This window comes from Lolium perenne, chromosome 3 (genome assembly GCF_019359855.2).
Source record: "Lolium perenne isolate Kyuss_39 chromosome 3, Kyuss_2.0, whole genome shotgun sequence".
NCBI lineage: Eukaryota > Viridiplantae > Streptophyta > Magnoliopsida > Poales > Poaceae > Lolium > Lolium perenne.
The window spans coordinates 263,198,946-263,261,511 of NC_067246.2; the positions used below are offsets into that span (position 1 = coordinate 263,198,946).

At 44.2% G+C, this 62,566-nt stretch overlaps 4 protein-coding genes across 7 annotated transcripts; 3 read left to right on the forward strand and 1 right to left on the reverse strand.

Annotated features, from left to right (window-relative positions):
* Positions 1 to 14,505: 14,505 nt before the first annotated feature.
* LOC127344134 (uncharacterized) lies at positions 14,506 to 23,773 on the forward strand. 4 transcript variants are annotated; one of them, XM_051370349.2, is made up of 16 exons: positions 14,506 to 14,661; positions 15,044 to 15,160; positions 15,262 to 15,316; positions 15,426 to 15,484; positions 16,157 to 16,345; positions 16,423 to 16,480; positions 17,250 to 17,358; positions 17,667 to 17,735; positions 18,219 to 18,347; positions 19,275 to 19,475; positions 19,553 to 19,611; positions 19,688 to 19,781; positions 20,486 to 20,576; positions 20,891 to 21,010; positions 21,582 to 21,932; positions 22,029 to 23,773. In XM_051370349.2, the coding sequence occupies exons 2-16, from the start codon at positions 15,089 to 15,091 to the stop codon at positions 23,538 to 23,540; spliced, it is 3,168 nt and encodes a 1,055-aa protein (XP_051226309.1). In that variant the 5' UTR covers positions 14,506 to 14,661; positions 15,044 to 15,088; the 3' UTR covers positions 23,541 to 23,773. The 4 variants fall into 4 exon arrangements, with proteins under 4 accessions (XP_051226309.1, XP_051226311.1, XP_051226310.1 ...); XM_051370351.2 differs by having other exon boundaries at positions 22,074 to 23,773; XM_051370350.2 differs by having other exon boundaries at positions 21,582 to 21,911.
* A 604-nt stretch (positions 23,774 to 24,377) lies between these two features.
* LOC127344135 (heat shock 70 kDa protein BIP5) lies at positions 24,378 to 26,631 on the reverse strand. Its single transcript, XM_051370353.1, has one exon. The coding sequence runs from the start codon at positions 26,608 to 26,610 to the stop codon at positions 24,592 to 24,594; it is 2,019 nt and encodes a 672-aa protein (XP_051226313.1). The 5' UTR covers positions 26,611 to 26,631; the 3' UTR covers positions 24,378 to 24,591.
* Positions 26,632 to 53,360: 26,729 nt separating this feature from the next.
* On the forward strand, positions 53,361 to 54,194 carry LOC127344133 (histone H3.3-like). Its single transcript, XM_051370348.2, has 2 exons — positions 53,361 to 53,488; positions 53,623 to 54,194. The coding sequence occupies exons 1-2, from the start codon at positions 53,414 to 53,416 to the stop codon at positions 53,959 to 53,961; spliced, it is 414 nt and encodes a 137-aa protein (XP_051226308.1). The 5' UTR covers positions 53,361 to 53,413; the 3' UTR covers positions 53,962 to 54,194.
* A 2,674-nt stretch (positions 54,195 to 56,868) lies between these two features.
* LOC127339954 (uncharacterized) lies at positions 56,869 to 58,071 on the forward strand. Its single transcript, XM_051365744.1, has one exon. The coding sequence runs from the start codon at positions 56,869 to 56,871 to the stop codon at positions 58,069 to 58,071; it is 1,203 nt and encodes a 400-aa protein (XP_051221704.1).
* The last annotated feature ends 4,495 nt before the right edge of the window (positions 58,072 to 62,566 follow it).

Here is a 62,566-nt window from a genome sequence, read left to right on the forward strand (position 1 = left end):
AATTTAAATTTTCAATGAGAGGAAATTATTCCTCCTATTATTAAATAAAGAAACCCTAGAATAATTTGTTGATAAATGTTAAGTAATGATGCTAAGATCCATTGTGTGAGCCATTAAGGCTAATTAAGACTACTTGAGTGTTGTTTGGTGATTGTATCCTTGTATTCGTTTATAGACGCTAGTACCGGAGACTATCAAGAGGAAGAGGTCTTCTACCAAGAGGAAGAGCAAGAGAACTTTGATCACATCACCAACCAAGGCAAGCTATATTATTGCAAGCTATTACCAATGCAAGCTAGACTAATGCAAACTATTTTGGTTGCAAGTTTACATTCTTGCAAAGTGCAAAGCTCTACAAGAGCAAGGCACCATTACATTTTACTTTATGAACCTATCCCGAGTTTTTACTTTACAAGCTTTACTTGATTTTATTTATCAAAGTTACTTTTTGAATTATGATTCACTTGGTTGAATTATAGAGTAGTACAAGAGAATCACACTTAGCCTAGCAAGCTCCAAGATACTTAGCACCCCTCATAACTAGTGGCTAGTGCTCAATATTAAAAGTGACTACTCTAGTTGGGAACTTGTGAATTGAAATGACTTTGAAAACCTTGGAATGATGAGTCATTATATTGAGAGATTTTGAAGGTGAATATGACTGGTGAATGACTTGGTGAATTTTGCAAAAACTGATGGTTGGGTTCGGATGCGATACCATTCCAATTTTACAAGTACCCCCACAATACCTGAATCTGGGTAAGGCTTAGCTGGAAACTTATGTATTTTAGTATGGGTTCCCTCTAAACAAGCGTCATAGGGGTTATGCCGAGGCTGCCTCCGTACTGGTAAAGTGATGTGAAATGACGTGAACTGAGGTGAATGTCCGGCCCAAGCCCTGTGCAGTTCCCAGGCTGACCGCGTGTCTTCACTGGGAGGCCAAGCTCATGGGGAGAGGTGCCTATACTAGAATATGTAAATGAAAGGTTAGGATTGGTAGTTCGCGCATCGCGTACGATAAATCAGGGCCAGTTACCCCTGACGAACTATTGCAATTGTTGTGGCACAAGTGTACAACCTCTGCAGAGTTTAAACCTATTCGAATAGCCGCGTCCGCGGTTATGGACAGTTGGAAAGGCCATACTGTTCCGTCATCAGAACTTTTCTAAAAATATGAATGGTGACTTGTGATTTGAATCGAAAGGTGATTTTGACTTTGAATCACAACTGAGTTGTGGGAATGACACTAATGTTCCCACTTGAGTTAGTTAAATGAAGAAGCTTTGATTATTAAAGTGCTTATGAAATAAAACTGGCTTTATGCAAATAAAACTAGAGCTTAGAACCCCCTTACTATAGTTGATAGTATTTACCTTAGTATTAGTTTGCGAGTACTTTAAAGTACTCATGGCTGTGTCCCTGGCTATTCAAATGGCCAGACTATGAAGACGAGTACCAGAACCCGGAAGAAGGACAGCAGGACGTCTACGACAACTAGGATCACTCCTGACGTCAACAGTTGCCTGTGGAATAGATGGACTACTACCACGCTACTTTCGCTTCCGCTATGTGTTATGTAATGAATAAATAGAACTTCTATTATTGTAATGAGACTGGATCAGGTGATCCTTTATTTGTAAGACGATTATGGTATGTAATGAATGATGTGTTGTGATATCAATCTATTATGTCTCGCAAAAACAATATTCCTGGGATTGCGATGAATGGCATAATAGGCATCTGGACTTAAAAATCCGGAAAGTACCAGATCGAACCAGAGTCGGAAAGGGGCGACGAGGCGGCCAAACCATAGGTCGGCGCGGGCCCAGGTCAGGCCGCGCCGGCCTATGGTGGCACGCCCTCGTGCGTCTTTTCCACTCCGTTTCGATCTCGTAATTTTTCATATTTTCCAAAAACAGCAAAAATATTGTTCGGAAAGTAAATTGCGTACTTTTCATTACCAGTACTGTTACCTATTCAAAGTCGAGTTCTGGCGGCCTGTCAATTTGCCCTTTGATGAAAGCCTCCGGTGTTTCCACTCGAATAATATCAACATCAACATTATAGGAATCACCTGAGATATAATGCTTGAGTCTTTGTCCATTCACCACTTGTGTGGCATTGCCTTGGAGAGAGCTAATTTTGATTGCTCCTGAACGATACACCTCCTCGACAACATATGGTCCTTCCCATTTCGAGAGTCATTTCCCTGCAAAGAATCTGAGACGAGACCGATACAATAGGACTTTATCCCCAATATTAAATTCTCTTTTGATAATCCTTCTATCATGCCATTTTTTAACTTTCTCTTTAAAGAGCTTAGCATTTTCATAGGCTTCACTTCTCCATTCATCTAGAGAACTCAATTGCAACAACCTCTTATTACCGGCAAGTTTAGGATCTTTATTTAATTCTCTAACTGCCCAATAAGCTTTGTGCTCTAGTTCTAAAGGTAAATGACAAGCTTTTCCGTAAACCATTTTATAAGGTGACATTCCCATGGGATTTTTATAAGCAGTTCTATAAGCCCATAGTGCATCCTTCAATTTACTAGCCCAATTCTTTCTAGTTTTATTAACAGTCTTTTGCAAGATAGATTTAATCTCTCTATTTGATAATTCTACTTGCCCACTAGTTTGAGGATGATAAGCGGAAGCAATTCTATGATTAATACCATACCTAGCAAGAGTTTTTCTAAAACCTCCATGAATAAAATGAGAACCTCCATCAGTCATAATATATCTAGGCACTCCAAATCTAGGAAAAATAATATCTAAAAGCATTCTTAAAGAGGTCTCACCATCAGCACTTTTTGTAGGTATGGCTTCCACCCATTTAGTAACATAATCAACAGCAACAAGTATATGAGTGTTACCTTCTGAGGACGGAAAAGGTCCCATGAAGTCAAATCTCCAACAATCAAATGGTTCAATAACAAGAGTATAATTCATAGGCATTTCATTACGTCTGGAGATATTACCAACCCTTTGGCATTCATCACAAGATAAAATAAACTTTCTCGCATCCTTGAAGAGAGTTGGCCAATAAAAATCTGATTGTAGAACCTTTTGCGCGGTTCTTTCTCCGGCGTGATGTCCTCCATAAGCACTACCATGACATTTACTCAATATCTCTTGTTGTTCATATTCGGGAACACATCTTCGCATAATACCATCCACTCCTTCTTTATATAAGTGTGGGTCATCCCAGAAATAATGCCTCAAGTCATAAAAGAATTTCCTCCTTTGCTGAGCTGAAAAGGTTGGAGGCAAGTACTTGGAAACAATAAAGTTAGCATAATCAGCATACCAAGGACTGTCTCGCGAGCTCACCTTTATTACAGCCAATTGTTCATTTGGAAAACTATCATTAACAGGAACAGGATCATAAGCAATATTTTCCAATCTAGACAAATTATCAGCAACCGGATTATCAGCACCTTTCCTATCTACAATATGTAAATCGAATTCTTGCAAAAGAAGTACCCATCTAATAAGCCTCGGCTTAGCATCTTTCTTTGTCATAAGATATCTAATTGCAGCATGATCAGTATGAATCGTAACTTTTGAATCAACAATATAAGATCTAAATTTATCACAAGCAAAGACTACAACTAATAATTCTTTTTCAGTTGTAGCATAATTTCTTTGAGCAGCATCAAGAGTTTTACTAGCATAATGAATAACATTCAGTTTTTTATCTACTCGCTGTCCAAGAAAAGCGCCTACAGCAAAATCACTAGCATCACACATAATTTCAAAAGGCAAATTCCAATTAGGAGGTTCAACTACAGGAGCAGTTGTTAAGGCTTTCTTTAGAGTTTCAAAAGCTTCCTTACAATCATCATCAAAAACAAAAGGTACATCTTTTTGAAGAAGATTAGTAAGAGGCTTTGAAATCTTGGAGAAATCTTTAATAAATCTCCTATAAAACCCAGCATGACCAAGAACACTACGAATACCTTTAACATCCCTCGGATAGGGCATCTTCTCAATTGCTTCAACTTTAGCTCTATCAACTTCAATACCTCTCTCAGAAATTTTATGTCCCAATACAATTCCTTCATTAACCATAAAGTGGCATTTCTCCCAATTAAGAACAAGGTTAGTTTCTTCACATCTTTGCAAAACTTTATCAAGGTTTCGCAAGCAACTATCAAAAGAATTCCCATAGACGGAAAAATCATCCATGAATACTTCCACAATACTCTCACAAAAGCCATGAAAAATAGCAGACATGCATCTTTGAAAAGTAGCAGGAGCATTACATAAACCAAAAGGCATACGCATATAAGCATAAGTTCCATAGGGACAAGTAAAAGTGGTTTTCTCTTGATCTTTAGTTTTAACAGCAATTTGTGAAAACCCAGAATAACCATCAAGAAAGCAAAAATGAGTATTTTTAGACAATCTTTCTAGCATTTGATCAATAAATGGTAAAGGGTAATGATCTTTCTTAGTAACTTTATTAACTTTTCGAAAATCAATGCACATTCTATACCCTACAACTACTCTTTGAGGGATGAGCTCATCATTATCATTAGGCACAACAGTCATTCCTCCTTTCTTGGGAACGCAATGCACAGGACTAACCCATCTACTATCAGAAATAGGATATATAATACCAGCTTCAAGAAGTTTTAATACCTCATTCCTTACCACCTCCTTCATCTTCGGAATTAGACGACGCTGATGTTCAACAACAGGCTTTGCATCATCTTCCATATTAATAGCATGTTGGCAAATAGAAGGAGAAATCCCCTTCAAATCATCAAGAGTGTAGCCAATAGCTCCTCGGTGTTTCTTCAATATTTCCAATAGCCTTTCTTCCTCAATCTCTGAAAGCTTAGAACTAATAATAACAGGATATATTTTCTTACCATCAATATGAGCATATTTAAGATTATCAGGCAAAGGCTTTAATTCAAAAACAGGATCTTCCTTTGGTGGCGGTGTTGTACCCAAATCTTCCACCGGTAAATCATGCTTGAGAATAGGTTGGCGGAGAAAAATTTCCTCAAGCTCATCTCTTTCTTTCCTAAAAACTTCACTCTCGCTATTCTCCAAATGTTGCTGCAAAGGATTATTAGGAACAAGAACAATAGATGCACACTGCTCCATTTTAAAATCATCACTAGGCAAATCAGCTTTATAAGGAGTTTTGGTAAATTTAGAGAAGTTAAACTCATAAGATTCACCAGCAAATTTAGTCAAAATTTTCTCTTTCTTGCAATCTATAATAGCTCCACAAGTATTTAGAAAAGGTCTACCAAAAATGATAGGACAATAATCACTAGCAGCAGAACCAAGTACCAAAAAGTCAGCAGGATATTTAATCTTACCACATAGAACTTCTACATCTCGAACAATACCAATTGGAGAAATAGTTTCTCTATTAGCCAGCTGAATAACCACATCAATATCTTCAAGTTCACAAGAATCAATTTCGTGCATAATCTTCGTGTAAAGCTCATAAGGAATAGCACTAACACTTGCACCAATATCACATAAACCATAATAGCAATGATCACCAATTCTAACAGATAGCATAGGAACACTAACTTGTTTGGGTTTATTAGGATGTGAAACAATATTAGAAGCATCTTCACAGAAAATAATATGACCATCCTCCACATTTTCAGTCACAAGATCTTTAACTATTGCAACAAAGAGTTCAACTTTTATTTGTTCTTCAGGGTTCTACAGTTTCTTTTCACTTTTATGAACCGCACTATTTATAACAGAGTACTCCTTCATTTTAGCAGGGAAAGGAGTTTTTTCAATATAAGCTTCAGGAATAACATGATCAGCAGCTTTCAACTACAACGCATTTATTAATAGATGAATCAATTTTATCTTTATACGGTTCATGATACTTATCAAAATTCTTCTTAGGCAATTCATAATGAGAGGCAAAAGCTTTATAAAGATTTGCAGCAACTTGAGAATCAAGACCATATGTAGCACTCATATTACGAAATTTATCAAGTATCCATAAAAGCTTCAATGCATTTATAATCATAAATTATACCCGATTCTCTATCCTTGTCGTTCTCCCAACCTTCGGTATTTTCTTGGATCCGATCAAGAAGGTCCCTTTTAAACTCTTCTTTGTTGCGTGTAAATGATCGAACAAGAAGTATCCGGCAAGGTCTTGTCTTGAAAAGAAAGTCTTGCATAGAAATTATCAATAATAACATTACCAGGAAGCTCATGAATGGGGCATTTGAGCATTAAAGACTTCAATCTCCCCCAAGCTTGGGCAATACTCTCTCCATCATGAGGCCAAAAATTATATATGTGATTCCGATCCTTGTGAATTTCACTTGGAGGATAGAACTTAGAATAAAACCGGGGCACAATATCATTCCATTCAAGAGAATCCCCATTATCCAGTAATTTATACCAATGCGCCGCCTTACCAGACAGCGATATAGAGAATAGTTTCTTCCTCACTTCATCCATAGCAATACCTGCACACTTGAATAAACCGCATAATTCAGGTAAGAACAATAAATGATCTCCAGGGTGGACAGTTCCATCCCCTTCATAGCGGTTATCCATAACACGTTCAATAATTTTCATAGGTATTTTATATGGTATCACTTCCTCACCTGGCGCCTCATCCACTACCGTTGCAGTAGTAGTAGATTTCCCAAATAGAAATTGAAGAGAAGATCTCTCCATAATGACTTATAGCAGCAGTGTAAATAAAATCAGCACAAACAGTAAAGGTTTTCCTTACCAATTCCACTTACCAATAGCGCTTCACTCCCCGGCAACGGCGCCAGAAAATAGTCTTGATGACCCACAAGTATAGGGGGTGTATCGTAGTATTTTCGATAAGTAAGAATGTCGATCCCAACGAGGAGCAGAAGGTGTTGACAAGCAGTTTCGATGAAGGATTCACTGTAAATGCTCACAGACAAGTATTCAGGGGGTTTTGATGTAACAGTTGAATAAAGTACGAGTAAGTAAAGTGCGAGAGTAACAATTGCAGCGAGTGGCCCAATCCTTTTTAGCACAAAGGACAAGCCGGTTTGATTACTTATGATGACCAAGCGTTCTCGAGGACACACGGGATTTTAGTCTAGTGCTTTCGCTACATACGGCTAAATAATCTTCATTGTTATGATAAGTGTTGTGTGGGTGAACCTATGCTAATGTACCGCCCTTCCTAGGACTAATACATACTTGTGATTATACCCCTTGCAAGCATCCGCAACTACAAGAAAGTAATTAAGAATAAATCTAACCACAGCCTTAAACTCTGAGATCCTGCTATCCCTCCTGCATCGATATACCAACGGGGGTTTAGGTTTCTGTCACTCCGGCAACCCCGCAATCGGCAAACGAGTACAAGATGCATTCCCCTAGGCCCATAAAGGTGAAGTGTCATGTAGTCGACGTTCACATGACACCACTAGAAGAATAACACCACAACTTAAATATCATACCATTGAATATTACTCAACCATAGTTCACTACTAACAGTTAGACTTCACCCATGTCCTCAAGAACTAAACGAACTACTCACAAGACATCATATGGAACATGATCAGAGGTGATATGATGATGAATAACAATCTGAACATAAACTTGGTTCAATGGTTTCACTCAATAGCATCAACAACAAGTAGAAATCGATACCGGGAGAGTTTCCCTATCAAACAATCAAGATCAAACCCAAATTGCAACGGCGGTGACGATGTCCAGCGGTGGAGACGGCGGTGATGATGGTGGAGATGATGATGATGACGATGGCGTCGATTTCCCCCTCCCGGAGGGAATTTCCCCGGTGGATTCCTGCCCGCCGGAGAGCTCTTTTCTCTCTGGTGTTCTCCGCCCCGCAGAGGCGGCTGTAACTCTTCGTGAGGTATCCTCTGTGGCTTAGGTTTTCGGGACGAAGGGTTTCGCGAAGAAAAGGAGGCGAAAGGGGCTGTGGGCCCCCCACACCACATGGTGGCGCGGCCAGGCCATGGGCCGCGCCGGCCTGTGGTCTGGCCCCACCTTGGGCCTTCTCAGCTCCCCCTTCTGGCTTCCTTCGTCATCTGGAAAAATAGGATTTTCGGTATAATTTCCTTCCACAGTTGATCTTCCGAAATATTGCGTTCTGACGGTGCTTTTTCCAGCAGAATCCTGGCTCTGGTGCTCGATCCTCCAATAATGATGAAACATGCAAAATAGATGAAATAACATAAGTATTGTGTCCAAATATGAAATATATCAATGAATAACAGCAAATTATGATACAAAATAGTGATGCAAATTGGACGTATCAAGCCACAATACGGAAAACCTTACTGAGACGCCGCCGCCGCCAATCCCATCTCGGGGGATTCTGGAGATCACCTCCGGCACCCTGCCGGAGAGGGGAATCATCTCCCGGAGGACTCTTCACCGCCATGGTCGCCTCCGGAGTGATGAGTGAGTAGTTTACCCTTGGACTATGGGTCCATAGCAGTAGCTAGATGGTCATCTTCTCCTTATGTGTTTCATTGTTGGATCTTGTGAGCTGCCTAACATGATCAAGATCATCTATCTGTAATTCTATATGTTGTGTTTGTCGGGATCCGATGGATAGAGAATACTATGTTATGTTGATTATCAATCTATTACCTATGTGTTGTTTATGATCTTGCATGCTCTCCGTTATTAGTAGAGGCTCTGGCCAAGTTTTTACTCTTAACTCCAAGAGGGAGTATTTATGCTCGATAGTGGGTTCATGCCTCCATTAAATCTGGGACAAGGATGAGAAAGTTCTAAGGTTGTGGATGTGCTGTTGCCACTAGGGATAAAATATTGATGCTATGTCCGAGGATGTAGTTATTGATTACATTACGCACCATACTTAATGCAATTGTCTGTTGTTTGCAACTTAATACTGGAAGGGGTTCGGATGATAACCTGAAGGTGGACTTTTTAGGCATAGATGCATGCTGGATAGCGGTCTATGTACTTTGTCGTAATGCCCAATTAAATCTCACAATACTCATCGTATCATGTATGTGCATTGTCATGCCCTCTCTATTTGTCAATTGCCCGACTGTAATTTGTTCACCTAACATGCTATTTATCTTATGGGAGAGACACCTCTAGTGAAATGTTGACCCCGGTCCATTCTTTTACATCGAATACAATCTACTGCAATACTTGCTTTACTGTTTTCTGCAAACAATCATCATCCACACTATACATCTAATCCTTTGTTACAGCAAGCCGGTGAGATTGACAACCTCACTGTTTCGTTGGGGCAAAGTACTTTGGTTGTGTTGTGCAGGTTCCACGTTGGCGCCGGAATCCCTGGTGTTGCGCCGCACTACATCCCGCCACCAACAACCTTCAACGTGCTTCTTGGCTCCTCCTGGTTCGATAAACCTTGGTTTCTTTCTGAGGGAAAACTTGCTACTATCTGCATCACACCTTCCTCTTGGGGTTCCCAACGGACGTGTGTTGTACACGCCATCACCCAATTGTAATTTGTTCACCCAACATGCTATTTATCTTATTGGAGAGACACCACTAGTGAACTGTGGACCCCGGTCCATTCTTTTACATCTGAAATACAACCAACTGCAATCATTGTTCTCTTTTGTTTTCTGCAAGCAAACATCATTCTCCACACCATACGTTTAATCCTTTGTTTTCAGCAAGCCGGTGAGATTGACAACCTCACTGTTAAGTTGGGGCAAAGTAGTTTGATTGTGTTGTGCAGGTTCCACGTTGGCGCCGGAATCCCTGGTGTTGCGCCGCACTACACTCCTTCACCAACAACCTTCATGTGGCCTTCATCTCCTACTGGTTCGATAACCTTGGTTTCTTTATGAGGGAAAACTCGCTGCTGTACGCATCATACCTTCCTCTTGGGGTTCCCAACGGACGTGTGCTTTACCGTCACAAGCAGTCCTTTGTACATGTGACATGAAGGTACCCCATTACGACACTTGGTTAAAACATGTATGTCGCAAGGTCTTGGTAACCCGGAGTTGAGTAACAAGGGTTGTGGTCCTTAGCATTCAAGGAAATGAGGCAACACTTAATCATAAGAGGTCAAACTCATGACAATAGATATCTTTATACATGAGATACATGGTACCCCATCATTATTATTATTTTTGACATGAATTGCATAGCTCAAAACCATGTTTTATGCTCTCTACTTTTTATTTTGTTGGAGGTTTAGCAAATACATTACCTTCTTACTTTCTTGTGTTCAAGAGTCAAAAGAGATATTCATGAAAAGAGAGGACAAAGAGTCTTCCACATTCTATAGGATTCTTCTAAGCATGCTTTATGATTCATATTACTTATCATTCATGTTTCTAACAATGCTATTTATTGATATGCATGCTTTGTAGAATGTAAGTGTTATCACTTGATGAATTCATATTACTTATTTTCGTTTTTATTGACTTAACTTATAAGACTTTGCATGATTACATAGAAGAGATGCAATAAACTCCAAAGTTCATGTTAGTTTTATCACCTTCATGCTCGAGGACGAGCATAGGTTAACCTTGAGGATGTTGATGCATGTAAAATGCATACATGAACTTTTCACTTTATTGCAACATATTATAACATATTTGCATCTTATATAATGTTATTCTCATGTTTTTATGATGTTTTAGGGGATTTTATAAACAATCCCCCTTCATCCGGTTCTAATTCTGTTTGGCAGGAAATACCACTTTTTAGTGTTTTTGACTTTCCAGGAACTACGTGACTCCAAAAAGGGCAAGGTCCGGGGCCACGTTTCTTAATTTCTGAGACAAACAAAATGAGCTAAAGTGGGCCACCAGGAGGTCCACAGGCTGGGAAAGAGAGCAGGTGGCTCGGCCTCCCCTTAGGACGCGCCACCAGGGCTCTTTCGGCCCTCAAGCGTCCGTTTCACCTCATATTTTCGCGAACCAACTTGTTTGGCCTAAAAACTACTATATATACGACCCCGGGGGTTTCGTCGAGACTACGGTGGCGGAGATCAAAAACACATAAACAGAGAGTTAGCAGGACGCCGCCGGCGGAGATCAGAGGGGGGAAACGCTGCCGGAATCACCTCCGGTGGACTCCACCCCCCTCCGGTGAAGGCATCAACACCATCTTCATCAACATCTAGAGCAACTTTTCATCATCCCCCTCTGTAATCTTGGGAAACATGATGTATGATGCAATATATTGTTTTCCCATGATCCGTTGTATCTCTATGTTGATGTTTGACTAGTGAATTGTTCATAGCAATTGTTATATATAGTTTGTTATTGGTTGCATACAATTATTTATTATCTTCTATGATGGTCTTATGTATTGATATATGAGTGCACACATATGTCAAGGGGATGCATAATGTTATCACCATTGCATGTTGACAAGATGAGGGATTGTGGGAGCGACGAAAACTCGATCCCGATTCTTAGATGCATGTTAACAGAGGAACCAATTACGGGGACCTTTAAACTTACATCGGTGGTTGAACATTCTCACATATCTTAATAATTCCTTTGTTTGCACATTACAGTGGTCTTAGGATCAATCACCGGGGGTGTACTTGCTAATGTATATGGCTACACTTATCTATGGCTCCTCCCTAGAAGAAGCACTAAAAAGACTATAATGAGCTTCATTAATTGTGACAACCACACAAATGAAATAGCAATTTGCCTGGAAACTTGCTCTCACGAGTTACTCACTTCACTTCACTTCATCTCATTGCATTTTACTTTATTGCACTTTACTTATTCTTGCACTAGTTATAGTTTATAGTAGAAACCTCTACATACACACACACCATATCTCCTAACTTTGCATAGAAGGTCATATAAGTGGGCTATAAGGATTTAGAGAATAGATAGTTTACCTTCAGATCCTTGTGGGTTCGACACTCAAATACTTATCGAATTGTACTGCGGTGATCCCCTGCACTTGGGGGTTATCAAGCTTCTATTTTGTCTTGGGAATCCTTCACAGACTTAACAAAAGTTGCCCAATCCGGATAGATGTCATCGGCTAGATAATATCCCATTTCTATATTCATTGTTCATGACCTTGTAATTGCAAGTGGGTGCTTCCCCATTTGCATGTTTGGCAAATAAAGGGGATCTTTGCAGCACGTTGATGTCATTGAGTGTTCCCGGCAAACCAAAAAAACAATACCAAATCCACAAATCTTGTGATGTGATGGCCTCAAGTACAATGATAGCATCTTTGCTCTTCCCATAGTACTATCCATGCTATGCCTTGGGGACAATTCTTCCATGTCCAATGCATACAATCAAGACTACCAAGCATCTCCATCAATTTTTTGTGTGTCATCCTCATTGGGAGCTCGAAGATAGGTTGGCCCAAACAACTTGATAATCATGCGAGCAAACCTACGCACGGACTCCGTGGTTGTATCTTCGCCAATTCGAAAATACTCATCGGTGTAATCCGCAGGGATGCCATACGCGATCACCCTCATGACAGCCGATATTTTTTGAAAGGGGCTGAAACCCATCATGATTTTGACGAACAAACTACGGCACATGCGATACCTCCTACAGAATAGATGCGGCGGATATGTAGGTACCTCGGCGAAGTAGTCCTTGATCAGTTGCTCGTGGCCGAGGAGGCGATTCCGTTGGACGTGGTTCCGTCCAATCACCGAGCCGCGCCTCCGATTCAGCCGCTGCACGGGGCCCTCCAACTCCTTGACGGAGTGAAGGAGGATGGTCGCCTCCACCTCGTCGTCCTGGAGCAGCTCTTCGAGGTCGGAATCATCCGAGCTCGACGAATCAGATAGATCGACGTTGATGAACTCGTCGTTGGCGCCACCTGGAGCTGGGCGAGGAACCGCGGGCGGGATGCGGGGCGACCCGCGGTAGCTCCGGGATGTCGGGCTCAGCTGAATCGGGCTGTGGCGGAGTGTGGTGGCGGCACGGGGGGTGGAGGGAGAGAGTGAGCCGTTGCGTGAGGTAAAATTTTAGCGCGCCCTAGATATGGATCCACCGTTCGGTTTGCTCGATCGCCCCTTACAAATACATGCCGATTTGGGTTTTTGGGCTCGGACAGAAAAAATCGGTTTTGCCTCGCTTATGGTAACTGATCGGCGCCGTATTTTTGCCCGAACCCGTAAACTGGCGGTTACTTTTCGGTTTTAGGCCTTTTACGGACTCTGCTAGAGATGCTCTTAGGACCTTCTCTATGTTGATCCTAACACAGAACCGTACATAGTTACCTTCAAAAAATAATTTTGGAGCTAGTTGCACTTCCTTCACCTTCCCCAATTTAAGAGCAAGAAAGTCTAGGACTTCCATCATTCGGTATAGCTCCGACATACCGTGTATCTAAGCCCAAACGTACATGCCATTATACACAAAATCCTCAGGGGCACTCTAACCATCATAATCCTCCATGAGAAGGCCAAAACCTCGGAAGGTCCATGGCCTTTGATGAACCACCTTTTTCCAATGTCCCAGACAATGCATTTGGAAGATGCATAGGTTTTCCCTAGATTCTTGGCAGCTCGTGTGAGAGATTTCACATATTCTTCATCTTCTCGAACAACGCCTTGGCGCTGAAAGTGCAGTTAGTCAGAACTTTCCCGATCGCCAACCAGCGAGCGGTCTCCTGGTAAACATTCGCTTCCTCGATGTTGATCACCATGTCATCGAGTTCGTCCTTGTTCAGTTCCAGGTGGTTGAACATGTCTCCGATGTCATCTTCCTTCCCCGCTCGGGCCGTACCAGATGACCCAGCTGAAATTTTATCCGCCATAACAAAACTCTAACTCGCGATTCCTTCATGGAATGAGAACACGAGATTGAAAACGATGGCACGGAGGGCCATCACCGAGCGGGTATATGTGTGATATCAAAGAGGTGGACACGAGCTCTGATCCGATCCGATTCCCAATGGGTCTCACGAGGCGACGAGATCGCCGCTGCCACAACAAGATAACCCTAAACGAGAGGATTACGTGTTTTTCTCGGGCGTGTAGCTACACCGGTGCTTATTTATACTAGCAAGATATCTGTGTACAAATAAGCCCCAATAATTAACAAAAAAATTAGTTTATTTTTGTAAACGTCCCTCTAAACACCTTTAATTGTACATGTCCTTATACACAGTAATCCCTCGTGCCTAAAATAGGTTATATAGTTTGTCAAAGTCAAAGTTTGACCTGATAAAAATATGAATATATATATAATGTTAAACTAATATTACTCCCATCCGTCTCACGAAGTTTGTTAGAGATTTGTCAAAATTTAGATGTATCTATTTTAAATTGGAGAAGCTTATATTTTTGCTATATTTTATTAATTTTTGTAAAGTTTGATTTGCATGAAAAAATTCGCAAAGTTTCACTCGTGTCCATATCAAACTATGCAGTATGAATTTTTTCGAAAACCAAAATCGTCGATCGAATTCGTTGCCCGCCCGCCCCGCCCGCCGGGCATACGAAACGAAAATGGCTAAATTTTTTTTCGAGGAATGAAAATGGCGAGTTGACGTGTCCAAACCTTTTCCTCCGCCTCTCTCTTCGAAAATGGCAAGTGGTGCGTTCTTACTCGGGATCTTCTCTTCCTTCTGAGTTCTGGAAGGGGAAACAAGCACAGGCCTCACTGGACTCGCTGCCGCCCGCCCGCCCGGCCGTCCGGCCGGGATTTCGCCGCCTCTCGCCAAGGTAAATGCCTCCGCCCTAACCCTAACTTCTCGCAGCCTCCGGTAGTCGTCCCGCGGCGCCGTGGGTTTCAGGGGCTTCCGCGCGCGGGGGTGGTGGGTTAGGGTGCCTTCGTGCCGATCGATCGCACCGGAGCCGGCCGCGGCGAGGGTTGCTGGCTGCTGGCAGTTTCGGTACGGTGGGATGGGGATGAATTTTGTGATGTGAAGCTGATTTATTTTATCCTATAGTTCGGGGATGGAATCGGAGTCACCAAGAACCTAAAAATTGCCGCTTTTGCCCGCCACGTCGGGCATTTCTCCTCCGATCTTGCTGCAATTGGTTGCGCGAGAGCTGCATTTGACAGTGTTGCCCTTTGATTGTGGGAATTTTGTTGTTTTTGTAGCATAGAAGCGGTGCCCTAGTTCCAGACATTTGGGGGAAAACGAGGATGATGGCAGGAATTCATCACATGGAGCAACTTGGATTTGGCGATACGCAGCACTTTGAGCTCCTGCCACTGGTATACATGTCCCCCAAGCTCTTATGCTGATGCGATTGATTGATTGATTACTGCATTTCTAGTTAGTGCAATTTTGTTGATAATTGTTTGACCTCTATCAGGGAACAGGTGTTGTTTCTCAGGAAGAATGCTCGTCATCTGACCCTGAAACTAACTGTACGTACCACTAACTGTGATATGCCTGGCAATATGGCCAACTATTTGCACGCAGGCTTATGTCTGTATACTTTATGTGATCCTGGTAGTCATTCTTCTGCAATTTCAGGTGATTTGGAGCAGGATTTGCAGCATATTCACAACAGTTACAATGCTTTGCAAGAAATGGTACCTGTCCTCGTGTTATATTTTAATTTCAATTTCTTGCAAGAAGATTTGTGCCTCGCCTTATTGAGATAAAGGAGTTAATCACAAAACCGAGATGACTTGACCACTGGAGCTTGAAATGATTTAAGCCTTGGAATTAATTGTTCAAAGCAAGCTTGGCAGAACTGCATTGGTAGAAGCACATAAGTTTTGATTGTGAGTCTAGACACCTTGATTGCCATAGCAGTAGAACAAATATACAGCTCTTGGCCTACTGACATCATTAAGTATAGTGTTGTCGCCTAGTATGTTCTTCCTGCAGAACACACGTAGCTGTTAAACTCCAACAGAACTCTCTGAATTGTTGGAATGGATTCAATGATGTGTGATGCTGTCTCTTTTATGGCCAGGCGCTGAGTTATGCTGTACATGGCAGTACTAGTGTGCAAATTTACTTGTGCGGCATTTTGAACCTTAAAACATTGTTTTTGTCCATTTATTAGATTATGTCATATGAGTGATCCAGCCCATCATATGATAACAGAATCTTGTTAAACTTGCTGTGATTCAGTTTAGATACTTTTTTGTTGTTGCTGCTGATTGATCATTATTGCCGTTATTTTCGACAGTCTACATATGTTGCTTAAAGTGTGAGAAAGTTATTATTTTTTATTGATTATTTTGTATTTATAGGTTGACATAGGAATGCCGGTTGTGCTAAATCCTGAGGTTCTAATGTGCGGCACAAATTTGCATGTGGAGCCTCAACTAACTTTTTCATCGGATGGGTTGAAGATTGAATATGTGGATTCAGATTCAGGTCAAGATCTATTTTGGGAAATTTCTGACATCATTTCGATCGATTCTAAATGGATTCAGATGGTAAGTAATTTTCTATTTTTTTATTAAGCCCTTCTTACTTTCTCTAAATATTAATATCAATTCACCCTTGTAATCAGGTTCAATCTGCCTTGATAACTCTCCATGTTAGATCCAGTGCAGAGACGGTAAATTCAGGTAATTGCGCAGGGCTTTGGGATGTCAGTGTGTATTTATGCTACCATATAGAGTATCTTGTCAACATATTGTATTCTAGATTGAATATACTTTCCCCTGTTTTAGGATGCCAGATGTCAGCTAGTGCTCATCTATGATGCATTTAAGGTAGGAAATAGAGCAGTGTTGGGCGTTCTTCTGGTGCTCATTTGGATTTTCAGTATAGTATGCATTTTCTAAAGTACTGAGCAGTATAGTCTGGATCAATATGGTCGAGTTTTGGATTCCATGTTTTGAAGTATACGGATTCCAGAAGACATGATGCAGTGCTCAATATTAATTTTGTCCTTCACACAATGATGGTTTGGCCACACAAAAAAATTAGTTATGTGAGCACAATTGGTAAGTGTATGGATGTGAAAGGGGCGGGGTAGGCCATCCCATGATTGCCCCCCCCCCCCATAGCGCAGCACCAAAAGTTTGGGGCAATGCGTCTGTCTGGGCCTTCAGCAGCCAAGCATGTAATGTGCCATTAGTTTCATGGATCCCATGGTGCAGTACCAAATGTTTGCTCTTTCTACATGAGGTTTATTTTGCCTTGTGAGATTCGGTTTTAACTTGAGTTCTTGTTTTTGCTGCATGTAGGCATGTAGCTAACAGACTAGCTTAGTCCATCTTAATAAAAGAAGACTATGTTTGACATTTTTGAAGAATGATAATATTTGTGAGAATGAGATATTCTTTCCCATTTGCTTGTGTTAAACTAATTTTCCTGTCCTCAATTCTATAGGTCCTGTTAAAGTAGAATTTTGTCTTGCTGATCCACAATGGGAGTGGAAACAACAAAAGATTTGGCAACTTGATTCAAGATATCAGGAAGCCTGGAAGAACATTGAATCGTAAGCTTTGCACTAATATTTTACTTCATGTCTACACATTTCTTAAGTATGAATTGATTTCAGCCAATCAAATTTCTGACCACAACTTACAATGATGGAAGTGATATTGGTTTCACTCCAATGCATCATTCCATTGTAGATGATAGATGGAATATTATGTTCAATTTTGAGGGGAAATTCGTATGCCATATTCCCATTCGATTTATGCATCCTAATGTGAAATCTGCTCTTAGTTATAAGTGCAATCTTCAGATATTTTGTTATCACTTCTATAACAATGGCCTAATGTTACTCCATGTATCTAACAGAGATGATTTTGCATCACAAAATTGGAGCACTGATCCCAGTTTATGTTTCCCTGAGCAATATTTTTGTGGGTGAGTATGTTACACTTGCGTAATTTATTCTCAGTGTGGCCCCTGTTTTTTTTTTGCCACTTTATGAACAGTGTTCTATCTAAAATCATTGACGCCACATTCAGCTTGTGTGGTCGTATGAACAATGTTTTTCCTGTGAATAATTACCCGCATAATGTTGTCTGTTCTACTGGTTCCAACTGCATAATGTTGTCTGTTCTGCTGGTTCCAACTGCATAATGTTGTCTATTCTACTGGTTCCAACTTCTGACATATGTTTTTCCTTATAATGTTGAAATTAATCTGAGGTTCTACTTCCTGTTAAACATGTGTATCTTTATTTTCTGCCGGTGCCACTATTGAACCCGAAGCATATATGTACTCAGAGTCTTCCAAATTGTATGTTCTGTATGTTTGCACCCGAAGCATACAGTTAACTTGGTATGTTTGCACTGTTTATGCTTCAAATCATTCAGTTATTCTTATACGTTTTCATTGTTTCAGCATTGGTGACTTTGAAGAATTTACCTATCCTAAAGGAGACCGTGAGGCTGTTTCCATCAGCAGCAGAGATGTTGAGCTGCTTCTTCCTGAAATATTCGTCAATGATACAATAATTGACTTCTATATCAAGTAGGTTGAATCTTTTTCGTGCCAGCCTGCATAACCATCCATTGTCCTGTATTATTAGTTCTTACATGATGCTTTTTGTTAAATTTCTTGTTCTGTACAGCTGCTATTGTAAGGTTCTAGATCTGATTACCTGGGTTCGCTAAATAAATATGTTGCTGGATAATTTCAAAGCATTGAACTGCTTTTCTACTGCTTGGTGTTTTGCATAGGTGCATTTGCGGTGTCCAGCTATTTTAACATCTAGCGTGTGTAAAGCTGGTTTATTTGCTTGATGTACAGTATATACTTCACGGAAGCGTTGGCTTATCCAGGCTTTGATAACAAGATTTTTGCCTTTAATTTTTTCTTTGCCTAAAGCAAGGAAAATCCCCTGCTTATATGGGTGGGAGCAGTAGCACCCACAGTAATCGCCAAAAAAAAAGTAGCACCAACAGTACAATCCCAAAATACACTAGAAGATTCTATAAAATTAAATACTTATATCTAATACATGATAGTATTTTGATAGGAAACAATGAAGTAGGAAAATGGAAGTTGTCAAAAAAGTGGGAAAATGATAACCGGCCAAGTTAAACTAACATTTCTGAATTACGTGATTTCTACAGTAACCATATTTATCTGTTTATGTTTCTATGCCATGCCCGTTCAGTATTTTACGCCCTGTCAATGGAATAATGTTCTCACTGTCACATATCCTTTTCGTGTCAAGGTAAAGTGAGGAGATATCACAGTTCGTTGGTTCTGGAGGAAACATGAGTTAATTATTGATTTAGGAAGCAAGACAGATAGTTTGTGTCTCTTATTAAGTAGATTTATTTGAATCATCTCTACAGCACCATCCTTAATAACTTGCCTGCTAACTTTACATTTTTTTTTTTTACCCTACTTATTTTAAATCACAATTAATTAATTTTTTCTCATCTCCAGACACTTGAGCACAAGAATTGAACCCACTGAAAGGAGTAGGTACCACTTCTTCAATAGCTTCTTTTTTCGCAAGCTGGCAGATCTTGACAAAGATCAAGAGAAAGCTCCAAAAGGTAGAGAAGCATTTTTATGTGTCCGTAAGTGGACCCGCAAAATAGACATATTTGCTAAAGACTTTCTGTTTATTCCAGTGAACTTCAGGTAAGAAATTTGTGCCAATGGAAACTTATGTTGATAAAATGTTAATCTTTGTGCACTGATAATCATGATTTGCACAGCTTGCATTGGAGCTTACTTGTTATTTGTTATCCTGGAGAAGTGGACACATTTAATAAAGGTATGTACATCCTCTGAAGTTTGGCACTTTGACATTTTGTAGAGTAGTGTTTTACTTTACTTTTGTTTTGCTGCAGATGGCGATGCAAGGGTTGCTGGTAAACTTCCATGTATAATGCATATGAATTCTATAAAGGGAACTCATAGTGGACTAAAGGACGTTATTCAAAGGTAAATTTAATTTCTGGGAGAGTGGTATGTATTGCCACTTTTGTTCAAAAAAGTTACCGTTTTAGAATTATAGAATAAGTGGTGTTAAACTTTCAAATACTTTACTGCCAATTTGTCAGATCAGAACGGTTAGATTTGTTTAAAGCACTTCCGTAAAATTATAGTATAGTTACTATGTTGTACTAGAAGAAAGTAATGTTCAACAGTTCAAAGCAGTTGTTTGGAGACCATATAAGGACATCTAAAACATCTATTTTGGAACATGGGTAGCATGGCAACTGAAAATGACCAATCTCCTTTACATCTTTGATCTTTAAGCTATATGGCCTTTCAAATACTTTACTGCCGATTTGTCAGATCAGAACGGTTAGATTTATTTAAAGCACTTCTGTAAAAGTATAGTATAGTTACTATGTTATAGAAGAAAGCAATGCTCAACAGTTCAAAGCAGTTGTTTGGAGACCATATAAGGACATCTAAAACATCTATTTTGAACATGAGTAGCATAGCAACTGAAAATGATCAATCTCCTTTACATCTTTGATCTTTCAGCTATATGGCCTTGTAACTCGCCTTCCATAATAGCATATCCATTCTTAATAATATGTCATCTATCTTTTGCTTTTTATTATTCTGTTTGTCTTATCAATTCAAAGTTACGCTTCATGATCGAATATCTGGCGTGCTTGACTCTTTTTGAGCAGTTATTTATGGGAAGAATGGAAGGAAAGGCATCCGGAATCAGCGTCAGATAGTTCAGACAAGTTCTTGAACCTGAGATTTCTCTCCCTCGAGGTTTGCTTATAAACATTAACTTTCAGTATTGGTCCCATTTGCCTCAGTATAATTAAAGTTCTTTTAATGGTTGGTGTGTATTTATTTGTCCTATTTGATTACCTTTTCTTACTGTGTGTTGGTTGGTTAGATTTGGGTCTGCTCTCATCTAGATTTGAGTTGTAGCATGTGGCATAAAACGTTGTATTTGAGAAATTATGGCAACCTGCCAGACAAGCTCTTCAGCATAATTAATAACCAACACGTAACTTCTTGATTGCTTCTTTCGTGTAATATTTGGATTGTGATTGACTTGTTCTCAATTTGTGATCCAGCTCCCCCAGCAAGACAATTTATTTGATTGCGGTTTGTTCTTACTCCATTATGTGGAACGTTTCCTCACGGATGCTCCCAGTTTCTTCAACCCAATGAAGATCGATGTATTTTCAAGCTTTGTGAGTTCTGAGATCTATTTCATTTTCTTATTTCTCAATGACTATATGTCGTTCTTTTGCCATTTTGTTGTAGTATAAGAAGTTATTTGGTGTGGGACCAAATACATTGTTATGTGATGTTGCCAAATTTTGTATTATTCGTTGCAATGCACACACTTAAGAGTACAGCCTGAAGTTATCAGAGTAAAATCCGTAGGTGGGGTTTCACATTGCAACCTTATGAAATTATAGATGGTCAAGGTCAATTTTCCTAATTAAATTGGTTTTGGGTGGATATGGTGTGAAGTGTGAATACTTTGGGTCAAAATCCTTTCATTCACACATCTTTGGTTCATTCCACCTTCTCATTCTCCCACTTGTAGGAGATATTTTGTTCAATTATTTTTTATCTTCTAGTTACTTTGCCTCGGGCTACTTGAATGTCTAATTTGACCTTTTTACCGAGGGTGTTGGGCTTGAGTAGTCTTCACCTCAGCCATTTCATTCTGGGTTATGTTTATGCTACAACATTCTAGAAGTCCCTTCTGTAATAGTTTAATAAGTTATGTCCAACATTTGATGTACTTTTCAGCTTGGCGATGATTGGTTTGTACCTGCTGAAGCATCTCTGAAGCGTTCAGTGATTCGGAAGTTAATCCATGAGTTGGTGACAGAACCTTCTAAAACCTATCCAAAATTAGTTTGTGGTGATGAGAAGCATGACATAAGTCATCATAAAAGTGAAAAGGCCATGGTAGAACCTCCTAGAGAGTACCTCGCGCAGGGACATTGTGCTGCTGAACCTGATTCAGTTTGCAGAATTCTTGGAGCACATCAACAATCCAAACTAATCTGCTTTAACAATTCTGAAAAGGGGCTATCTGTTCCTGGGTGCATTTTTGAGACCGAAGGGTTTTCAGTGGTAGGTCAACAAGAGATGCAGGTATACTGCTAATTGACTAGCAGTTATGTACTTTGTTTGAACTTGTTACTTATATTATGCTGTTATTTTTTTTGTTCCTCAATTTTCTTTTGTTAGGTGTGTCCATCGGACGATGATGTTGTTGTTTGTTCACCAAGCCAGGATGCAAAGAACGACATATGTGATCTTTCTGAAGACACACGTTCTGTCATGATAGATGATATGAACAACAGCGTTGCTGAATGTTCTTCAGAAAGGAGTACTTTGGAAGCTCTGGATCCTGGTTCAGTGGAAGATGGTACCAAAGCTGAGAAGACTACCAAAACCGCAGGTACTATCAATGACAGTGAGCAGTACGTTTCATCAGAGTCAAGAGATGGAAACAGTGGTAGTATCATGAGCAGTGGCAGTGCAGTTTCCTGTGGGTTGAAAGAGGAAAATGTTGCATGTGGCAGGACAAATGGAACCAGCGAACCTCATGCAGATGGTGAAGATACTTGCCAGAAATTAGCAACAGGTGATGTAGCTCCTTGTGAAGATGACACAACTTGCACCAATGCTGAGATTCAACATGTTAACGGCATCAGCACCTCCAGTGCGAAGGATGAAACATATTCTGAGAAGGCAACATCTAATGCTGAAAGACCTCTGCTTGGTAGCACCTTTGAAGATAAGAGTATACTAGTTTCTGATGACATGTGCTTGCTGAAAGGTGTTCAGTTTACTGACATCAAAGGTAGCACAAAGGAGGAAACTAGCACAATATCAGATAAGGTCAATGACAGCACACAGGATGCTTCATCTGAGTCCAGAAATGGAAACACCGACAATAATATTGCAGTTGAAAGTACTCAAGGAACTGATGCAGATGGCCATGCATTGGTGGCTTTTCCCTGTGAAGTTGGCATTGATGCTGAGATGCCTCCACATGTTGATGTCACCTGCAGTTCAAAGGACGAGAACAAGTCAACCTCTGATAGCGTTTGCGAGGCTAAGAATATGAAAGTCTCTGAGGATTTTCGTTCAACATCGGAAGATGATATCATAGAAGGTAGCACCAAGAAGGAAACTGACACAGCTGCGGATAAGATGAATGGAGTTGGCAGTGGCAGTGAGAAGCATGATGTTTCGTCTGAGGCAAACAATGAAATATGTTGTGTGGGTGCTAAAAGACCGTTTCCTGATGGCAGCACCTGCGAGGCTAAGAGGATGCAAGCCTGTGAGGATTTCCGGTCAACATCAGAAGAGGATATCATAGAAGGTAGCGCAAAGGAGGAAACGGATACAGCTGCGGGCAAGCTGAATGGTAGTGAGCAGGATGCCTCACATGATTCAGAAGATGGAAACACTGACTGGGCTGGCAGTGATAGTGAGCATGATGCTACGTCCAAGGCGAAAACTGAAAAATGTTGCATGGGTGCTAAAAGATCGTTTTCTGATAGCAGCATCCACGAGGCCATGGAGATGGTGACATTTGACAAGAAGTTCTGGAAAGTCCACTCCGAGCGTGTGGGTGGAAGATTTGGGCGGTGGTACAAGCGGCGCATAGTTTGGAAGCGGCGGAAGGTGATTTCCCGGACACCTCCATCGTCGCCGGAATCTGCGTCTTTGTATTGGCCATGTAGATAAGCTGCATTTGTTGACCCAAGGCCCAAAGAGTCCCTTAACCCTTAGCAATATGAAATCCTGATGTCTGGCTGCCTGACTAAATCTGGCAGTGTTTTGCGCATGCCTGAATTTAAGTAGCGGTGTAAAGTGAGGTTGGATGGGTCCCTGACTGGAGGGAGATTAGGTTGTTTCGTCTGTGTTTACTTGTTCTCTATATATGTGTCCAGTAGGTGGATGATGATTCATCTGGTTCACTAGATCCTCAACTGCATGTTACACTGCATGTTTGTGTTCTGGAAGGCTCGACCATACGTTGTTTCCACAAGCTCCGAATTGGTTCCTTACAGTTAGCCACCAGGAGTGTGCAGAGTCTAAACTTGGCGAGAATAGACACATCACATCATAATGTGATCCACCTGTGTCTTGTTACTGTAAGCATGTGAAGCATGCCGAGCCACCAGGAGTGTGCAGAGTCTAAACTTGGCGAGAATAGACACATCACATCATAATGTGATCCACCTGTGTCTTGTTACTGTAAGCATGTGAAGCATGCCGATGTAGAATCTTTGAAGAAGATCCGATGTCCACGGGTCGATATTGCAGTGCAAGCGAGGCAAAAAAATTACACTTATAGGTGCCCAGTTAGCTTCTTCAAACGCATTTGGCACCCTCCAGTCCTCCATCCTGATAGTGATAGACCCATTGCATAGCATTCTACATATAGCATCTATTTTTTCATTACGTCCATCATAGTAGTAGTTGATTGTGCCGTAACTTTGGCAAATTTTACTGGAAATAATTAAGAGAAACCGGAACTTGTTCCAGTACAATTCTTATCAGATTTCCCGTGTTCCAAAATTCGAAAATATAGTACTATCTAGCCAGACAATGTATTCCTGGAGTATTTTGAAGAAGCCAAAAAACTAAAACTAACCAATGCGTAGTACAAGGAATCAAGCCTAATAATCTCTTATATACGAAGCTATAAGAACAAACTACACGTAAGTGAAAACCATAATAGTCTTACTAAGCTATGAAAAAAAAAACTACTAGTAGTACTGTAAATGAAAGCCTAAAGCTCGTCATGGTCGTCCTCGTCCTGACCACCACCGGACTTCTCGTAGGCCGCGGCGAAGACAGGGTTGCAGACATCCTCGAGCTCCTTAAGCTTCTCCACGAAGTCTTCCTTCTCGGCGTTCAGGCTGGCGTCAAGCCACTCGCTGGCCTCCCTCACCGCCTCCTCGACCTTCTCCTTGTCGTCGCCGTCCATCCTCCTGCCCATCTCGCCGTCGACTGTCGTCCGGACGCTGTACACATACGCCTCCAGATTGTTCCGCGCGTCCACCTTCTCCTTCACCTTCTTGTCCTCTTCAGCGAACTCCTCCGCCTCGCGCACCATGCGATCGATTTCCTCCTGGGTGATGCGGCGGTCGGCGGCGCTGACGATCTCGATCTTCTCCGATTTGCCGGTTCCCTTGTCCGCCGCCCGCACGTGGAGGATGCCGTTGACGTCCACCTCAAATGTCACCTCGATCTGCGCCGTGCCCCTCGGCGCCGGTGCGATCCCGGTGAGGTCGAACTTGCCGAGCAGCCTGTTGTCCTTCGTCATGCTCCGTTCGCCCTCGAACACCATGATCGTGACCGTGGTCTGCCTGTCCTCGTAGGTGGTGAACATCTTGGTCCTCTTCGTCGGCACAGGCGTGTTCCGGGGCACCACACTCGCCAGCACGCCGCCGACGGTCTCGATGCCGAGTGTCAGCGGTGTTACGTCGAGCACCACCATGCCGGCGTTGTCGCCGGCCACGATGCTCGCCTGCACGGCGGCGCCGTAGGCCACGGCCTCGTCGGGGTTGACGCCCCGGTTGGGCTCCTTGCCGCCGAAGTAGTCTTTGAGGAGCTGCTGGATCTTGGGGATCCTGGTGCTGCCGCCGACGAGCACGACCTCGTCGACCTCGCCCTTGGAGAGTCCGGCGTCCGTCATGGCCTTCTTGACGGGCGCCATGGTCTTGCGGAAGAGGTCGGCGTTGAGCTCCTCGAACCGGGCCCTGGTGAGCGACTCCGACAGGTCGACGCCGTCCGCCAGCGACTCGATCTCGACGCGAACCTGGTGCTGGTTGCTGAGCGCCCGCTTGGCGCGCTCGCACTCGCGGCGGAGCTTGCCGAGCGCGCGGGCGTCGCCGGAGACGTCGACGCCGTGCTTCCGCTTGACGAGCCGGATGAAGTGGTCCATGACGCGCTGGTCAAAGTCCTCGCCGCCAAGGTGGGTATCGCCGTTGGTGGCGAGGACCTCGAAGACGCCGCCGTCGAGCGCGAGTATGCTGACGTCGAAGGTGCCGCCGCCGAGGTCGAACACGAGGACGTTCTTCTCCTTCTTCTCGTCCACCTTGTCGAGGCCGTAGGCGAGGGCGGCGGCGGTGGGCTCGTTGATGAGGCGGACGACATTGAGCCCCGCGATGGCGCCGGCGTCCTTGGTGGCCTGGCGCTGCGCGTCGTTGAAGTAGGCCGGGATGGTGATCACGGCGTCCCGCACCTTCTCGCCGAGGTAGGCCTCGGCCGTCTCCTTCATGCGCGTGAGCACCATGGCACTGACCTCCTCCGGGCTCAGCAGCCTGACGTCGCCGGCCTTGATCTCCACCTCCGCGTGCGGCTTCCCGTTCTTCTCCACCACTTTGTACGGTAGCAGTTTCATGTCCCGCTGCACCTCCGCGTCGGTGAACTGCCTGCCGATGAGGCGCTTTGCGTCGTAGATGGTGCGGAGCGGGTTGGCGGCGGCCTGGTTCTTGGCGGCCTCGCCGATGAGCCGCTCGCCGGTGTCGGTGAAGGCCACCCACGACGGCGTGATCCGGTTCCCTTGGTCGTTGGCGATGATCTCCACCCGCCCGTTCCGGTAGACGCCCACGCACGAGTAGGTCGTGCCCAGGTCGATGCCGATGATCGGCCCTCCGGAGCCCTTCGTCGCCGTCGAGGCGCCCGCCGCCGCAGCAGCAAAGGGAGCCGTTGCCACCATGACGAGCAGTTCGGCGAGGAACAGCCCGAGCAACAAGGTCGCCCTGGCCCGAGCCATGGCGCCGGCGATCGGTTTCCTCTTCATCGATGTCTTCTCAAAGCTAGCTCGTGTGGTTTATTGGTACATAGCAGGACGAGGAGGAACCACTATTTATGGCGGGAGGAGATACCGACAGCGATCGCATCACGTGGACGAATCGGAGGTGGTCTCCGAGGCCGTCTGTGCCTAGAGGCGTGGCGACACACGGGCGGGGCGATCCGGGCCGTGGGATTGGACGATCGGGCGGCTGTGAGGGTTTGTGACGTGTTGGCGTGAACCAGGCTTCCGGCTGTGCGACGTACTGACGTGTTGGCGTGCGGCTATTTTCTGGTTTCTTCAAAGTACATTGTTGGCTTTAGATACGGAGTAGTATATTCTGGAATTCTGGAACACACGAAAAATTTGATACTTCCTGTTGAATACTACCAGGACCCGGACCAGAATAACCGGAAACCTGAAACCCGAAACCGAAGCCCCAAACCCAAACTATCAGAACCTGAATCCGAGTAACCCGTAACCTGAAAAATTGAATGTATAAGTCATGGTGGACATAAAATCCAAAACCCAAGCCCCAAACCCGAACTACCGGGACCTGAACCCAAATAACACGGAACCTGAAAAACCGGGTGTTAACCTAAAAACCCGAATTAAATTCATGAAAATCGGGTGTAGGCCTCACGGACCCGAACGGCCCATTTAACCCAAATTTGGGCCAAATCTCCCGCGTCCCACCCTAGTAGGTAGCAGCCCACTCACGGTCAACCACTCCCCAAGGCCCCAACCTAACTCACAGTAACTCGCGTAGAGGCGTCGACCCGCACGATGCGTTCGCCTTCACTGCGTCGCCTTGTAATGCCACCATTGCGCCGCCGCCGCCTTCGCCTTACACAACCGCCGGTGCGGTGTCGGCGTCGCCTTCTACCCTTCTTTCTCAGATCTCGTCGCCTTCTCTCACATACCGATAGGTCCCACACAAATATCTTCGTCGGTGACGGAAAGAGCTGCTTAGTTCCAATCCTTCAACCTCGATGGGATCTGAGGGATTTGGGAAGGCTTTGTCCCTTTCAGCTCTTTCGGGGAATTCGGGAAAACCTGAAACCCGAACCTGATTTCCCGGGTACCCGATCTGTCGGGTTTCCCTTTTTCGTGTGATTTTCGGGTGCCAATATTCAAACCCGAATTCCAGAATACCCGAGAAACCCGACCCGGAAATTTCGGCTTACCCGAATGCCCACCGTGAAATGTAGGTTCCAGTTTTCCACAACTAGAATTTTACCGCAATACTCCCTCTCCACAAGTAAGATGTAACATCACAGTTTTGAGGCTACAAAAGAGAGAAAACATAGGTGTGCATTTGAAAGTGCATGGAGCCCCCATGTTTGGTTTTGGTAATTAATGACTATGGACTAATGTTTGCATTGAGTTTTGCTTATAGGTTATGTCCATGGGAAATGCGTGTACCATATGTTGGCTTCAATGTTACAATAAGAAGAATTACAAGAAGATCTTGGGATTACCAAGGCGGTACGAAAGGTGTAATCTGAAGGATGGTCATGAGAGAGTTGAGCCCATGGAAAATGTGCCATGAAGAATAAGATGGAGTGGTAGCTCATGTATACCATCAAGACATCAACATGATGAAGAATGAAAAAGTGAAGTGCAAGTTCAAGATGAGCATCTAGAAGAGATGATATGCTTGAAGCTTGTCATTCTTATGGTGTTTATGGATATGTGAAGGCATGACTATAGAAGAGGTTGTTCATAGGAGTATGGTGGAGGAATTTGCAAGTCTTCAATAAGCAAGTGTAATCAAGAAAGATGTTCCATCTTGAGGTAGACAAGATCGTCATCATCAACCTCAAGTGGAATATGCGCAAGGAAAAGGTACAATCTTGATAGGGTTTATTTCTTGTCTCATGGTGTTAGTTCTGAGACAAGATTTTTGGATACATAGCCGTACTATCAAGAGGGGCTCTCGAGTGAGTAATTTCATCATATCATTCGGAGAGAGCTTAGACTTTTGCATCATCTTTCTTGGTTCTTATCCATGAGAGTGTTTATAGCTTGTGTTAATCTCCATGATAAGCTTGAATTCATCAAACACGGATTTCTTATGCGTTCTCTATTGCGTTTTTGATATTGATGGTTTTACCGGTTTGTCTTTTATAGATTGGTAAAACCTTTCTTCATTTTTTCTTTTCTCCTCTGCTATACTATGATGATTCTCTGCATGATCTTGTATAGTTTGTTGCTATCTTTGAAATGAGCCCAAGATCATCAAAATCGGATTCCGGATGCTCAAGTTATGATCGTTCTCGCTTGTTGTTTCTGCTAGCTAGTTTTCGGGGAGGGGGGAGAGTTAAATATGCCCCCCCTTGAAGACAAATTTCCGCCCCAAATATCTGGGGGAGGGGGGATTATACGGCATGGGGAAAAAATATCCGGCGGCACTAGGGGCGGATAATCCATCCTGGGAGGTGTCCCCGATGGCCATATTTCGTTAGGAGGGGGTATATAAGGCCCTCTTCTTCCTCCTTGTGCCGTTTGCTTCTTTCCCTTTGCTCTCCACCACTGTTGACCTTGAGAGCTTGCCGTAGCTCACTATTCCTCCTATGCTTCTTGAATCTTTTTGAGGGAAAAGTGAGAGGAGATATAAATATACATTTCCACCAATCAACATTCTCTAAAAGTGAGGGGAACATATTAGATCTTGATCTTGGAGTTCTTTGTGGATTACCTATTTGTTCTTTCTCTCTTATTCCCCAATATATTTTGTAGCTTTGGTGGAATTTGAGAGTGGAGGATTTGAACATCTTGATACGTCCAAATTGCATCACTATTTTATATCATAATTTATTGTTATCCATTGATATATTTCATATTTAGAGATGATACTTATGTTATTTCATCTATTTTTGAATGTTTAATGATTATTGGAGAATTAACTACTGAAGTTAGAATTCTGCTGGAAAAAGGATCGTCAAGATACCATATTTCTGAAGAACAACAATTCCCAGAAAATACCCAGAAATTCCTAGTTTGCCACCCCCTGGCCGCGCCTAGGCATGCTGTGGCGGCCCTGGCCCACCTCTGACGTCGTCCCCTCGCGTATTTTATCCCCCCGAGAACCCTAAGACTGGGGGAGCGAACAGATAAATATCCCGCCGCTGCGACGGGGCTGAAAACCACACAGAGAGAAAAGCTCTCTGGCATGCAGAAATCTACCGGGGAAATTCCTTCCCGAAGGGGGAAAATCATCGCCATCGTCACCATCATCGAGCTGGACTTCATCGGGATAATCATCATCATCATCTCCACCACCAGCACCATCATCGCCGCCATCTCCACTCCATCCCGCTGTAACATCTTGGGTTTGATACTTGTCTAGTTCATAGGGGAAACTTTTCCGGTGTTGATTACTCCTTGCAGTTGATGCTATTGAGTGAAACCATTGAATTAAGGTTTATGTCCAGATTGTTATTCATCATTATATCACCTCTGATTATGATCCACGTGATGTCGTGTGAGTAGTTCGTTTAGTTCTTGAGGACATGGGAGAAGTCATGATGTTAGTAGTGGAACTATGTTGAGTAATATTTAATGGTTTGATATTTAAGTTGTGGTGTTATTCTTCTAGTGGTGTCATGTGGACGTCAACTACATGATACTTCAACTTTATGGGCCTAGGGGAATGCATCGTGTATTTGGCTACTAATTGTGGGGTTGAGGGAGTGATAGAAACCTAAATCCCCCGTAAGGAAATAACCAGTGCATGAGGGAGTTTAGGATCTCAAAGTTTAAGGTTGTGGTTAGATTTATCTTAATTACTTTCTTGTAGTTGCGGATGCTTGCAAGGGGTATAATCACTAGTATTCATTGGTCCAAGTTGGGGTAGTGCATTAGCATAGGTTCACCCACACAACACTTACCAAACCAATGAAGATTATTCAGCTGCGTGAAGCGAAAGCACTTGAAGAAATTCCCGTGTGTCCTCAGGAACGTTTAGTCATCATAAGTACAACAACCAGCTTGTCCTTTGCTCTAAAAAGGATTGGGCCACTCGCTGCATTTATTATTATTGTATTTTATTTACTCGTACTTTATTTATCTGCAATACCAAATACCCCTGAAAACCTGTTTGCTAGTGTTTACAGTGAATTCTTGATCAAAACTTCTTGTCAACACCTTGTGCTCCTCGTTGGGTTCGACACTCTTATTTATCAAAAGTACTATGATACACTCACTATACTTGTAGGTCATCATGACTATTTTCTGGCGCCGTTGCCGGGGAGTGAAGCGCTATTTAAGAGTGGAATTGGTAAAGGCAACTTTTACTGTAAGTGCTATTTTTTAGTTCTATCTACTGGTTTATTTCATTATGGAGAAGTGTACATTTGACTCTCTATTTGGGATTACTACTACCACTGCTACAGTAGTAGATGAACCACCACATGCTCAATTGGATCCTTTTAAAATACCTATGCAAATTGTTAAACGTGTTATGAATAACTGCTATTTAGGAGATGGAACTGTCCATCCAGGTGATCATTTACTATTTATACATGAATTATGCGAGTTGTTAAAGTGTGCAGGTATCTCAATGGATCAAGTTAAGATGATAACTGCTATTTAGGAGATGGAACTGTCCATCCAGGTGATCATTTACTATTTATACATGAATTATGCGAGTTGTTAAAGTGTGCAGGTATCTCAATGGATCAAGTTAAGATGAAGTTATTCTGTTTATCACTTAAGGGAAGAGCTGCAGAATGGTATAAGATGCCAAAGAATGGCCGATCTATTGGATGGGAGGAAATTGTACCTCTCTTTTATTCTAAATTCTATCCTCCAAGTGAGATTCATACAGATCGGAATCAAATATATAATTTATGGCCTCAAGATGGAAAGAGTATTGCCCAAGCGTGGGGGATATTGAAGTCACTAATGCTCAAATGTCCCATTCATGAGCTCCCCAGTAATATTGTTATTAACAACTTCTATGCAAGGCTTTCTCTTCATGATAAGGATTCATTGGATGCTTCTTGTTCTGGATCATTTACACGTACGAAAGAAAAAGCTAAACGGGATCTTCTCGACCGCATTCAGAAAAATACTGAAGGATGGGAGAATGACAAAGGAAGGAACTCAGGTATAAATTATGATTATGAATGCATTGAAACTTTTATGCGAACTGGTGACTTTCATAATATTAGTGCTATTTATGGCCTTGATTCTCAAATTCTTCTGAATTGTTTTAAGGCCTTTGCCTCCTATCTTGATGTTCCCAAAAAGGAGTGGAACAAGTACCATGCTGTTGCCTGCCAAAACCCACCGGCGAGCAGCGGCGAGCAACACGAAGAGCCGGGAGGCTTCCAAGACTGCTGGTGGGCCCTGGTCCCTCGTCGTCGTCCCGCAATGCTCTGGCACACGTCCTGACGGTCGCAAGGGCGTGCCACCTGACCTATACCTGGCTAGGGAGGTGTTGGATCGCTTCGATTAGTTTCCTGCATGGTAGACACGTAAACATTAAATGAGCCTCGATCGGCTCTCAGGTTATCCTGCTCATCGGCTCAAAGAGCCGATTGACCCATGGTTCATGTTAGATCTTGCAATAACATGGGTATCTTGCTTTATTAATATTAAGCTAAATCGATCTACGACAGTTTAGGGTTTTCACCGTATAACCGGAACATCCTACACGTAGTTGAGCCTAGCAGATATGAAAGATGATGGAAAACTAACCCTAAACGAGGCCTAAAAACCAACATAGAGTCGATTCCCGGAACATCCCTTCTAGGATCGGTAAGCCATACCTAGCGCACTACCGGATCGTTCAACCCGTTTGCAAGGCCTAACCATACGGATATTAAACTAATCCTTGAAGAACAAGGATCAACTATAACAGATCAAATCTACTAAATAAAGATGAAGCAAGATGCCACCCTTACACCTAAGATAGGTGTAAGGGCGGCTAGATATCGAGGGGCAGCGTAGCTAAGCAAGCATATCAGAAGAACAACGATGCAAGCCCCAAAACATCTACGATAAGTAGTGTTACTCGCCATAAAAAAGGCTTCAGTACGGGTAACACCAGATAACGAATAAACCTATACTGCCTAGATCGCAAGATGCGATCTAGGCAGCATGATGCTTTCCCGGGAGAAACCCTCGAAACAAGGGGTGGCGATGCGCCTAGATTGTGTTTGTTGTGAACGTGATTGTCCTCTTTTCTCAATAACCCTAGATACATATTTATAGTCCGTGGACTTTCTAATTCGGGAATAAACTTAACCGTGTACGGGCTAAACTCTATCTTTTAATTCTAAACTAAGATGCAATCTACTATAATATACAGATACACGGGCCATCTAGCCCAAACTCTCGTACGAGGCCGATTCAGAGACACTCTACGTGCATATCCTCCAAGCCCATCTCAATTACGGCCCATGTCTTGCTCTTGGCTAAATTCTGGTGATAACACATGCCCCCTGGTTTTGGTAATGATAATTTCAAAACCACTATGTTTTTCCTTCGTAGGGTCATGTCGTGGCAGAGCATAACCGTCAGAGTATCCTTTCATCACGATGCCTTGTCTTCTCAACTTCTCTACACGATTTGACAGTTTTGACACCATGTCCTCGGGAACCGCCGTAGCATTAAATCTCCACTATATCCCCTTTATTTAACCGCCTCGAGCAGTTCGCTTCTTCATCCCTAGTAGCCATCGAAAAACCCTCCTTCGCACCATGGATTCCTCCTCCTCCTCCTCTACCTCATCGGATCTTTCCTCTCTATCCTCTTCTTCTCGTGAGCCGACGCCAGAGTGGGGTTCGTTGGCGGCGGACGACATCCTCGCCCCAACGACGTGGGACAAGGAGGATCACGATTCCTCTGTCTGGTCCGAGGATGACAAGTCCTTGACCGACAGGGAAGACGACCTCCAATTCCTCGTCGATGGGGAGGCGGAGAGTGAGGACGACCGCTTCTCTTGGGATGACTTCACCTCCTCCGACGAGGAGGAGGAAGAGGAGGAGGACACCTCCTCGTTCTCCGACGAGCCGCCGGCGAAGCGCTTCCGCGCCGGGTCGGACGACGACGATGACGACGACGAGGAGGAGGAGGACGAGGCCCCTGCCGAAGGCTACAGCAGCAACGACGAGGAGCTCGCCGGTAGCAGCGCCGACGGCAGCCACGACAGCACCGACGAGGGCAGCGACGGCCCTTAGACTAGGACTACTAGCATAGGGCTAGTAGCAATCGGCTCTTCTTTTGTTCTTCTTGTCTTGAGCAATCGGCTCTTCTCTGTAAAAATCATCTTTAGTAATGAAGAAAATGTTTCTCTGTCAATTTCGCTTTCATATCAATTTTGCTGATTTTCAGAGCAAGTCAACGCACAAAGAGCCGGTGGCAGCGCATCGGCCTTCACCACAAAAAGCGAGTAAGGCCAAATCAGTTGCCCATTCAAACGGTAACCTGCAACCCTTATCTGGAAGAGCAAACTCAGATCCCCAAATCACCGCTCAAACAGACCCAAGTTACAGCCACGCGACTCTCAGATCTCGATCGCGCAGACCCAACTCCACAGCGAATCCAATGGCGGAATCATACAACGCCAACACTACGGTCTCTGGCCTGAAGGTAATCCTCAACCGCTCCTCGCTCCACGAGCACAATGTTGGAATTAACAGCAAACACCTGAATTAATGTCTTAATCCGTCATTAATTTTTAGGTTTCAGACATTCTACTGCCGCACCCTTCTCTTCCAAATTCTCTCTGTCTTGGCCCTCGTTCTACCGAGAGTCCCGCCCATTTGATTTCATGCGAGGCCAATAGGATTCCCTTCGTGAACCAGAATTTAGATCTAACTTCTTGGGCCGACTGCTTACGAGCCTGGCCTAATCCTCTTGAAGATTGGGTTTCATGGTACAATAGAATATCCAAGACCCACCAAGCCACCTGGGAAACCACAAGGATAGCCGATGCTTTAGCTTTATCACTGTCTCCACTTGAGAAACATGAAAACCTTCTGAAAACCATCGGCTACTTTTGGTCTGATGCTTTAAATTGCTTCATGTTTGGCCATGGCCCCATGACACCAACCCTACTAGATGTGGCCATGATCACTAGTCTAGACATTGCATCCCCCAGCCCTTCTGCTTTTATGCTGCCGAAGGTCCCTTTCACACTCTCTTCCAAAACAGAGTGCACAAACTGGGGTGCTTATCTTCGACGCCACATGAAAAACAAAGGCCCTGTAACAGAGAAAGAACACATGGCCTTCTTGAATTTCTGGTTGGAACACTTCATATTCTGTGTCCCTTCACTCGCTCCAACCAAGAACTATCTCTCCTTGGCCTATGAACTTGCAGAGGCACGCAGCTGGGCATTGGCAAACTGTTCCTTGGAGAGGTCTATCGACACCTCCAACTAATGTCTGTCAAACTGTTTTCCCAAAAGATAGTCAAAACAGGAGGTCCCTGGTGGTTTATTCAACTATGGGCTCAACTGTATTTCCAGAATCATGTCCCAAACTTTCCACCTTTGGCCACTTGCACCTTTCCAGATATTAACGGGAAGCCAATCCGGTGCACCAACTATGGCCAAGCTCTATATAGCCTTCCAGGTAGTAGACTGAAAATTTCGAAAATCCAGTCTCCTTTAGGCTAGACAGCTTTGCCGATGATGCCAGCACTCGGCAATTGTATTCCATCATGATCCGTCCCTGCTTCCTTCCAGTTGGCATGAGCACCTCAAACAGGATCATCAAACCTGGTTATGAGTCTTATCAGCCGGTCGTAGCAGCCAGACAATTTGGTCTTGGGCAGGTGTCTCCTCATTTCTTCCTCCATCACTTAACAGAGAGCAGAGCTGATCTGCCCGATGTCCTCACGGGTCAGAGATGTTACTCTTTCTTTGACACTCTAACCATCCCAATTCCTCACAACCTCTCTTTCACCCCATCAACCGATGGTTTTGAGACTTGGTGGCCAATGTGGAAGACCCATGCCTTCAGGAGAGCTCTGGGACCGTTGCTGAAACAACTTGATGCTGAATATGACGTCCCTGCAGAACAGGTACCACTACTCACAAATTTTCTTGAAGTGGCTCACAATGATTTCTTTCCTTTTATAATCCTGCTCTATCTTCTTGCAGCAACAAGATGGCCCAGAACCTGTACATGATGACGGCTCCCCTTTCAACTTCCTCCCACCAGCTCCGGTGGTCCTCTTCTGCAAAAACTCACCACCCTTGAAAAAGGTCGTGATGCAGAGCCAGCGATTCCACAAAAATCGGCTTCCAAGAGTAGAGCATCTTCTAGGCCAGCTGCCCCCCGAGCCTCAGCTAAGGCGAGAACAGCAGTGAGGAAAGTAGCTGCCAGGAAGACCTTGAAGCGCCAAAACCCTACTCCAGCCCAAGAAAGTTTGCACGTAAGCTAACCCCTGCCTTGGCTAATTTCATCCATCTTTCTAGGCTTCTGCAATCATGCTTGTATTTCTTTTGCAGACTTCTACTGAAGAAAACTCCAGCGAGGGTACACAATCCAGTCGAGGGGACTCGAGCTCGGGCAACTCTGGGAAAACCACCACGCAGAGCCAGCCAGACTTGCCACCGTCGGCTTCCAAGAAAAGGTCAGCTCCTGAACCTGCTGCTTCCCAAGCTCCAATCAAAGCAGGGCAGGGCGGATTACGCACAAAGAGCCGATGTATCAAGAGAGCTCGCAAGGAACCGCAAACCTCTTCATCAAACCAGGAGGTTTTGGATGTAATTACTTTACATATTCTCCTTGGCTCATGTTTCATGCTAACCTGTTGCTGTTCTTAACGGCTAACCACTTCCTCTGCAGACCGATGACACCTCCAGTGGGGAAGTCGAAGAAGTATTGATGCCATCCGCCACCCTGGACCTAGCACCTCCTGAAAGTGTGGCTGACAAGGTTGCCACCTTGGCCAAGCCCACAGCAGAAACGCAAAAGCCGATCACCTCTTCACCGGCTGTTCCTCTGGTCTTAGGAGAGGTACACTCCCTTTCCTTAGCTCTGCCTTTCTCTTTCGCTGTATACTGACGTTGTTCTTGTTGTTTGTCAGGGCTATGACCTCTCGAGCCTGCTAACCTTCGACCCTGAATCCATCGAGCCAGCTACGTCTAAAGCAAGTGCAGAGTCAGGGCCCAGCGCTACACGTGATCAACTCCAGCATCTCAAGGCCCTGCTCTCCTCCTCAATTGAGACGTTGGTTGAAGACCCCGGAGAAGTGAAGAGCATCCTTGAAGACATCCAGCCTCATCTCCCGGTGACGTTGCAGGTGAAACTCTGGCCGGTTGTGACTTTGTCTGCTTATAGGTCCAGTGTGAAATTGGCTCATCAGAGAATTGGCCTACGCCACGCCCAACTCCCGTTGAAAGCCGATATTGCAGATAAATGTCAGCGGCTTAATGAGAAAAAGGCAGCTTTGGACGCCAAAACTGACACCTCTGTCAGTACTGCTGCACTTGAGACCTTGCGCAAGGAGTTGGGGGACCTTGAAGAGAGGGTCCGGGCCACCAAACAGCTCATCCAAGAAAAGGAAGCTCTTATTGCCCACTCCCACGACGAAGCAGAAGGCCTCAAAGCTGAACTGAAGACTGATCTGGCCGGAATACGCGCCCTGAACAAGCAGCTGGTGACAGGCCAGGATGAAGATGACGAGGCCGAGATCGCCGAGGTGGATCGTGTTCGAGCTAACGCCCTCCATGCCCTTGAGGCATTCCTTCAGTAGAGCTTCTCTATGTAATCTGATAACTGCTCAATTGAGCTTCTCTATGCTTTTTTTTATTCTAAAGTCGATGTCTGTGCATCTGCTCAATTCAGATACATTTTTTTTATTTGGCCGATTTCATGTATCGGCCCCCATGTCTCACTGTCCATCATCCCATATCCTTGGGAAATATTTCTTGCGAATATTTCTTGCGATGCTGGTCATTGACAACCCCTGGGAACATACTTCATGGCCTTGTATCTTATCCATTTAGGACCCCCCCGAGCCGAATCTTTCAAGTAATTGAAAATATCGGCTCTCCAATCATCTGGTTCCATGAACTGCACCTGGACATCGGTTCCATCTGCTACATCGATGTTGTGCTCTATCATGGCTACGTGACATGCTTGAGATGAGATCATTGCTTTTCATTTTTTGGGGCCGATCGCAGGGATCGGCCTTGCCACGTACGTCTACTGACTTGGGTCTTGCTACTCTGTCAGGCCGGTGGATAAGACCAGCCTCACCCCGTTTTTTGAAGCTTCGATGCGCTCACAGCCGTCCAGACTGATTCCAGAGATCGGCTCTTGGTCGTCTGCATCCCAAATATTCATGCCAGCTAATGAGATCTCGATCGAGTCATTTGCATGAACGACCTCTACTTCATCTCCATCCCACTGTATCAGGCATTGGTGCATCGTGGATGGAATGCAGCAGTTAGCATGAATCCAATCCCTCCCTAGCAGGACAGCGTAGGTGCTTTTGCTGTCGACGATGAAGAACGACGTAGGGATGGTTTTCCGGCCTATGGTTAGATCCACATTCAGAACGCCTTGTGCTTCTGATGCTTGGCCGTTGAAATCGCTTAGTGTGACGTTGGTCTTGATCAGATCTTCGTTAGAGCGTCCCAAACGCCGTAGCATGGAGTATGGGATTATATTGACTGCCGCTCCCGTGTCGACCAACATCTTGTTGACAGGCTGCCCATTGATATAACCTCTCAGGTACAGGGCCTTCAAGTGCCTGTAGCTCCTCTCTCGTGGCTTCTCAAAGATAACAGGTCGTGGACCGCAGTCAAACTGTGCTACTGGCACTTCTTCAGTTCTTGGAGCATGAAACTCCGACGGCAGTATGAACACCATATTTGCGTCAGCCGATGCCTTTGCATCGGCTTTTGTCTGCTTGGGGCGCCATTCTTTCCTTGGCGGGCGCGCCTCCGTCTCCAATGTTTGCTGAATTTTCATGGCCAGATCGGTCCGTGCTTTCCTCAACGTGTACAGGTACTGCGCTTCGGCTTCCTCCAAGTTACGTAGCCACTGAACCCTGCGCTTCTGGGAATGACTGAGTCCGTCAGGGCAACACCTTGGTCGGTGGTACCTATCTTCTTCTTCCTCTTCTGACTCCTCGAAGTCTTCATCTTGAGAGGACTCAGCTCGTTTATTCTGAGGTGGGAGAGGGCCTAGACGCTTGAACACTGAAACCTCACTTGTGCCCTTCCTCTGCTGTCTACATTCTGGGCAGTTGTCGATTGTGGGCAATCGGCTCATTCCTGAGTCCCAGCAGTGCTTAAAGAAAGGACAATCCCAGTGTCTGTCCATGTCTTCCTGCTCCCTTGATCTCCCTTTAGCGCGGCGTTCATATCCTTCATCGTCTCTGTCATATCGACGATGTTTTCTGTTGTCTGCATCAGACCGACGATATCTGTCGTCATCTACGTCGTACCGCCGACGTCGGTCATACTGATATTCATATTTGTTAAGGAGATGCGCGGAGAGTGGTCGTTGGTACCGCACACTTCTCACTTCTTCCTCGATGAGGTACCGTCTGTTATGATATTGGGGCCGGCCGCGTGGATCGGCCTCCTTCTTATCCTTGCCACGGGAGTGACTGCTCTCCTCTTTATCTTTACTATGGCGGTCTACAGGCCCTGCCATGTTGATATCGAAAGAGAAACCCGGCTGACGCTTCGTGGCATGGTTGAGCTCCATCATGTTGACGCCAGGAAACGGTTGCATGTCCACCTTCATGGCAAACTGACCGAAGATTAATTGGCCTTGTTCTATCGCCATTTGAATCTGTCCGCACAACACCTTGCAGTCGTTGGTGGCGTGGGTGAACGTGTGATGCCATTTGCAGTATGGTCTCCCGTTCAACTCTTGCACTGTAGGGATTTTATGGCCTTCGGGTAACTTCAGCTGTTTTTCCTTCAGCAGCAAATCGAAAATCTGCTCAGTTTTGCTTATGTCAAAGTCAAACCCTTTTGCAGGCCCTGGTTGTTTCACCCATTTGCAGGACACGCGTACTGCCCCCCGAGTCCATTCAGCCACGGCGACTTCCTGATCCTCTGCAGAGTCTTCAACTTCATCTGCCTCGACCAGGCCTATCGGGCGCTTGAACTTGTCTTGGTACAATTCTGGGTGGCGCTGTTCATATAATGTTAACTTCTGAACCATGTGTGCCAGTGAATTGTACTCCACTTGGAAAGTCAGATCCTTGAGTGGCGCTGCGAGGCCTGCCACTGCCAGCTCGACTGCTTCTTTCTCAGTTAAACGAACCGAATAACATCGGTTCTTGACAGTTCTGAAACGCTGAATGTACTCAGACACTGTCTCTCCCCGCCTTTGCCGCACCTGCGCCAGATCGGCAATGCCAGCCTCGGTAGCTTCTGAGTGATATTGTACATGGAACTGCTCTTCCAGTTGCTTCCATGTCCGAACTGAATCTGGTGGCAACGAGTTGTACCACCCAAAAGCTGGACCCGTGAGCGATTGCGCAAAGAACCTTACACGTAGCGGGTCGGATGCTGAAACCATACCCAACTGCGCCAAATATCGGCTCACATGCTCAATTGAGCTAGACCCTTCTGATCCACTGAACTTTGTGAAGTCAGGGAGCCGATACTTGGGCGGCAACGGGATCAGGTCATATTCATTGGGATACGGCTTGGAATAGCCGATTGTTCTCTTCTTTGGCAGGATACCGAACTGATCTCTCATGATTGCACTGATTTGATCCATGGTATGTGCTGCAGGGGTTGAGCTCTCATAACTCGTTCCGGTGGCATATTTAGTTAGCCACGCCTGTTTCTCAGCGTCTGCTCCAGAACTCCCTCCTGCTCCAGCAATCCCTCCTGCTGTAATCTGGTTCGTGTGCGCCCAGTTGTTGCAGTCCGGCACGTATGTACACACGTATCCATGTGGGATCTCTTTGGGCGGCTCATACATGAATTGGTAATCGCCAGGATCACCTCCAACCTTGTAGACAACGTATGCCGGTGAACCTTGTTGCTGAGCCGCAAGTGTGAATGGGAGTTGCGGCCTGGTGTGGAACGGTATTTCTCCCTGGTGAGTCCCTAGGGTAGGTCCTGACGGAGAATACTGATGCTTCATGATTTCCTGAACCACACGAAGCGCAACACGCTCAAAAGCGTTCACCAGGCTCTCAGAATGACGATGTAGAGAATGAGCCACCATATAATTGGTTTCCTGGCGCAGGGCTCTGGTGCGCTCCTCCGAAGGAAGAGACAGATCAACTCCATCGAGCACGCCTTCGGGCGTGAATCCTTTAAACCTAATGCCGTGTGAATGGGTTTTTTCGAAAGAGCCGATGAGATCGGCTTCGAAGAGAGCTTTAAGCTCATCATACTTCTTCTTGTGCTCGTCAGGCAGCTCTTCGTACTTGACTGGTCCGCCTGACATCTCAGCTGCAGATGTTGACGTAGTTGTTGCAGATTGTCCCACCGGGCGTGCCAGAATGTGTTGCCTGCCAAAACCCACCGGCGAGCAGCGGCGAGCAACACGAAGAGCCGGGAGGCTTCCAAGACTGCTGGTGGGCCCTGGTCCCTCGTCGTCGTCCCGCAATGCTCTGGCACACATCCTGACGGTCGCAAGGGCGTGCCACCTGACCTATACCTGGCCAGGGAGGCGTTGGATCGCTTCGATTAGTTTCCTGCATGGTACACACGTAAACATTAAATGAGCCTCGATCGGCTCTCAGGTTATCCTGCTCATCGGCTCAAAGAGCCGATTGACCCATGGTTCATGTTAGATCTTGCAATAACATGGGTAGCTTGCTTTATTAATATTAAGCTAAATCGATCTACGACAGTTTAGGGTTTTCACCGTATAACCGGAACATCCTACACGTAGTTGAGCCTAGCAGATATGAAAGATGATGGAAAACTAACCCTAAACGAGGCCTAAAAACCAACATAGAGTCGATTCCCGGAACATCCTTTCTAGGATCGGTAAGCCATACCTAGCGCACTACCGGATCGTTCAACCCGTTTGCAAGGCCTAACCATACGGATATTAAACTAATCCTTGAAGAACAAGGAGCAACTATAACAGATCAAATCTACTAAATAAAGATGAAGCAAGATGCCACCCTTACACCTAAGATAGGTGTAAGGGCGGCTAGATATCGAGGGGCAGCGTAGCTAAGCAAGCATATAAGAAGAACAACGATGCAAGCCCCAAAACATCTACGATAAGTAGTGTTACTCGCCATCAAAAAGGCTTCAGTACGAGTAACACCAGATAACGAATAAACCTATACTGCCTAGATCGCAAGATGCGATCTAGGCAGCATGATGCTTTCCCGGGAGAAACCCTCGAAACAAGGGGTGGCGATGCGCCTAGATTGTGTTTGTTGTGAACGTGATTGTCCTCTTTTCTCAATAACCCTAGATACATATTTATAGTCCGTGGGCTTTCTAATTCGGGAATAAACTTAACCGTGTACGGGCTAAACTCTATCTTTTAATTCTAAACTAAGATGCAATCTACTATAATATACAGATACACGGGCCATCTAGCCCAAACTCTCGTACGAGGCCGATTCAGAGACACTCTACGTGCATATCCTCCAAGCCCATCTCAATTTCGGCCCATGTCTTGCTCTTGGCTAAATTCTGGTGATAACACATGCACCTTATAAAGATATTGTTAATTGTGTTCCTGCTAGAAATATTGAAGTTTGTACTGTTGATCGTGTTTTGCCTGAACCTTATATTGAGAAAGTACCTTTCCCTGCCAAGGTAAAGGAACATTCTATTATAACTAGTGTGGTTAATAAAAGTACAAAGAAAGCTATAGAACCTGATGAACAAATAACTATTGAACCTGCAGTAGCAATAGTAAAGGACCTTGTTACTGAAAATGTAGAAGATGGACTCATTATCTTCTGTGAAAATGCTTCTAATATTGTTTCACATCTAGTAAATCCAAGAAAACTAGTGTTCATGTGCTTTCTGTCAGAATAGGTGATCATTGCTATTATGGTTTATGTGATATTGGTGCAAGTTCAAGTGCTATTCCTTATGAGGTTTACATGGAAATTATGCATGAAATTGGTTCTTGTGAACTTGAAGAAATTGATGTGGTTATTCAGCTTGCTAATAGAGACACCATCTCTCTGATTGGTATTGTTAGAGATGTAGAAGTTTTATGTGGTAAGATTAAATATCCTGATAATTTTCTAGTACTTGGTTCAGCTGCTAGTAAGAATTGTCCTAAATTTTTTGATAGACCTTTCTTGAATACTTGTGGTGCTATTATAGATTGCAAGAAGGAGAAAATTCTTACTAAATTTGATGGAAAGTCTTATGAGTTTAATTTTTCTAAGTTTGCTAAAACTCCTTATGAAACTTAATTGCCTAATGAAGATTTTAGAGTAAACAACTTGCCTCTATTGCTCTTGCTCCTAATGATGCTTTGCAACAATATATGGAGGAGAACAAAAGTGACATCTTTATGGAGGAAAGAAATGAGATTGATGAGATTCTTGTTCGTCAACCGAAGATGCTTAAGCAAAATTTACCTGTGGAAGACTTGGGTACCACATTACCACCCAAGGAGGATCCTGTTTTTGATTTAAAACCTTTACCCGATGATCTTAAATATGCTTATATTGATGATAAGAAAATATATCCTATTATTATTAGTTCTAAACTTTCAGGACAGGAAGAGGAAAGATTATTTGGAGTATTGAAGAAGCACCGAGGAGCTATGGGATATACTCTTGATGAATTCAAGGGGATTTCTCCTACTGTATGTCAACATGCTATTAATATGGAACCGGATGCAAAGCCAGTAGTTGAACATCAAACGCCGTTTAATTCCTAAGATGAAGGATGTGGTACGAAATGAGGTATTGAAACTTCTTGATGCTGGTATTATATATCCTATTGCTGTTAGTAGATGGGTTAGTCATGCGCATTGTGTCCCTAAGAAAGGAGGAATTACTATTATGCCTAATGAGAATAATGAGCTTATTCCTCAAAGAGTAGTAGTTGGTTATAGGATGTGCATTGATTTTAGAAAAGTTAACAAAGTTACTAAGAAAGATAATTACCCTTCACCTTTTATTGATCAAATGTTAGAAATGTTGTCTAAGAAAACTCATTTTTGTTTTCTTGATGGTTATTCTGGGTTTTCTCAAATTTCTGTTAAAAAGCAAGATCAAGAGAAAACCACTTTTACTTGTCCTTATGGAACTTATGCTTATAGACATATGCCTTTTGGTTTGTGTAATGCTCCTGCTACATTTCAAAGATGCATGTCTGCTATCTTTCATGGTTTTTGCGAAGAAATTGTGGAAGTATTCATGGACGATTTCCCCGTCTATGAGACTTCTTTTGATAACAATTTGCAGAATCTTGATAAAGTTTGGCAGAGATGTGAAGAAACTAATCTTGTTCTTAATTGGGAGAAATGCCACTTCATGGTAAATGAAGGAATTTTTCTTGGACATAAAATTTCTGAAAGAGGTATTGAAGTCGACAGAGCTAAAGTGGAAGTAATTGAGAAAATTCCCTGTCCTAGGGATGTTAAAGGTATTCGTAGTATTCTTGGTCATCATGGTTTCAATAGGAGGTTTATTAAGGATTCTCTAAAATTTTAAAGCCTCTTACTTATCTTCTCCAAAAGGATGTACGTTTTGTCTTTGATGATGATTGTAAGGAAGCTTTTGAAACTCTAAAGAAGGATTTAACCACTGCTCCTATTGTTACGACCTGGTTGGAATTTACCATTTGAAATTATGTGTGATGCTAGTGATTTTGCAGTAGGTGCTATTCTTGGACAACGAGTAGATAATAAGTTGAATGTTATTCATTATGCTAGTAAGACTCTTGACGCTTCTCAAAAGAATTCTGCTACTACTAAAAAAGAAATCCTAGCTGTAGTCTTTGCTTGTGATAAGTTTAGACCTTATATTGTTGATTCGAAAGTTGCTATTCATACTGATCATAGTACTATTAGGTACCTTATGAAAAAGAAAGATGCTAACCTAGGCTTATTAGATTGATGTTGCTTTTACAAGAGTTTGATCTGCATATTGTAGATAGGAAGGGTGCTGAAAATCCTGTTGCTGATAATTTGTCTAGGTTGGAAAACATTTCTTATGATCCCATTCCTGTTAATGATAATTTTCCAAATGAACAATTGGCTGCAATAAAAGTAACTTTGTGAGAGAGTCCTTGGTATGCAGATTATGCTAACTTTATCGTTTCCAAGTACTTTCCTCAAACATTTACAACTCAGCAAAGAAGTAAATTCTTTTATGATTTGAGGCATTATTTTTGGGATGACCCACACTTATATAAATAAGGAGTGCATGGTATTATGCGAAGATGTGTTCTGGAATATGAGCAACAAGAGACATTGAGAAAATGTCATGTTAGTGATGATACGTCGCAAACGTATCTATAATTTTTGATGCTCCATGCTTATTTTACACCAATTTATATATGTTTTGCTCATACTTCATTGCACTTTTATAAATTTTTTGGCACTAACCTATTAACAAGATGCCACAGTGCCAGTTCCCTGTTTTCTGCTATTTTGTATTTCAGAAATGTTTTACAGGAAATATTCTCGGAATTGGACGAAACAAAAGCCGAAGTCAATATTTCTTCGTAACGAATACAGAGTTCGTAGGGGGGGGGGGGGAGGTCGAAGAAGAGGCGCAAGGCGGCCAGACCACACCTAGGCGCAGCCTGGCCTTGGCCCGCGCCTAGGGGTGGTGTGCCCCCCCTGGCCTCCACCGACCTCGCCCTTCCGCCTATTTATTCACGATCTCGGGAAAAACCTAAACACCCGAGCCTCCATCCACGAAAATATCCGTCACGTCCGCCATTGCAGACCCTAGTTCGGGAGGATTCTGAAGCTCTTCCCGGCACCCTACCGGAGGTGAAATCATCGCTGGAGGCATCAACATCGCCATGCCCGTCTCCGAAGTGATGCGTGAGTAGTTCATCCCTGGACTATGGGTCCATAGCAGTAGCTAGATGGTTGTCTTCTCCAATTTGTGCCTCATGTTTAGATCTTGTGAGCTGCCCTACATGATCAAGATCATCCTTATGTAATGCTACATGTTGTGTTTGCTGGGATCCGATGAATATTGTATACTATGTTGAGATCGATTATATATTCTTGTCATATGTTATTTGTGATCTTGCATGCTCTCCGTTGCTAGTAGATACTCTAGCCAAGTAGATGCTTGTGACTCTAAGAGGGGGTATTTATGCTCGATAGTAGGTTCATGCCTCTAGTTTTCTGGGAGAGTGACAATAAATTCTAAGATTATAGATGTGTTGTTGCTACTAGGGAGAAAACAACAATGTTTTATCCGAGGGTAATTGTAATTCTATTGTTTACTTTACACACATTGCTTAATGCGATAATCTGTTGCTTGCAACTTAATAATGGAAGGGGTTCGGACGATAACCGGAAGGTGGATTATTAGTCATAGACGCAGTTGAATTACGGTCTATGAATTATGTTGTAATGCCCAAACTAATCTCATAGCTAGTAATCATCTTGTCATGTATGGTCGATATTCTGTCAATTGCCCAGCTATAATTTGTTCACCCAACTTGTTATTTATCTTTATGGAGAGACACCTCTAGTGAACTGTGGACCCCGGTCCTTTCCTTTACACTGATAAATTCAACCATTGCAATCCTGTTCTGTTTACTTTCCGCAAGCATTGTTCTCTTTAATTACTGCAAACATCTCCTTCCACTCGATACGTCTAATCCTTTGTGTTCAGCAAGCCGGTGAGATTGACAACCTCACTTTAAGTTGGGGCAAAGTATTTTGGTTGTTTTGTGTGCAGGTTCCACGTTGTTGCTGACGCCGGTAGTGCGCCCTGCCACGAGTCATCTAGCAACACCTTCAGAAGTCACGCCTTTCTCCTACTGGTCGATTAAACCTTGGTTTCTTACTGGGAGAAAACTTGTTGATGTGCTCATCACACCTTCCTCTTGGGGTTCCCCAACTGCTTCCATCAAGCACCATCAATATCTTCTGGTGCAGTTGTCGGGGAAGAATCAAGATACTCCATCAAGCCCGTCAACTGCCAGCAAGTGCTTATGAAGGACATCATGCTAGAGATAGAACTTCACAAAAGGTTCTACAATCAGGTTTTTATTGGCCTACTCTTTTTAAGGATGCAAGAAAGTTTATTTTATCTTGTGATGAATGCCAAAGAGTTGGTAAAATTTCTAGACGCAATGAAATGCCTATGAATTATTCTCTTGTTATTGAACCATTTGACTGCCGGGGATTTGACTTTATGTGTCCTTTTCCTCCTTCAGAAGTTTATAGTCATATACTTGTTGCTGTTGATTATGTTACTAAGTGGGTAGAAGCTATACCTACAAAGAGTGCTGATGATGAGACCTCGTTAAAACTGCTTAAAGATATTATTTCCCTAGATTTGGTGTGCCTAGATATCTTATGACTGATGGAGGTTCTAGTTTTATTCATGGTGGTTTTAGAAAGAACCTTGCTAGATATGATGTTAATCATAGGATTGCTTCAGCCTATAATCCCCAAGTGGGCAAGTAGAATTATCAAATAGAGAAATTAAATCTATCTTGCAAAAAACTGTTAATAAATGTAGGAAGAATTGGGCTAGTAAGCTTAATGATGCTTTATGGGCTTATAGAAATGCTTACAAAAATCCTATGGGTATGTCTCCTTACAAAATGGTTTATGGAAAACCTTGTCACTTGCCTTTAGAATTATAACACAAAGCTTATTAGGCAGTGAAAGAACTTAAGACTTTAAACTAGCTGGTAAGAAAAGGTTGCTTAACTTAAGTTCTCTAGATGAATGGAGGAATGAAGCTTATGAAACAGCTATACTCTTTAAAGAGAAGGTTAAGAAGTGGCATGACGGGAGAATTCTTAAGAGAGAGTTCCATGTTGGTGAGAAAGTTCTATTGTATATGTCTCGTCTTAGTTTTTTTGCAGGAAAATTACTCTCAAAATGAGAAGGACCTTTTATTATTGAAGAGGTGTATCGTTCCGGTGCAATAAAAATTGCTTCACTGAAAGATAACAGTACACAAGTGGTGAATGGGCAAAGACTCAAACATTATATTTCTGGAGATTCTTATAATGAAGATATTGATATTATTCAAGTGGTGAACCCAGAAGAATTTATTAAGGAGAAAATCTAGGAATCTGCAGAGTCCATCGAATAGGTAACAATTTTAGTAAGAAAAAGTTCGCGTTAAACTTTCCAGCTTATATTTTTGTTGTTTTTATTAAATATGAAAAATTACGAGACGAAAACGGGTAGGAGACGGTGCCCCGGGGCACCACACCACCCCAAGGCGCGGGCCAGCCTCAGGCTGCACCTAGGCATGGTGGGGGCGCCCCAGAGCCCCTCTCCGACTCGGTTTCGCCTTGTTCCCTTCCTTTTGTTACGAAACTTTCGGCTATATAATACCCCGGATCCCCCGAGGTCCGTATATCGTGTTCTTGTTGTGTTTTCGTTTCGATTTGTTTCTGTCATAATCTTTTCTCAGATTTAGAGCCACCATGTCTTCTTCTGGATCACCCAAAGACAACTCTTCCGTGAACGTCGACAACCCGTACATGAACGAGCTGAATATGCATCCTAAGGAGTTGTTGCTCAAGGATGGTAAGGTGCAAGTAGAAGATGTTCGGGGCCCTAAAGGAGAAGGCAGTCTGGAGGCTAGGATGGAGCAAGAGGTCTTTAGATACAAGAAGATGGCAGAAGTGAAGTGGACATTATCCACAAGATAAATACATAACTCATTGGCGAGCACAGGAAGGAAGTTGCAAATCTTTGGGATGATATTTTGTCGCTCCACGAGACCACCAACAAGTTACAAGCACAACTCTACGACGTGCAAAATCAAAACTGTGAGGATGAGACTAGGTTTAATCGCATAAGTTCCGCTACCAGTTTCAGGATATTGGAAACCAAGTCGTCCTTTGTTGATGGGTAGCCTTTACCTTGGAAGTTTGATGATGAGAAGGATTCACCACCACTGAAGGAGTAATTCGTCATTGGTATTGGCATCCCCTTGGCTTGTTCCAAGCTTGGGGGAGTGCCGCGGTATCACACTATTATCTTTTACCTATTTACTTTTCAGTCGAGTCATATCATGAGTAGTGAAGTTATCATATAGGATAGTTTGCAGTGTGGAAGTATCTCTCCTTTAGTCGATTATCTATGTATCCCTTGGTGTGAGCTGCCGTTATGGAATATTAATGAAAAGTTTTTACCATTTACTTTCTGCACATCTTATTTTAGTTTGTAATTTCTGTCATATAATTAATCTTGTTGGTTAGTATTGGTATCACTTTGAGAGCATCAAGTAATTCTAGTTGGTCTTGGCAAACTTAGCATTGGTCAGTAGCAACAATACTTTGAGGCTTAAGTAGAAAAGAGAGAAATACATGTAGATACATTATTCCATTATCTTTCTTTCTTGTTGGCTCATAAGATTAGTATTCTTAAGTTAAAATCATTTGTACTTCCAAGGAAGATTGCATGATTGTTTTCTATCACATGTATATTTATTTGTTTCGCTTAACTTTTATGCTTGCTACCCAGCCTTGGTAGCCAAAGACATGTACTGAGAGAGAATGCTTCTCGTGCATCCAAACCTTGAATCAAAAACCTATGCCATTTGTGTCCACCATACCTACTTATATGTGGTATTTCACCGCCACTCCAAAGTGAATTGCTTGTGTGCTACCTTTAAACCTTCAAACATTATTACCTATTTTGTGTTTTGTTTTAGCTCATGAGTAAGCGTTGGATGCTTTATTATCTTTTTCATGTTTATTATGGCTTCACACCTTGACTAGCATGCGCATTGTGCTAGTTCTTAATTTTGCAAAAGAGCAGGCGCGAGTGCCCAGCCACTAAATATAAATTGAACCAATAATTCAAATCTCGTAACACTATGTATTTGAGAAGTCATGAACCTAGCTTGTTCAAACAAATGAGAAGAGGAATTTTATTGTTCTCTCTATGGGAGCCGCTCTTGAAGCCATTAAACATGAAAAGATGATAAATCATTTGATGCCATTCGTTGACATAGACATACACCACTCTCAAAATTACATTTTCATGCCTCTGATTCATTTAAAACAAAAAGCTCTAGCACATGAGTAATCTTGTTTCCCTCTGCGAAGGGCCTATCTTTTACTTTTATGTTGAGTCAGTAAACCTATTCCCCTCTATCTCAAGTAAGCATTTGAGTTGTTGTGATCCAACCATTTATGTATGTTGATGCATTCAATCACATCTTTTATTCTTTCTTGTGTAGCACAATGCTTTTATCTGAATGAATTTAACGTTGAAAGCTATCTATGATTGTAAAGAGACTGTAATGATTGAGCATGAAATTTCTGCAATATAAGCTCTAATATAAAGACTCTCCTCGAAAGATAAGTATAATATTTTAATTGTTCGCTGACCAAGAACAAAAGTTTGCCATCACCAATTATGAATTCCTCTGTGCACTTCTATTAGTTACTCCTTACTCATTGCAAGTTGAATTATATAAGGTGAAGTTGCTGTCTATAATGACTTGTGTATTGGTAAGTATGATGGTTCTTGTCCGTATTTTTTTATCGACACTTCACTCCATAAACTCGTGGTCTGGTTTACTAAGCGAGGTCTAAGCTTGGGGGGAGTTGATACGTCCAAATTGCATCACTATTTTATATCATAATTTACTGTTATCCATTGATATATTTCATATTTAGAGATGATAGTTATGTTATTTCATCTATTTTTGCATGTTTGATGATTATTGGAGAATTAACTGCCGGAGTCAGAATTCTGCTAAAAAAAGGACCGTCAAGATACCATATTTCTGAAGAACAATAATTCCCAGAAAATACCCAGAAACTCCTATTTTCAAGATGACGGAGGAAGCCAGAAGGGGAGCCTGAGGTGGGCCAGGAGGGGCCCACACCACCCCTAGGCGCGGGCCACCCCCTGGTCACGCCTAGGCATGGTGTGGTGGCCCTGGCCCACCTCTGACGTCGTCCCCTCGCGTATTTCATCCCCCTGAGAACCCTAATACTGGGGGAGCGAACAGAGAAATATTCCGCCGCCACGACGGGGCGGAAAACCACACAGAGAGAAAAGCTCTCCGGCAGGCAGAAATCTGCCGGGGAAATTCCTTCCTGGAGGGGGGAAATCGTCGCCATCGTCACTGTCATCGAGCTGGACTTCATCGGGATCATCGTCATCATCATCATCTCCACCACCAGCACCATCATCACCGCCATCTCCACTTCATCCCGCTATAACATCTTGGGTTTGATACTTGTCTAGTTCATAGGGGAAACTTTCCCGGTGTTGATTACTCCTTGTAGTTGATGCTATTGAGTGAAACCATTGAATTAAGGTTTATGTACAGATTGTTATTCATCATTATATCACCTCTGATTATGATCCACATGATGTCTTGTGAGTAGTTCGTTTAGTTCTTTAGGACATGGGAGAAGTCATGATGTTAGTAGGGAACTAGCGTGAGTAATATTTAATGGTTTGATATTTAAGTTTTGGTGTTATTCTTCTAGTGGTGTCATGTGGACGTCGACTATATGATACTTCACCTTTATGGGTCTAGGGGAATGCATCGTGTATTTGGCTACTAATTATGGAATTGCGAGAGTGATATAAATCTAAACCCCCGTTAGGAAACCAATGCATGAGGGAGTGTAGGATCTCAAAGTTTAAGGATGTGGTTAGATTTATCTTAATTACTTTCTTGTTGTTGCGGATGCTTGCAAGGGGTATAATCACAAGTATGCATTAGTCCAAGTTGGGGTAGTGCATTAGCATAGGTTCACCCACACAACACTTACCAAACCAATGAAGATTATTCAGTTGCGTGAAGCGAAAGCACTTGACGAAATTCCCGTGTGTCCTCAGGAACGTTTAGTCATCATAAGTACAACAACCGGCTTGTCCTTTGCTCTAAAAAGGATTGGGCCACTCGCTGCAATTATTATTACTGTATTTTCTTTACTCGTACTTTATTTATCTGCAATACCAAATACCCCTGAAAATCTGTTTGCTAGTGTTTACAAAGAATTCTTGATCAAAACTGCTTGTCAACAACTTCTGCTCCTCGTTGGGTTCGACACTCTTATTTATCGAATGTACTATGATACACACCCTATACTTGTGGTTCATTACATCTTAGTGGTGTTCTTTCCATTGCATTTGGTGAATCGGTTTGAGTTCTCCAAGGTGATTCGTGAAAGTTAAGTGAGGACCTTGTTACTCTTGGGTTCTTGTAACCCTATACGGCTTTGAGGCCTTTGTGACGATTTCTTGGGAGCCTCCGATTAAGTTGTGGATGTGTGCCCAAAGCTTTGTGTAAGACCTAATTTCCGCTTTGAAGGAAACCCCTTAGTGGAACCGTGACCTAGGGCGAGGGTCACCGGAGAATAAGGCGAGGCCTTTGTGGTTTCGGTGTGTGGTATGCTACCACATCTTGAGATGAGACCTTTGTGGCATAGGTGTGCATCATGCAACCACACCTCAAGGTGAGACCTCTTGTGGCGCTCGGAAAGCACTAAGCCACTAGCTCAACGGAGATTAACACTCGTAAGAGTGTGAACTTGGGGATGAATTGTCATCTTTGCATGGCTCGATTATCTCTATATACGAGCTCTTTACTTATGCATTTTACTTTGTGGTAGCCTTCGTGCTTATCTTGCTATCACATAGTTGTTTGTCTTGCTTAACATAAGCTGTTGGTGCACATAGGTGAACCATAGTATATGAGTTTTGGACTTGATAAAGTAAGCGCTAGTTTTGTTTCGCATTCCGCCTATTCACCCGCTCTAGATGGCATCTGTGCCCTTTCAGTATTGCATTTATGCATAAAAAATATAGAAATTTTTTGCGCTTTAAAATAAAACTTGTCACAGTGGTTGAAGTTTCTTGCCGGAAACCGGTTTTTTTGGTACCCACCGGTATAAGTAAATACCGACCGGTATTTCGCAATTTGCTCAAAATTGATATATGATTATAATAAACTTTGGTCTAATTTTGAATTTTTTGAATGACCTTAGTCGGTACGGTTCCCACAGGTATTTTTTTGAGAACGAGAAGAAAAACTTTGAGTTGCCAGGCGCTCCTCTCTAGGTGTTCCATGCGAGTTGCGACGTAACCGCCCCGTGTGAACAGGATCAGGACGGTGGTGCATGCCTCCTTCCCGCTAACGTACCCCCCTTTTAGTTTAGTTCTAAAACTGCCACGATATGGAGGACGGGGTGGGTGCGGCCGTCATGTCGCCGTACCTTACCTACTCCTGGGGATGGACCGCTCCCTTCGCCGTGCAAGCTCCAGTTCGGCGATCACCTGCCGCCGGCGTCGATGCTCCCCTCGGTGCGCCTCTCTTCGGCTAGAGAAATCGCTGCACCCCGACGAGGATTCATGACCTCTCGCCGTCTCCCTGATCCTGCTGCGCCATTGCGTGGCGATCGAGCACTGCTTTGATCGCCTGCAGAGATCGTCCTGCTGTGCGTTCTTCTCCTCGATCCGTGCCTCGTCGCTCCCCACCAATCGGAGCCGATCACGAGGATCGTGTGCTTGCTTCCACGCACGCCCAGCCATCAGATCCGAAACCTTCTCCTAGACGTCAAGAGCGAACCGCCTCTCGCGCGCATCAGGCACCTATAAATACCCACCCCCTCTCTCCCCACCCCTCGTCCCACAATTCAACTCGTCGCCTTCGGTAATTCGGTTTCGAACTTTCGATCGAGTTCCACAACACAAATCCGTAGCAGTTCCAAGTCGACGAGTCGAGATCGATGGCGCGTACGAAGCAGACCGCCCGCAAGTCCACCGGCGGCAAGGCGCCCCGGAAGCAGCTCGCCGCCGGAATGGTTCGTCTCGATCGTCCCTTCTCCTGTTTCGCTGCATGCACGGCGATCGCTATGCTGTTGCGGTTTCGACAATCGTTTTGTTGCATGCCGTTGCGGTTTCGCCGATGGCTAACTTTCGCGTGTTTTGATTTCAGGCGGCGAGGAAGTCTGCCCCGACGACCGGCGGCGTGAAGAAGCCCCACCGCTACAGGCCCGGCACCGTCGCGCTCCGGGAGATCCGCAAGTACCAGAAGAGCACGGACCTGCTCATCCGCAAGCTGCCGTTCCAGCGTCTGGTGCGGGAGATCGCGCAGGACTTCAAGACGGACCTCCGCTTCCAGAGCCACGCCGTTCTCGCGCTCCAGGAGGCGGCCGAGGCCTACCTCGTCGGCCTCTTCGAGGACACCAACCTCTGCGCCATCCACGCCAAGCGCGTCACCATCATGCCCAAGGACATCCAGCTCGCGCGCCGCATCCGTGGCGAACGCGCCTAATTTAGCAAGCCCTAGCATGCACGGCCCAAGATCAATGCATGCGCCCCTTCTAGTTGATTGATTCGATCCTGCTTTTAGTTCTCCTTAATTAGATCGTAATAAGGAAAGTTTGTTGTCGTTGTAAGAAACTCGTGATTATCTGCTGTTGGATTTTTTTTTGGTTTGCCCTAATTAAGGTTATAGACCAATATTCGTGTTTGCTAAAGATTTTATCGATATTTCTCACGGAATAATAGTCGATTTGTTGCGTCTTGTTCTGGATAGTATGATTGAGATTCATCTTTTTGTACTGTAGTGACTAATGACCGAAACAGTATTGAGAAGACGAGAAGAAATAGCAAGCATATGAATAACGTTGGCTGTTGCGTCCGGATTTTCTTGGCAACATGATTGGAAATTAATCCGCAGCCATTATCAGAATCACTAACACAGACGAATCACATGGAAGCACAAGAACACCTGACTAAATTCAGCAGTGCATGCATGGTCCAACATCAATAGTGTGCTTTGCCTTTGGGACGTCGTTATGTTGGGCGCTGTAGAATATTATGAATAAGCTCACTATGAAAGGTACTCTTATTGGCAAACCGGCTAACGATTTTTTTAAAATGCTCATTTATATGCAGCAATAGAGATGCTAGTGAGGTTTAAGGATAGAGGCCTGGTGGACGCGGCGATGGGGGCCATGCGACTCTCTCAGCGGAAATGTCTTGATCTAGTGTTGTCTGTAGTCCGAACCTTGGCTGTAACGTCTCCTTCCGCGCGAAGGGAACTCGTCAGGGCCACACGGGGGAGATCGAGGGGCACTGGTTTTTAGGGTTGGGGTTTCTCTAGAGCTGCCCGCGCGAGGGGCCTGGGAGAGAAAGGGGGCCAAATTGTTAACTCTTGGACGAGAAACTCATGCTCCATGTATGCAAACTAGCTAATGTAAGTTTTTGTTGTTGTTGTAAATGCACTAATTTAACCTACAAGCAATTTAACACCTCTAGCGCCAGACCAACAATGATAAAACGTCATTACAAATATTGTGTTCCATTTGCCATGCATGCATACATACTTGTGTTTACAGATATTCTCGTGTTTTGTTTTGACGTGTCTGAGGAGCAGCCGAGCGAAGGAGGAACGAGGAGGCAAGCGGACGAGGGCGTGAGGCTGAGGAGTAGTCGCATAGGCAGTAGATCACGATCGGGAATACACGAAGACGAACAGACCAAGCCAATCGCTCAGACCTCAATAATCCTAGACCTACGGGCTAATCTGCCTACAAAAACGCATATAGACTGATGTGGAGCAAACCTGTTAGTTCGGTTTGGATTCAGTACGTAAAACTCGGATCTGAGAAAAATATATGATAAATGATATGGTATGAGCAAAAACCGGCCCTGTTTCAACTGTGCGTCCACGCATGCGTTTCCCAACCACGTTAGGCTGGGCTGCTGCCAATTCTTTTGCCCAACATACGACTCGAGAGAGATATATATACATGAGATAGGGGTGTAAATAGATAGGATAATTTCCGCGCCGAAACTGACCTCCGATTCCGTTTCAAGGTGTCTATATCCGATTTTAAAAAATCCGGCGGATAAAGATATCCGGTTCCATAGTAGTGCTCCAGGTACGGTATAGGATATGGTAGTATGAAATAACATTCGGATACGGATTATCCGATATTTAATTAGGATAAACCGAAGGTTTAAATCCAGATAATCAGATTTTTGAGTCAAAAGTCAAACCCAATTCACAAAGTTAGTAGTTTTTGAGTTTTTAAATTTATTTGGCGAGCATGTTTAGCTCTAAATTCTATCAATTCTTAAGTTTTAATGTAAATGCTGTCTCATTTTTCCTAAGTACATAGGACTAACCATTTAAATCCCTCTCAAGATTCGCAAGAACTATAACTATCTACCGGTGAAAGCATATATCCGACTATGTTTGTTTTCGGACCGAGTCTCTCCGTTTCCGATTTGAATCCGCAGTTCGATATATCCGCATTCGAATCCGAAACTGGTCAATATCCGCTTTGAGCCGGATCTGAGAAAAATATATGTTAAAGGATATGGTATGAGCAAAATCTGATCCGATCCGATCCGATCCGTTTACACCCCTAACAGGAGAGGATGAAATCGCCCCTCCGAGGCCTGGGCCCTAGGCCGTCGCCCAATGTGGCCATGGGCCAGAGCCAACCCTATCACCATGTTCTGTGCTTAATGATTCGTGCTTAAAATTTCCATTCAGTTTCATCAAGTATTAGGAATCTGAAACGTATTGGTATTCAACAAAACCGATTGATTATGTGCATGGGACAAAGTCATTCTCACCTTTGGACCTCTGGTTAAAACTTTTATAGAGGAGGCCTTTGGTTACATTGATTCTGATTCCTTTCTAGATGGACTTACCTTTAGACCTTTGGTGACACGATGTACGCTAATCATGATTAGTTCTAACTTTCACATTATGGCACTTGGAATAAATCTGTCATATTTGTATGACGAGTTGCTCTTATCATAATTATCCCTCTGGCACCGAAAGCCTGCCTGTTGTGTTGTGTGGACGGGCGGGGACTTGTTTATCAGAAGGAAACGTGCATGGAACGAGCGATCGAGCATCCATTGACAGGGTCTGGACCATGCAACTTGTCACCTTCTCGTGGAATAATGGCAACAAGGTGCCGAGGTCAACTGAAGAGAGATTACTTTACCATAAGGGTGCCAACAGTCGGGAGTTCAAAAAATAAAAAAGGGCGCCAAGTCGTGGCTGAACGAGCATTCATTGACGAGCAGCAGTACACAACAGGCCGAGGCTTTTATTCCCAGCAGTGGTATCTCTTGCTCGTTTCTTCCTTTCTTCGACGTCGTGCCACCCCTGCACGCCATCACGAGTGCCCGCCGTCGGCGTTGGAGGTAGGGCATGGCCTCCGCTGATGCCATGTCAGAGGTAGGCGAGGAAATGGCCTCTCTCCCGGTCACCGACGACCTCCTAGCGGAGATCTTCCTCCGGCTGCCCACCGCAGCCGACCTCATTCGCGCCTCCGCCGTCTGCGTCTCCTTCGGCCGCCTCATCACCACGCGGTCCTTCGCCCGGCGCTTTCGCAAGCTCCACGTTCCGCCCCTCCTCGGCTTCATCGACGAGGAACAGATCTTCCACCCCGCCGCCCCGCCTCACCCCTCCGCGGCGGCAGCCAGTGCAACCGCACTCGTGGCCGACTTCTCCTGCTCCTTCCTCCCCACCCCAGCTCGTGCTCGCGTCTGGGTCCACCGGGACAGCCGCGACGGCCGTATCCTCCTCGACACCGACGAAGCCGCCGTCTTCAAGGAGATGGCGGTCTGCGACCCCTTGCATAGGCGATACCTCCTGCTTCCCCCCATCCCCGAAGACCTGGCTGCTTCCGTGGAGGACCCGCTCGCTGTAGAGGCCTTCCTCGTTCCTCCGAGCGACGAAGAGGAGGAGGCTGCTGAAGAGACGTCATTCCGGGTGATCTGGATGGCGCAGTGCACAACTAAGGTGCTCACCTTTGTCTTCTCTTACAACACCGGACAATGGCGAGCCATTTCTCCCCTGTGTTGGAACGATTCGTTCCCAAGCTTGGTACCATCAGAAGACACTCTCTTCCACTTTCGGCAATACGCATATGGCTGCTTTTACTGGACATCAGACTCTGATGCGGAAACCGATATGTTGGTGCTTGACACTCGGAGGATGGAGTTCTCCGTAGCTCAACCGCCAGAAGAAGCCAAATCTTCTTACGGTTTGGCTATGGCTATGGTGGAGGCAGGAGAAAACAGGCCTGGGATGTTTACGGTGACGAGCGACACATATGCCCTCAGTTATTGCATTAGGCGAAACAAAGATGGGAGTTTGACCCAGTGGGACAAGAATAAAACAATTCCACAAGGCCCTGGCCGCTTCCTGATAGGTTCAGTTCCAGGGTACTTGCTCTTGTATAACTACGGAAGAGGCTTTTACACACTGGACGTCAAAACATTCAAGCTTGAGAAGATATGTCAGGCTATACTGTATTTCTTCCTTAATCTACACTCATATAGCAATTTCCCACCATCATTCTTGTCGTGGCCGACAATATCAACTGGTAAATTTTCTTTCACGTCCTAATTATCTTCTCTTTTTATTTTATCACACAGCTTGTCTGATTTTTCTATTGTGATTGGTAATTTTTCTTTTTTTGGTGCTTTTCTGGCAAGGATAAATAAAGTTTAGGAAAATAGTTGTAAATTATTCTTCATTTGTTAGAATAAGGAATTAGGAAGCAATAGATCCAAAGAAGCACTAGGAACACTAGAGAATAACAGTTTGTTTTGGACAAAAGTTTTGTGGTTAAACACTAATGGATAAGAAAACAGGTCTATGTCAGATCACATTTAGATTGTTTCACATTGGAAACACTCGTTCCTGAAGCGTGCCTTAATATTTTCTTCTTCTCTTTCAATGAATGACGGAGACGGAGAGAGCTTTCTTTTGGGGTCATATTTACTCTTATAAGGTTATTTCATAATGTCGATTTTACATAAATCTACTCAACAAATGTGGTAGCAACGAAGAGTCTTAATTTCCTAATGTTGAAGGAGTTCCAAAGGTTGGTTTCATACCGTGTGAGGTTTGTCTTAATTCCTGATATATATTCCATCTCAGCAATTTTGATGCTTCCAATGTTTTCTCTGCAAACAGTTTACATAATATTGGCTGATAGTCACAAGCTCTTGAATATCTACAAGTTGAGTACTCCTAAATCTTAGATAGTCTACAGGTGGTGAGGAAGAGGCTGAGGAGATGCTGGAACAAGGCTGTGTTGCTAGCTCAAGCGCATAGTCACTCACCATGACCACAGAAGCGCTGATGCAAATTCTGGAGGTCATGTATTGAAGCTCGGGAGATGGTGCCGAGGCTGTGATGCAACTTGACTTAAGTTGGTCTGCTTTTCACTACGGGAAAAATAGGCTGTTTTGTATGTAATTTGGTAATTTCCAGAAGAATAGGATAGTTCCTGCAATTGTTCATTTTGTGTGCCTTAACTGACAATGATTTCAGCGTCTGTGTTCGTGCGAAGTCGAGGTAAGTGTGATCTTGTTGTATGTATGCGATGTGTGTACAACTCCAAATTTGTCGGAAGGACTTTGTGAGGATTCAGGACAAGTCCAAGAAGATCTAATAAAAGTTGGATTTGCAATGCTGATCTACTCTATTAGTTAGTCATTTACAATTTTCGGTGTGTCATTGACAACATTTTTTTTAGGGAGATCAGATGATAACACGTAACAAGACTTATTTTCTGTTATGACCTAAAATCTTATTTTGGATTCACTTACTTATGGCCAGCTTCTCTCCTGCTATGTATTCAAACTAGCACTGCTAACTACAAGTAAGACTTATTATTTTTTTAAGATCTTGAGATGTACCATTGTAGTCTATCTTGTGTGCCACCGCCAGCGCATCAACGAAATCCATCTGTCACTACAGGAAACGCATAAGGTGCCATTGGTCAGAACATGTACTGACGCCTTTTTATCGGGGCCGTCGGCACATGACCCCGGTCCTGGCAGGCCACCAAACCGGCCGTCGCCCATCGGCATAGGTTCTAGCCGTCGGCACCTTGTGCGTTGGCCGCCACTATGCAAAATAAAAAATGTAACAGCCGTCCATGCCAACAATGTCATCACTTGGAGGGAATAATGGAATTTTGCTTCTAGTTATACAACCTTAAAAAAACAAAGTAACCAAGCCGTCTCCGTGAACGTCACACCTAGATGGACGCAGATTAAAAGAAAGTCTGACAAAAAATCGTACGCCTGCCATGGAACCAGAAATGTTTTAAAAGAAAAAAAACTACTCTCTTCGATCCATAATAAATATCAGAGTTCGAACAAAAGTCAAATACGGAGGTAGGGAAAACACACCTATTTCCATGCGTTATCCAACGGCAGATAACTTAGAAACTCACAGGTGCCTCCGCCACTTGTGTTTTTATTTTGCGAGGTAAAAGCTAAATAGTCATTGGTATTGTACCCTTTCCATCCATGAATAATTGTACGTTTTCCTTTTACGGAAATCAAACGTTTTTAAACATGGCCAAATTTATACACAAAAATAGGAATATATGTGACATCAAATTACAACTTCTTCCGATTCATATTATTTAATGCTAATATAGATGTATCTAGACACATTTTAGTTCTAGATACATCTATTTTAGTATTAACTAATATGAATCAGAGGGAGTAATAATATTAAACTACATGTCAAGATGAATCTACCGATGTTAATTTATTGTCATAAATATTGCTATTTTTTAGAAAGTTAGTCAAAATTAATAATTTTTAACTTAAAATATGTCCAAACGAACACTTATTTGAGGAGGGAGTACTTGTAATCGCATTACTGAGCTGGTGCACATTAATTTCTCACCGTGATGGTTCAGATAGGGTATAAGGGCATCTCCAACGCTGCAATCCAAACGGACACGTTGGCCATCCGTTTTGAGTCGTTTGGTGACCGCGCGGACACGCGGATAGTGCCCCGCGTCCGCTTGTTCGTTTAGGTCGCACGCTGCGCCCAACACGCGGAGGCATCACATATGTGAATCAAATCAAAAATAAAGGAAACATTTAAACCTGAACGAAGTTTCATTAAACATATGCCATATTTTGGCCAAATTTGTATATATGCCCTATTTTGAGGAAATTTAAACTACCAAAAGAAGCCCTCTAGATGGACTTTAAAATTAAAAACAAATAAAAAAACCCTCTATTAGGGTTTGAGGACGACGAGGTGGCCGCCGGTGCGCCGCCTAGTCCCTGTGGGCCTCGTCGCCGTCGCCGTCGACGACGTCCCTGAGCGGCGAGGCGCTGTTGTGGCTCGACCGTGCCGGGGACTCCGGCCACGGTGACCACAGGGCCTCCTCCCAGGCCGAGTGCGGGTCCGGAGCCGCCCGCTGCTCCGCCGCAGCAGCCCGTAGCTGCGCCTCCTCCCTGAGGCGCTGCTCCCTCTCCTGCCACGCGAGGCGCCTGGCCTTCTGCCGCCTCTCCTGCTCCGCGAGGCGCCTGGCCTCCTCGCGTATCTCCTCCTCGCGGCGGAGCCTAGCCTCATTCTTTGTGCTCAACAAAAGATTGCCTCCTCCCGGCGGACCTGGTCGAGCAACGCCCAGGCCTCGGCGTCCTCGACCGCCTGCCGGGCCTCCTCCTCCATCGCGGAGGTGCGAATGACCACCGCGACATGCGGCCACTTCACCTCCTCCTCCGCCGTGGACAGCACCAGAGCGGCGCGCAGGCCCGAGTCTTCTTCCTCCTCCGGCTTTGGCAGCAGCGGCGGCGTGGGTTGCGCCAATGCCGCGCCGACGCGGGCGGCCTATCCGATGTGGAGACCTCCGCGGTTTCCATCGGCCCGCAGCGCCGACAGAGGACGGCGGCTGCTGCTGGCCTCGCCATCGTTCGCGCCGGGAGCAAAAGCCCTCTTCGGGGCCATGGAGGCAGTTGCGCGTGCGTGCGGAACCGTCGAGTGGAGTAGGGAGTGGACTGGACATGGACAGATCCCTCCCAGTCCACATTTAATATGACGCCCGCCCCCACCAATAGATGGCCCAAGGGAGACGAGCAGGCGAGCAGGCGGACGCGACCGGATGCCGCGTGCCATCCGCGGCCATGCAAACCTAGCCCAGATTTGGGCCTGGTTTGCGTCGTCCAGGACACCGCGGCCATCCGCATTTGCGATGCGGGGCCGCGTTGAGCCGCGGATTTGTCCGGTTGGACCCATCCGGACGCGCGGGCGCGGGATGGATCGCCGCGTTGGAGATGCCCTAAGGGCATGCACAATGGTTATGTATTAGCAATGCCACCTAGGAAATTGATGATGTGGAAGACAGACAAATAGAAAAAAGTGATTTTTCTTCTCTTAGCTAAGAGATATCTCTTAGCTCGGGAGAACTCCTCGGTCATGATGAAGCCCTCCGGCAAGCCGCGTAGCATCTATGCCCCCTTTCCCTTTGATGTTATATCCTCCGACGAAGGTGGGAGGCGGAGCTGTGGGGTGCACTGCCGGCAGGCGCCAATCTTTTGTTGAGAGCAAAGAAGGAGAAGAAGGGCGCGTGGCGGAGAAGATGAATAGTGGGAGAGAAATAAAAATGGTACCCCACACACGCCACGCCGACCCCTATTTATGGCCGTAAGGGAGAGGGAAGTGGGGATCATGGGATCTTCTGCGCCACCATGATCCCGGCCGTTTCCTTTTTCCGTGGGAAACTGTCCCCTACGTCACCATTTGGGCATCCCAACTGTCACGTGCCACAAAAGATCCGGCGGAAAATCAAGGCGCCAATGTCATGATGGCGCGCGACTCGTCAGGTAAAACCGTTGACAGGCCCGCACATGGAACAAGTCTACATGCCTTCCACCTCGAGGACCGCGTCATGCCCGCTAGCTTGCTCCCTCCAGCCGGCCCCCGGACGGGAGGCCTCGGTCGGTTGCGCCGGTTGTGCCAGCTAGCTGACGTGTGTCGGCGTCCATCCACACCCCGCCGACCGCCCGCGGCCGGCATCCGCACCCCAAGGCGTCCGTCGACAGATTAGGATAGCACATCAGAGACGCTATGTCATATTTCT

Coding starts and splice junctions, on each gene's coding strand:
- LOC127344133 (XM_051370348.2), top strand. CDS start 53,414: ATGGCGCGTACGAAGCAGACCGCCCGCAAGTCCACCGGCGGCAAGGCG. Junction 53,489..53,622: donor AGCAGCTCGCCGCCGGAATG/GTTCGTCTCGAT, acceptor TTTTGATTTCAG/GCGGCGAGGAAGTCTGCCCC.
- LOC127344134 (XM_051370349.2), top strand. CDS start 15,089: ATGATGGCAGGAATTCATCACATGGAGCAACTTGGATTTGGCGATACG. Junction 15,161..15,261: donor ACTTTGAGCTCCTGCCACTG/GTATACATGTCC, acceptor GACCTCTATCAG/GGAACAGGTGTTGTTTCTCA. Junction 19,476..19,552: donor TTTATTCCAGTGAACTTCAG/GTAAGAAATTTG, acceptor TGATTTGCACAG/CTTGCATTGGAGCTTACTTG.
- LOC127339954 (XM_051365744.1), top strand. CDS start 56,869: ATGGCCTCCGCTGATGCCATGTCAGAGGTAGGCGAGGAAATGGCCTCT.
- LOC127344135 (XM_051370353.1), bottom strand. CDS start 26,610: ATGAAGAGGAAACCGATCGCCGGCGCCATGGCTCGGGCCAGGGCGACC.